We start from the raw sequence: 66,256 nt of genomic DNA, 5'->3' as shown, positions 1-66,256 counted from the left end.
ACCGTTGGACTACTATCGACGAAATCTTAGATTCTCGTTTAGATTGTGTCAGCTAAAAACTGCTAGATCTCAAATCGAGTATTCGGGCTGCATACCGCTAAGTCGAAACTTCGAAAAATCATAATTTCCTCATACGAAGTCAGATTTGGGCGTTCTTTTTATGCACGCTCTCAGTTTAACGTATTCTACGACTTTATTTTAAATTACTAAGGCTAAATATCGCTCTATCGTAAATTCACTATTTACGTCGCGCTGTGTCGTACTGGTTCTGTCGCGAAACTTCAACAGGTCATAACTTCTTCGTTATAACTCGGATTTTAGCATTCTTTATATATTCGGAAAGCTCGTTACGACCACTACGTCTTCATGCAAAGATATCGAGCTTATCTCACACTTTAATTTTGACGCATATTTTATTCTTAATCATTAAATTATAATAATTAAGAAAATAAACACATAAATCACATAATACTCAAATATTTCATCATTAATACTTCAAAAAGAGTTACAAGGGTTAACCTAGACTATTACATCAACACTGATGCCTAGCCTAGAAACGCGGGCGTTACAACGTGAAAGATGCATCTTTTCCCAATAAGAAATATTACACAACATATAACAATGCTTTTACCCAACATGTAATGATGCAAGCATCACTTCACCCTCCCCCTCTTTAACTTCGGCCGGGAGCTCCTCCAACCCCCACCATCTTCAAACTTCTTCACTTTTCTCTCAAGAAACAAGATGTAACATCCCAAAATTCAATGCCAAAAATTCCATTTTTAAATAAGTTATTATAAAGCCATAAGTATAAAAATATCCATCATAACATCTTATGTCAAAACCAAAGTGTTAATAGTCAAACATGTTATCATAAAATAATATCAGAGTGTAATCCCAAAGATTTCCTGTGTGGAAAACATAGTGTGATGTGTTGCAATCGAGCCAACACTTTCCTTTGAAAACAAAGTACCTAAAACCAAAACTGAAAACCGTAAGCACGAAGCTTAGTGAGTTCCCCCATCATACCACATACCATATAACAAACATATTGCCAAGCAATTCTAGGTTGCCCAACCTACCCTTTGGTCCTTATGACCGGATACTATCTAGCATACAAGCACATAACTCGCGTACTATAATACATAACCAAGAGCCATACATATATCATAATCAGTAAAGATGCTATGTGCCAAACATAGTCTTGCCATTATGCCACGGGCCGCCACGTGGTCTTTCTTGCCAAGCCGGGGGCCACCCCCTTGATCTCACAGACAAATGCCAAGAGCCACCTCTTGGTCTTCCATGCAAGCATCACAAAGACAACTAGCATACATACTACTCTACTTAGCTGATCAGCATATAGTGTGCCAGGAGCCACCTCCTGGTCTTTCATATATAATAGCATACAGTGTGTGACAACCCGAAATTTCTATCTTATACAAACCTTACGTTTCAATCTAGTCAAACTTACTTCTACTAACTTTTAGCACTTTTGGTGTCCGTTTGAGCATTCTGAGCTTATGTCTTCAAAAGAATAAGTAAAAGGAAGTGTCCATTGGAGTGGTAACCCATCAAACTAGCCCTATCCATCATCATAAGGAGTTTACGCCAAACCATGTGGGTTTACGCCCGTAAACACATGGTGGCTGTAAACCCCTAGTATATATATGACACTTGGTCATTTTCACCCATTCTTCACTTCTAAGCTAGAGAACTCGAGATTCTCTCCCAAGGATCTTCAAGTTTTCCTTCCAAACTTCACTAATGTAACCAAAATCTTCCATCTTTGTGTTAATTACATCACTTCTACTTGATTTACCTTTGAATCCATCCACAATTCCATCTTTTATGCTTAGATCTTCAAGATCCTCAAGAATACCAAGAACAATTGTGTGTTTTGGGCCGAAAACTCCATTTATTAGCCTTCAAACTGTAAGTCCTTAACCCCTTTACATGTTTATAAGTTAGTATTATGGATTAGGGGCTTGAAAACATCAAAAATCAACCAACCAAGGGAGTATACAGCCAATGCAATCTTCCTTGGCCGTAAACTCTAATAAAGGGTGCATAGTTGCCATACATTCCTTCCTAAGGCTTGGAACTAGGCATATAATACCTTCCCTTTGAGCTAAGGACCTTAAACATCGATTTGGTACAAGACACCATGGGTTTACGGCCGTAAACTCATAAGGGCCGCAAACCTTAGGCCGTAAACTCATTGAGAGTTTACTCCTGTACCGTAAACTCCAATGCACACCCCTACAACCCTTAGATGTAACCCTATGATCTTATAACACTTGAATCAAAGTGTTTTCCATGTTCTAGGGTGTCTTTACTTGCTTAATTAGTGTTATAATCACTAATTAGATACATATATGTGTCTTTATATGTTAAATAGGATCATTGTGTGTATGTGTGTTCAAGTCTTCACTTGACACCTAGCACCTTATCCAACACTTTCATCCAAACCACTCACTACAGGTGATTTCATACCCCTTAATGAACATTTTAAATGCTTTTATGTGGGGGGGGGGAATACAACTTGAATATCATAGTTATTATATCAATCACATGTGATTAATAACTATCAAACATATTGATTTACTATACTTTCAAACTGTTTTACCAAAAAAGTGACTTCAAACTACTTATCAAACTCTTTTACATGTTAAACTCTTTATCAAATTCACTTTTGTATACCAAACCTTTCTTTTACAATTTTTGAAACTTATATATTGTTAAAACCATGTCTAATACATATATAGTTATATAAATAAGGTTTGAAGGACTTAGGACTGATAACTCCCTTTACTTCTTGTTCCTTGTTTGGTTGTGGACTTAGAGTACCCGGTTATTTGTCCGAGTGTCGTTTGATCCTTAGTTATATATTATGTATATATGTGTAGATATAAAGACTTTCATCTTAATTCAATACATTCAGTCATACAAACTAGTCTACTATTAACTATAATAGGTATAGTTAGGGATATACTACTCATTACTTCTAGTTCAATGAAGCATACAAAGAGTCAGTTCATTCATGAGTCAATACTTACTATTATGAGAAACTATACAATTATACTATGATGAGAAACTATACAACTATACTATGATGAGAAACTATACAACTATACTATGATGAGAAACTATATGACGATACTATGATGAGAAAATATACGACGATACTATTATGAGAAACTATACAACGATACTATTATGAGAAACTATACAGCTATACTATGATGAGAAACAATACATTCACTGCACTAGTACATACATTACATATACAAGTATACTATAACATAAATGTGAACCACTGTTTCGGGGCATGTCTTCAATGAGGGAGAGTCTGAGTTTGCGTATAGATCTATACTAGATTGACTATCCTACACCTTGCTGCTAGCTATAGTGGGACCTGCAGGTCTATGGGTGCCAAATGTCATTACTTCCGACGTCTTTCATCGTCGTGTTTATAGTCGATAGTATGGTACAATTAATCACATAATACCTTGATATAAATCTGGTTTAAGGTAGTTAGTACAGCAGTAGTTACTATAATGCAACACTGCAATACTATATTAATTTCCCCTTTACATTCACTTTATGATCATTTCACATAAACAATACTATATAAACTATATTTTGATAATGATAGTTACACTTGGGAAAATTATACACTTTTACAAGAAACAAATATACAAAACAGTCGTGCCTTGGTAGAAGGCTACTTTTAGTAGAACATATAGGATTTTCTAGGAGTTACAAACAGTTACAAACATTTACAAACATTTACAAGCATTCACATACTTTTACTACAAACATTTACAAACTCATACTTCAAATAGTGTCACAAACATTTTGATGAAACACAATGACACTAAAATACTTATGAACTCACCAGCTTTAAAGCTGATAAACTCTTTCAAAATAACTTGTATTATCAGGTAGACAGGTACCGATGCCAGCTTTTGAGAAGATGGGTCGCATTCAAGACTCATCTTATATTTTGATTTACATTTTTGGTGTCATAGAAACTATACAGAACACACTTGTATTAAATTATATTATTAATGCAATGGATGATGTTGTTTGCTTGTTTATTATTATGCTGTGTTGTGATACTGTACATGACGTCCTCCACCCCCGAACGTTTCCGCCGTTTTGGTTTTGGGGTGTGACACAGTGCACCAGGAGCCACCTCCTGGTCTTCCTACCATACATACTAACATACTGTATGTCAAGAGCCGCCTCCTGGTCTTTCATGCATAATGCCTAGGGCTAAGCCCCAGGTCTTCTTATCATACATAAACTAAATAGGAAGGCATTGGTGCCTTAGAACCATACAAACAGTGAGGAGACTCACCTCACACTGTTGAAGTCCTGCGGATAAAGTTGTGGCTGCTGGATAACAGATTTCTGAATCCGTCAACATCAAAATAACACCCAATTAATAATTGGGCCAAATGTCATTACTTCCGACGTCTTTCATCGTCGTGTTTATAGTCGATAGTATGGTACAATTAATCACATAATACCTTGATATAAATCCGGTTTAAGGTAGTTAGTACAACAGTGGTTACTATAATGCAACACTGCAATACTATATTAATTTCCCCTTTGCATTCACTTTATGATCATTTCACATAAACAATAATGTATAAACTATATTTTGATAATGATAGTTACACTTGGGAAAATTATACACTTTTACAAGAAACAAACATACAAAACAATCGTGCCTTGGTAGAAGGCTACTTTTAGTAGAAAATATAGGATTTTATAGGAGTTACAAATAGTTACTAACATTTACAAGCCTTCACATACTTTTACTACAAACGTTTACAAACTCATACTTCAAACAGTGTTACAAACATTTTGATGAAAACAATGACACTAAAATACTTATGAACTCACCAGCTTTAAAGCTGATAAACTCTTTCAAAGTAACTTGTATTCTCAGGTCATCAGTAGACAGGTACCGATGCCAGCTTTTGAGAAGATGGAGTGCATTCAAGACTCGTCTTATATTTTGATTTACATTTTTGGTGTCATAGAAACTATACATAACACACTTGTATTAAATTATATTATTAATGCAATGAATGATGTTGTTTGCTTGTTTACTATTATGTTGTGTTGTGATACTGTACATGATGTCCTCCACCCCCGAACGTTTCCGCCGTTCTGGTTTTGGGGTGTGACACAGTGCGCCAGGAGCCACCTTCTGGTCGTCCTACCATACATACTAACATACTGTATGTCAAGAGCCGCCTCCTGGTCTTTCATGCATAATGCCTAGGGTTAAGCCCCAGGTCTTCCTATCATACATAAACTAAATGGGAAGGCATTTGTGCCTTAGAACCATACAAACAGTGAGGAGACTCACCTCACACTGCTGAAGTCCTGCGGATAAAGTTGTGACTGCTGGCTAACAGATTTCTGAATCTGTCAACATCAAAATAACACCCAATTAATAATTGGGCCCCAACACATATCCATAAGTTCATGCTTGGGGTAAAACACTGCTTTACCCCTATCTTAGCTTGATTCAAGCCTAAGGCCCAATCCAAGGCTCGAAAGTCAACTATGAGTCAAAGCCCAACATTTGGCCCAATTTTCCAAATTAGGCCCAAAAATTTACATGGTCTTATTCTAAGGCCTAACCATTTAGTCCAGTCCAAACATTTGGCATTTTTAATGGCCCAATATCTCATAATCATAAAGACCCAATTATGGCCCATCTATGGCCCAAATTTCCAAATTAGGCCCAAACCCCTTACATGGGCCTTACCCTACAACCCATTAAATTATTCTAGTCCATATGCTTGATTTTGGATGGCCTACTAATAGCCCAATCACCAAAGCCCAATAGAATGACCCAACACAAAGCCCAAGTGAAATTAGGGTTTCACATAAAATGACAATTAAGGTTAAGTGTTTCTCACTTAACCCATTAAGGACTTAATACATAAAGTCCATCACTCTACTAGATAAGTCATGTGGTGTGATTGATGTAATTCACAATTCCATTCCAATGACCCAAATGTGGGTCCCGATAAGTCCAAGGTCCATATATCCAAAATTTGGGTTTCTAACCCAACCATAACCCAATAGGCCCAAAAGTAAAGTCCTTAGATCCATTAGGGTTCATTAGGCCTATTAGGGTTTCACTAGGCCCATTAGGGTTTCGCTAGTCGGGCACCACCCACTACTACCTCGGGTAGTGGTGGTCAACGGTGGTTTATGGCGGCGACCACCACCTCACAGTGGTGGTTAGGGTTTCTAGTCCATTTTTGTCCCAGCATCCAAAAAGTCACTACACACAAACAAAAGCACACCGCCATCCAACACGACGGTTGGTGGTGGTAGCCACCACCCTACGGCGGTGGTTTGAGTTTTCTTATTATTATTCTTTTTTTTTTTCTAATTACAATTTTACAATGAAATAACCTAAAATAAACAGAAACACACACTCGAAATAATCACACACACAACCACCCTTGTGGTGGCCGGTGGTGGTACATGGCGACAACCACCATGGTTGGCTACCAACTGACTACTCAACTTGATCAACAACACAAAAACAAACAACTCTTGAGATGAACACGAAAAAGAAACACACCCATCAGAATTCTTATGGCAGTAGGCGATGGTTGCGCGAGATGGCGGCAGCAGCGGTGACAGTGGCTTCACAGCGGAACAGTCGCTTGGCGGTGATAGCAGCGACGAATCCAACAACAGCAACTCGACCGGTCACGCCGGAGAAAGGATATAGCTACACTCGGTGGCTCGACCGGTCAGAAAAACGCAACTAAATGGCAACTGTGACCGTGATGCTCACACATGGCAACTGAGATGCTTACCGGAGGTGGGTTTGCTTCCTCTACCCACGACGTCGGGAAGTCACGACGGTGTTTCATTGGCACGATAGCAAGTGGCGGTTCACGATTACGATGTCCTGCAGTCACGGTGGTGGTGGTGCTTCGCTGGCGGAGTGGTCGCTTGGCAGCACGTCTGACTGGAAAACAAATGAAGAAGAGTGGTGGCGGCTGACAACTCTCACATGTCGGTTGAGGAACCCTTGCTAGGGTTAGGGTTTGTAGGGGCGACGGGTTTTATACCCGGTCACATGAGGTCTTTTGCAATAATTCCATTTCAGTCCCTCCCATCAAATTCTTTTCAACTTAAGCCCAAAAACTACCCTTTAGCCCCTGATTCCATAATTTCCTTTCATAATAAGTCTCGAAATTACCAATCAGCCCCCCTAAGCCTTCAAATATTTGCAATTTAAGTCCATTAATTACCAAACGCACCCTAACTTCTGAAACCCTTTCAAATTAAATCCAGAACTTACACTTTTAACCCCAAACTTCTAAAATTGTAACAATTAACCCTCGGGACCAATACCTTGCTATATTATTATGGATTTTAAGGCTACTATTAATTTATCAATTTGCTCCTTTATTTTATTTAATAAACGAGGTGTTACAACTCTCCCCCACTTAAATTAGATTTCGTCCTCAAAATCATTCCTTACCATTCCTTACGTGCCAAACCACTCAAGTAACATGATCACCATCTTGGCACACCCTAGCCTTCCCAGAGCAGCCATGACCAATCTTCGTAAAGCCCTAAATCCGCAGGTGAACGAATTCCTCACAACGAGAGCACATATACTTCGTCTGAAATCTGCTGTCTCGAGATGGTCTGAATCCTTGACAGACCACTCATATTGAATCATTATCGTTGAATCCAATCCGTTTATCCCTCAACTGACTACTCAAATTTTAATAGCTCGAGGATCCCACTATAAAACAGGATCACATACCTAATTATCCCTGCAGTTCATTTAGCATAACCCAAGCAATTTGTTATTCCATCCAAACTTGCAACCTAAACACAAATAATAATACTGCCAATCGCTGAAACTGTCCAAACATTAAACTGCCTGAAGTAGTATGCACATGGCTGCTTGCCAAAATCTACCGAGACCTCCTTGGTCTTAATTTGTTCACCAATCATCTGAAATACCGGGTTCCGGCCCGGCTGCGGAGCCAAAGGACTCCCTACTTAGTTGACTCACATGACTTCTGCACGAAATCCTTCTCTGGAACTAGTTTCCACTAGTTATCATGCCACTGTGACTCTAACAACTTTATGATCTAACTGATTGGGTCCTTGCGTCGAATCTTGTCATCATCAAATCCAAGACTAAAAGTGATTTCTACCTGACCAATGGTAGCCTTATATCAGAAACGACCTCATACAGTCCATTGCTTTCCCTGATCTTATATCCGTAGAGGCGTTCCAACGGTCGTATCGTTGGCTCAATCAGATCTAATCCATTTGGGTAAATTTGAATTCTAATCCGTGGATTTCCATATCCTCACTACTACACCCGAACTGGTGGGTACTACTGTTCCTTCCGCATCCTAACAACGTACTCATGCTATCTACCAACCTAGTGAATGCTACGGCTACACCCGCAGACTTACAACACTCTATCACTATCTGCCGACCTCATGAATGCTACGGCTACACCCGTAGACTTACAACATCCTAACACCATCTGGCTGTTAGTGAATGCCACGGCTACCCCCGTAGTCTTACAACACTTTCCATACCATCTGACTGTTAGTGAATGCTACGGCTACCCCCGTAGTCTTACAACACTTTCCATACCATCTGACTGTTAGTGAATGCTATGGCTACCCCCGTAGTCTTACAACACTTTTTATACCATCTGACTGTTAGTGAATGCTACAGCTACCCCCGTAGTCTGGCAACACCTTCCATATTGGGTCGAACACACACTCGACCTAACACACAATCGAACTTGAGTCCTAGCTGGACCTCTAACCTGGTTCCCTAAACCCGTTATCTGGTGCCAAGGAAAACGTGAACCAAATGTTGGAACGTTTTATGAACTCCCAACTCACCCAATCCTCAATCAAGAAGTTTTAGCCTGAGATGTTTACTCTGATAAAAAGAACATGTTTTGAGATGAAACTCTGATTTGATATAACGATTTTGGTTTATGAATGAAATGGTTGATAATTATGGTTTTTATTAATGATTTTAAACGGAATTTTTGGATCGTATTTTTGGGATGTTACATTTTTCCTCTCTCGATAGAGCATTTATGCTAGTAAATATTTGAGCTCAAACTCTATATCATATGAAAGGGAGCTATTGATTAAGCGCCCATAATGTTATGTCTTAGAGCTCGTACTGTAAATAGTCTAGAGTAGGGATGAGCTTTTTAACTGAAAAACCGAAACAGAGTCAGAACCAATTGGACCCAAATAATGGTATTTGGTCCGGTTTTCGGTTTTCAATTTACGGCTTATTTGGTTTTCAGTTCCGGTCCGGTTCCGATTTCGAACACCTTCTTAGATGACACATTTCTTAGTAGAACCAAATCAAAACCGAAACCAAGTATTCAGTTCGGTCTGATTCTAGACCGGTTTACATGCCTAATATAAAATATACATGGTAAAGTGATTATCGTTAACACCGATGATGGAAAAACATCAAGTTGTTCAACTACAAAACTGCAATTAGAGACTTGTGTATAGGCCCAACCTACTCCTCAAATTTTCTTAAATAGTGTTAATTTTTTTTTCATATAAATACAACCATTGAAAAATACTTGGGCTACACTTAAGTTTCTATGTCCAAAGAAACAGTCTAAATTTGAAAGATTGACAACCCAAACAAAAAGAGCTAAATGTAAAAAGATAAAAAAATACAACAAAGGAGTCTAAATTTGAAAGATTTGACAACCCAAACAAAAAGAGTTAAGTGTAAAAAGATAAAAAAAAAAGAACAACAAAAAGCCCAAGAGGTTAAACACCCTCTTAATCAATTTGAGTCTTGGGATGATACAGATAAGCTGATGAGGGAATGAAAAAGAAACAGGCACATGCCACTGTCCAGCGGCACATAGCGCCTCACCCTCACGACCCTGCTCCACCCACTCCCATCGACTTTTCCGGCAGCCTTCACTGCCACGCCGGCAGTTCCACAGCTTCAGCGACTTCCCTCTGAACATGCAAGAATGCAACAAGTAAGCATTAAGCATTTAAGCAAAGTTCTTAGAGTTATTTCAATTATGTGTCATTTTCTTGAAAACTTGAAATTAGCAATTAGGTTTATTTGATTAAGGTTAGCATGTAGTTATTACTTGTTGAAACTTGAAATTAGTTATCTTCATATCTTGATGTTGAATTATTGATGAAATATTGAAATTGGTTGTAGGTTTGAGTTTCCAAAGTTCACCGGTAGGTTTCTGAAATTAGTAATTGAGTTTTGTTGTCTATCTGTTGCCTAAAGTTCCAATCTCATTGACGACAATTTCACTTGTCTAATTGTCTTGCTTACATGTTGAGTTTTGTTGAAATCTTTTTGCTTAAGTTGTTTAAATATTTAAATTTAAGGTCCCATTGGGTCTTTTTTTGGACAAGAAGCTCCAACTCCAACTCCAAGAATGAAACAAGTAAGTTACTAAAAATCTAAAAGTAGTTGTTCTTTTGCTTTGAGAAGTAGAGATTTATAAGTTGTCTTCATGTCTTGATGAAATATTTGAAAGTAGTTGTAGATTTTGGCTTTCCATTGATGAAATATTGAAATTAGTTGTTCTTTTGCTTGTAGTTATAGACAAATTCTTTATTAGATCCGTCATGATAATACCTTGTTCTAGTTAGTTTTATGCATTTAAAAACCAAACTTTTTTAAGCTATGATGCATATTACGTTTAAGATCGACTCACATATTTTCTATGGTTAGTATTAGTTGAGGGATGAACTGTAGAATGAAACCATGCAGCTTTGAGTACATAATTTTGAATTAATAGCATGTAAAGTTAACATGATGCTTATTGAATTAATAGAATGTAAAGTTAACATGTCGGAAGAAATCATTGCTATCTACGATTTCGTCACTGCAAAATGACAAAAAGCCCATCTACAATTTTGATAGCTATATATGTAATTTTTTTTTTGGATATTCTTTTTAAAAAAAATATAAAAATAGGTGAAATTTTGTCGTTTCTATTTTCCTTATTAAAATTCAGAATCTATGCTTGCATTTTAAAATTTTTAATTAATAATTAAATACGTATCTTATACTGTCTCGTTACTTCAGCTGACCATCCAATGAATTGGCTCCGGGATGTTTCTCTCGCCGGAATCTCTACTGCAACTCCTTCAACGTTTCATCAAAAACTCCATCCAAATCAAGCAAATCCATTCCCTCCTCATCATCAGCGGTAATCTCCTCCCTAACCCTAACCCTAACCCCAACTCATCTACCTTCAAATGGATACCCACCTTACTCTACAACACTCTCATCAGAGCTTACCTCAATATCCATCTCCCTCACACTACCTTACTCCTTTTCACCCACATGCTTTCCCATAACATCCCACCAAACCCCCATACTTTCCCTTCACTAACCAAAGCCACCGTTGCTGCTTATACAACCCCTTCCCTCATCGCTAAACCCCTTTACACTCAAGCCCTCAAGCGCGGAGTATTATCAGATCCCTTTGTACAAACATCATTCATTCATTTGTATGCTAAAAGCAACTGTCTTTCCTATGCACAAAAGGTGTTCGATGAAATGCCTGAACCATGCCTTGTTTCCTGTAACGCTATGCTTGATGGGTTTTGCAAGAATGGGGATATGGGTTCTGCTGTTTCCTTCTTCGAATCAATGCCTGTGAGGGATGTTTATTCATGGACTACCATCATCAACGGGTACAGCAAGAGAGGGTGTTACGACACTGCAATTCGGTTTTTTCAAAGGTGTTTAAGAGATTGTTCTGTGAAAGCTAATGAAGCTACATTCGTTAGTGTACTTTCTGCTTGTGCTCATTCTGTTACATTTGGGAAGCAGATACATGGGTATATTATCAAGAACGAGAATCAAATAACTCCCTTTATCGGGACATCACTGATATATTTATATGGGAAAACGGGTCATTTAGATTACGCCACAAAAGTGTTTGAAAGTATGTTGAAAAAGGAAACATGCACATGGAATGCAATGATTTGTGCTCTATCTTCACATGGAAAAGACAAAAAGGTTTTAGAAATGTTTGATAAGATGAAGATTGAAGGGTATCATCCAAATGAAGTTACTTTTGTTGGGATTCTTGCTGCTTCTTCAAATTGCAACCTTATAAATTTAGGTTTAGAATTATTCTACTCAATGTTGCCTCAATTTGGTGTTGTTCCAAAAATGGAACATTATGGATGTGTGGTTGATTTATTGGGTAGATCAGGGTTTTTAGCAGAAGCAAAAGATTTCATAAGTAGGATGCCATTTGAGGCTGATGCCTCTGTTTTAGGTGCTCTTTTGGGAGCTTGTAAACTTCATGGGGATATTGATTTAGGAAATGAGGTGGCTAAAAGGCTTCTTGAGGTAGACCCTCAACAATGTGGTCAATATATAGTTTTATCGAGTCTTTATGCTGATGTTGAGAATTGGGGTCATGCTGCCTTTTTGAGGAATGTTATGGTTGGAGTAGGTGTTCATAAGCCTCCGGGTTATAGTGTGGTTAACTCAATGTAAAGAATTAGTTTGTGCACATTAACGAATGTTAGGGTTGCATGTATTAGATTTTTAGTATTAACAAAATAGTTTCTTTAAAAGAGTTGACTTCGAATATATTATGAGTCATGGGAAAATGTAGTGTAAATTTGAAGCTTGGTACATGGATTTTCATTTACCATAGGCATACGAAAAGTCTACTTGAAGGCATGAAAGAGAAGAGAAATGGGTTCTTTTTCTTTTTATTTTATTCCAAAATAAAATAACAGTAATATTTAGTTGCTACTTGCTACCACTCCTTACAAAATTACAACATAGTATATAGATGCTATCATTATCTTATCCTATATGGCTTTAAAAAAAATCCTATGTACATCCTTAACAAAATGCCATGTCATTTAGTGTAGTTAAATACTACGGAAACTAGAGTGTTTTGTTACATAAATTGAGCAAGAATTTAATATTAGTTTTTGAAATAAATAGTTGATACGCATTGAACAAGGCGACAAGAATTCAAGAAGTAGTAGTTTGTGACCAATGGAAATAGGAATAAAGTCCATCTTAGGGGTGTTTGGGATTATTTTTGATGTTAAAAATTCTTTTTGTAAAATGATTTTTTGGTTAGGGACTTTTTTCAAAATATAGTCATTTTTAAAATGTGTTTGTATTAAAAGTCATCTTTTCATATTAAAAAGCCCTAAAAGTCAGGATTTTATAACTTTTGAAACACTAAGGTTGCGTTTAGTTACGGAAAAACAATTTTCATTTTCCGTTTTTTGTTTTCCCTTTTCGATTTTCATTTTTCGTTTTTATTTTTCATTGAAAAATTTAGAAAACGCGTTTAGTTAAACTTATTCGTTTTTCATTTTCAATTTTAGAAAATTAGAAAACATGTTTAGATGTGTATTTTTCCATCGGTTTTTATTTTTAGAAAACGGTAGCGTTGGTAGGGTGTGGGTGGGGGCGGTGACGGTAGCGGGTCGACGACGGTGGTGGTGATGACAGGCGATGGTGGTGGCGGCGGCAATTGTGTCAGTAGTGGTGGTGATGGTGGCGGCAGCGGTGGTGGTGGTGCTAGTGACGGGTTAGTAGTGGTGGTGGTAGGTCGGTGATTGTGGTGGTGGTGTTGGGTGGTTGGGGGTGCGAGTGTGTGTTTTTATGTGTGTATGTGTGTGTTTGTGGGGGTATGTGTGGGTTTGTGTGTGTATGGGTGTGTGTCTGTGAGGGTGGGGGTGGGGGTGGGGGTAGGTGTGGGTTTGTGTGTGTGTGGGTGTGTGTTTGTGGGGGTGTGTGAATGTGTTTGTGTGTGTGTGTGGCTGCGTTGGTGGGTATGTATGTGTGTGTGTACGGGAGGGTGTGTGTGTGTGTAGGTGGGTTGGTGTGTGTGTGCGGGTGTGTGTGTGTGGGTGGGTATGTATGTGTGTGTGTGCGGGTATGTGTGTAGGTGGGTGGGTATATATATATGTGTGTGTGTTTGTGGGTTGGTGTGTGTGTGTGCGGGTGGGTGTGTGTGTGTGGGTGGGTATGTATGTGTGTGTGCGGGTGTGTGTGTGTGGGTATGTATATGTGTGTGTGTGTGTGTGGATGGGTGGGTATGCATGTGTGTGTGTGTTTGTGGGTTGGTGTGTGTGTGTGTGTGTGCGCGTGGGTGGGTATGTATGTGTGTGTGTGTGTTTGTGGGTTGGTGTGTGCGGGTGGGTGAGTATGTGGGTGGGTATGTACGTGTGTGTGTGTGTTTGTGGGTTGGTGTGTGTGTGTGCGCGGGTGGGTGTGTGGGTGGGTGGGTATGTATGTGTGTGTGTTTGTGGGTTAGTGTGTGTGTGTGTGCGCGCGGGTGGGTGTGTGTGTGTCGGTGGGTATGTATGTGTGTGTGTGTGTTTGTGGGTTGGTGTGTGCGGGTGGGTGAGTGTGTGGGTGGGTATGTATGTGTGTGTTTGTGGGTTGGTGTGTGTGTGCGGGTGGGTGGGTGTGTGTGGGGGTGGGTATGTATGTGTGGGTGGGTGAAGGGTGTTAAGGTGGGGGTAGGTAGAGGTGAATGGGGTGGGAGTGGGTGTGTGTTTATATTTTAGAAAAATTTTTAATTAGAAAAATATAGAAAACAATGATTATCAGTTTTCCAAAAATTTCCAACCTATTTGTAATTTTAGAAAACGGAAAATTTTCATTTTCCATGAAAAATTTAGAAAAATAGACGAACTAAACGTGTTTTCAAAATTCTCATTTTTCTTGGAAAATTTTTCCGGAAAACGGCTCATTTTTCCGCAACTAAACGCACCCTGAAATTCTATCACTCCCAAATTTTCTGAAATCGATTTTCTTAAATTGAGTTTATGAAATCGATTTCTCCAACAACCACCACCGGTCACCGCCTTCCTCCAGTCTTTCTCTGTGGGTGTGTTTTTCATTCTCCAATTTGAAATCGATTTTCTCATAATCGAGTTATTAAAATCGAAATTGAAACCTGAAAATTGTTTGAAATCGAGATTTTTAAGAATCTAGGCAGAAATTTATGTCTAAAAATCGAGTTTTGAAATTCACTCCCAGTTTTATGTTTTTCTACAGTTTTTTTTTTCTTTTCATAGGTATTAATTTTGTTTTTCGTATAGGAAATTAATAAACAGTAGATGTAATTAGGTATAATTATTTTGATTCATACTTGATTGGTTCTTCCTTCGTCATGTTTCCATTGATTTGTGGTGTAGCTCATGGTTAGTAATGAAGAATATACATGAGAGGATTGGTTCTTCATAAAATTTTTATACAAGTTCAACTGATTCTTCAGATAGATTTTTTTTATAGAAAATGTGTTCCTAATTGCTAATATAAGTTGCTGATTTTTTTTCATTTGCTGAAATATGTTGAAATTTATTGTTGACAGTGTTATGTTTGATTTGGATTAATATTAATTTTCAGTTATGTTTAATTTGGATTTTATATAGTGTTTATAAAAAAAGTTGATTTGGTATTTGGTTATTTTATAAAAAAAATTATTAAATTAAGCGAAAAATAAAATAGAAGGGTAAAATAGTCATTTTTATAATTCAGCACTGTAATTCAGAGGTTCCAACCAAACAACATTTGAAAATTCAGATCTTAAAAATTCAGACCCTCTTAGAAATTCAGACTACTTAAAAATTCAGCTCTTAAAAATTCAGATCCTGCCAAACAACCAAAATTCATACATCTGACATAGTCTGAATTTAACTTATATGTACACAAATAAACTCAAATATAAAAATCTTTAACTTAAGGCTGCTGATTTGACTAATCCAAGTTTTGTAAAAACGTAACGATTTCTCAAGAGTTGAAAGTAACAAAAAATTTGGGGAGTTTGAAGTTAGGTTACAATATACCTTTTTCTTGGTTATGTACAAAAAGAGAAATGCAATGGAATGAAAATACTTAACAATTACAAAAATACCCATACAACACAAAATTCATAGAATTCAATATATTCAACATTATCTAGTCAAAACTTATAGTTTTTATCATAATAATGAGATACTAATTGAACTAAAAAACATATCAAAGTCTTTTGACTTTTATTTTGTTATGTGGCAATTACAGGTAGAGAATTTGATTAAAGATTGTAGTTGGGGAAAGTTAATGTGGCTAAACTATATAATTTGATTAAAGATTGAGTTCAATTAGTCACATAACAAAATAAAAGTCAAAAGACTTTGATATGTTTTTTAGTTCAATTAGTATCTCATTATTATGATAAAAACTATAAGTTTTGACTAGATTATGTTGAATATATTGAATTCTATGAATTTTGTGTTGTATGGGTATTTTTGTAATTGTTAAGTATTTTCATTCCATTCATTTCTCTTTTTGTACATAACCAAGAAAAAGGTATATTGTAACCTAACTTCAAACTCCCCAAATTTTTTGTTAATTTCAACTCTTGAGAAATCGTTACGTTTTTACAAAACTTGGATTAGTCAAATCAGCAGCCTTAAGTTAAAGATTTTTATATTTGAGTTTATTTGTGTACATATAAGTTAAATTCAGACTATGTCAGATGTATGAATTTTGCAAATTACAAAAAAAAAAAACACTTGCTAATTAAGTAGTGGGTACCGTTTTCTTTTACGATTCATTAAGGTTAATCTAGCTGCTAATTATTTTTATATGCTAAAAATCAGTATGAATTTGATTTTGGCAAAAGTGCAATATGATTATGTACTATTATTTGATGATATATGTTTATAAGGTGGTGTTGATTTTTAGAAAGTTTAACAATTCATTGCAAAAGCTTCATATTCAGATCCACCAACAGAAGTTTATAGATCAAAGATGTTGAAAGCACAAAGCATGCTGACAACTCAAATGTCATTTCCAATTTCATCAGGTCAAAAGAATGGTCTTTTCTAAGCTTCCTTCTACTTTAAATCTTATATTCATTTTGTATTTGTTTCTTATTCTTGTTGTTAGATAGGTGTGTTTGGAATCCAAGATTCCTCCTTTATTAAAACCCCTTCCATTAGACAAAAGGTAAACATACATTCCTACCATTCAACCCTTTATTTGTTTTCAATTTTCTTGTTTTTTTCTCTTTGATGCCAAACTGAGTCCTTTATAAATACAAATCAATTTTCTTGTTTTTTCAATTGTTTGTTATAACATTCTGCTTGTTTTCTCATTTTAATCACTATTAAAATACATTCGAATGTTAGTTGCCTTTGTTTCCTCTCTTAAATTCATGATTTTGAGACTTTACACAGGAAATTTGGCATGTTGTCAAGTGTTCCAAGAATCAAAGTTCTCGACAGCTCATCAAGTTAAATGATGTGGACAGGTAAGCAAGCTACTTCTTTGTTTTCTTTATTTTGATTTATGATTATTTACTAAACCACCCTTTTCGAAATCTTAATGAACTATTTTCCCCCTTTTAACTATTCACCAAGTTTTTCTGTCATCAAGATCTATACAACAATTTTGAAATTATCTTTTATTCCTGCCATTTGTCATCATGCATTTTTCTTTGTATATTAAATAATCTATTGAGACATGTTGTGACTTAGTTTGTTGTTTTAAGGATTTTGATTGTTGAGGTTAAAGTTTTATTAACAAATATTGCAGAAAAGTTGCCAAAAAGCCAAGTAAGACAGAACACCACTTATGGAATAAGAGAGATTCTGCTGCATCTGGCCAAAAGGCATTGAATCTTGTTCGGATTGTAAGTGCTTATTATTATTATTATTATTATTTTTTTTTTATTGTTATTAAAGTTATTAAATTTGTGAATTTACTTACAGGTTTGTGGTTTGCCAAATGAGAAAGAAGCTGTTTATGGAGAACTTGATAAATGGACAGCTTGGGAGTCAGAATTCCCAGTGATTGCAGTTGCCAAAGCTCTTAATATCCTTAAACAACGCAAACAATGGAAACGAGTCATTCAAGTATGTTCTCAACATATATATATATATATATATATATATATATATATATATATATATATATATATATATATATATATATATATATATATATATATATATATATATATATATATATATATATTTTAAAAAGCTTCCAAACACATGGCATTGTACAGGTGGCGAAATGGATGTTTGGGAAAGGTCAAGGAATGACAATGGGAACATTTGACACCCTCCTACACGCATTTGATATGGAGCAAAGGGTAGATGAAGCAGAGTCATTTTGGAACATGATTTTGCATACACATGAAAGATCAATCTCAAAAAGGTTGTTTTCAAGAATCATATCCATTTATGCTCATCATAACATGCCCCAAAATATTATAGAGGTAAACAATTCCTGTTGCTTTCCAACATACATACAACTTAAATTATTGTGTAAGTTGTAGTAAAGTTTAATCTCTTGTAAATAATGAATCAGGTGTTTGCAGACATGGAGGAACTTGGAGTGAAACCAGATGAGGACACCACAAGGAAAGTTGCGCGTGCTTTTCAAATAGTGGGTGAAAAGGAAAAACAACAATTAGTCCTTAAAAAATACTTAAGTCAATGGAAATACATTCATTTTAAAGGTGAACGAGTTAGGGTTAGAAGATACACATCAGATGAATAGAATCTATAACAACTCATTGTGTAGCACCAATACAGACATAACAGGTTGTACTGTGTTTGTCTGACATGTGACATGGGACTTTGACTAATGTCAGTTGGACAAAAGTTATATTTTTTTGTCCTACTCAGAAAAGGTGGGACATGGTCTTGTTGTTAGATCTTTCATATGTGGAAAAGACAAAAATGTCCTCGTTATAACTCATCCCACTTGTATATAATTGGAAATAACCCTTGGATCCATTGTATTGTATGTTATCCATGTTTACAATAATAGTTTGTACCTTGTAACAAAAATGTCTTCTCTGATTTTTTTTTAAGAAAAAAAATCGTTTTTAAACTTTTACCAAATTAATGTAGTACACAATCAACAAAATACTATTCTCAATTTCTCATACATTAATACATAATATAATGTTTCTTATTTCCCCACACGATCTATAAACCATATAAACAAATTCCAATATTATTGCACTCAAAATAATATGTAAATAGCTCAGTGAATTTTTCATACAAGGAGGTGACTGCTTTCCACATCTTAAAAGCTACACAAAAATTTGCTATCAACAAGTGTAGAAAAAATTGGCAAGCCGACAACTTTCAAAACAAAAATGTGCAATCCACCGACTCAAGGGGCCCCACAGAAGTGCATTTTAGAACATTTTTCTAGCTTTTGAGATTTGTAACATGAGTTACTATTGCAAGAAATACCTTTTATCCATGCTAGCAATGTATTTATCACTGTTAACATTTTGTGTGTGTGTGTGTGTATTCACTATTATTACGACTATAAAACATCTGCCATTTGTTTTAACAGCGAGACAACATCGGCTGATGAACTTAAGAGATACCTAGCACTGGATCGCTTTCTTTTGACTGAACAAGAGAAGTAATTATTACTATTGAGATCAAGAATTGATGGTGTGGCATCTTTTTTGTCCCCATTGCTAATATGTTTGCTGTTGGAAGGTGGAAACGGATGAGATTTTTTATGTCCTGTGGACCCGTTTCGATCCGAAGATGATCCGTTGACCGGGGTCGATAAACTTGACCTCACCGGAGTAGGTGGCTCTGGCTCAAAAAATGTGTAAAGATCTTCATCCTAATACAATAAGGATTTAAATAGATTATAGAGATAGTGAGTTGTATGTATATGATAGTATTTTGGTTAGATGGAAAGGTATATATATATATATATATATATATATATATATATATATATATATATATATATATATATATATATATATATATATACCTTGGGGAGGAAATGTCCCACACATAGAACATAGTCGATTGGTTCCCTTGTGTCTTTATAATGTATCACTTGTCCTAAAATACGTTTAATTCCTGCACCCTAAAAAGGATTGGAGAAAAACGGATCACATGATAAAGTTGCAAATTTTTGTCTCACGCAAAAAAGCAGGAAGGAATCCCTCTTGATCTGTTGTATGTGAAAAAGACGTGTATACCCTTCTCATCCTCACCATCAAACATAGCCCTAAAAAGCTTGTTCAGTCTGTCATTTCCTATCAAGTGTAACAAAATGCATTTTGTTACATGGGACGAGACTAGAAAAGTTTTCTAGGGCTATTTTCAATGATGAGGATGAGGAGAGCATTTATGTCTTTTTGCAGAGTCGAGAGATCCCGAGCAAGTCCTTTTGACATCGGTCCCAGTCCAATGCACATCAAATACAGTATGGCATGTCACATGGGATGGGACATGCCCATGGGATATATATATATATATATATATATATATATATATATATATATATATATATATATATATATATATATATATATATATATATAAAGAAGTAGAAGGGGAAACCTTGGTGACTCCAGTGGTGCGAACCTCAACGGACCTGCCACCCTGAACAACTTCTACGGATGCATTTGATATGGGTCCTGTACAAAGGTGCTGCAACATGTCTTTAGCTTGAAGCCTTCCAAACTCGATATCTGTAGCCCATAATTAAAGTGAAAATCGAATTAATCTAAAAACATATATAATATATATATAAAAGGAAATATAAATTGACGACGATAATAACCTAACCTGCATACTTATAATTCCAAACCAATGATGTCTCACGAAGCTCAAACTGAGATCGAGGAGTTCTCTCGGTGAAATACTCAAACACGTGCTGAAATCAACATATCATAAAGTCTCCCAAGGATATGATTTCAATCGATTATTATTGTAATTGTATAATCATATTCAACACACACTAAATATTTATAAACAGTTTAAATTTTAGACAAAAGTGTTTAGGGTTTGTGGCACATGCTCATGATGATATCGAAAAGGGGAAATGTTGGCTGAATGGACTGACCTTGACACTATCAACCCAATCCATGTGTACTTGAGGCATGTTTCTTGTCCATTTTTTATTGGGTGTTCTTAAAAATACTCCATGTTCAGCAGCTAACCATATGTTTAATTCTCCAAAGTTCTGCATATTCATCAAATAAAACACCAACATTTTATTTGCTAATGATATGAGATGCCTATTTCTTACATTTAATTAGACCTGACAATTCGTGTATTCGTGTCATGAAAACGTGTCAGCCACAAATTTGACACGATATGATTACACAATGAGAAATAAGCTTTATCTCAATTTTTAAGATGTATTCGTGTCGTGTCGTGTCTCTCACAGATTCGTGTCTTCGTGTCTGAAATTGCCAGGTCTACATTTAATACCTTATCAAGGACAGAATGATGGCTTCCACTTAAGATGACTACTGTAGTCTTTGGATCATCACAAAGTCTCTTTAAAGCTTCTTTTGCTTCAGGGTGTAGTCTGGGTTCCATTTCTTTGAATTGATCGAATTGTCTACCCGTATCCATAGGTTCAGTCAGTGTTGAATTAAACCCCTATGAAGTTGAAAGTATACAAACTAATTTTAGAACAACATTTTGTTTTTTTTTTGTATTTAATTTAAAGGGAGAGAATACCAAAATGAGTAAACGGTTGTTCGAATCCAAATATCGGTCAACTGCTTCATTTGTTTCAAGTAGAGGTGGAATTTGTCTAATCCTCAATTGAGCTTCCACAATTGTATCATTCAATTCACTACACATCAAGACAATAAATAAACCACATGCTTACATTTACATTTATTTAATTGATAAAAAAATAAAGTGAATTGATAATATTTGGTAAACAAATAAGATGCATACCTAACAAATGTTTCAGCCCATTCTTGGGATGTATGACTAGTGACATGGACAAAGTTATGGTGGTGTCTTTTTTCCCTTTCCTCAGCAGGCATATTTAGAGCATAACCAATTGAAGAAGCTACTTCTGTAATGTTCCATGGATTTACCAAAATTGCCCCTGCACCTAGAGATTGTGCTGCTCCTGCAAACTATGTGTATGAAACATACAAATTACTACTTCATCCCTTCCATGAAAATTGTAATGTTTAATAACTATGCACTTACTTTTTTTTTTTTTGGAAAAATAGAGAAAAGAAAACTAACAATGTACTTTTACCAATTTTTTTTTTCAATTTACCCACTTGACTATCTTTTTGTAGTGATTGAATAACAATTAGGAATAAATACCTCACTTAAGATTAGAACGCCTTTCTTTGAAGCTTGACAAGCTACAAATTCATAACTCACAAGATTCATTCCATCCCTTAATGATGTAATAAGAGCCACATCTATGTAAAAAAAAATTGTATATCACTTTATCCACCAATTCGAGAAAATATGATTGTGTTAGGTAGCAAAAAAGGACTTGTTAATTGAGACTTTTAAAGGGAGAAAGAAGCATAGTTTAGCATCTATGAGTAAAGTACAAGTGCATAACATAGGGTTAAAATGCAAGAAAGAGCAAACTACTTTCAATTATTTATGTGCTATAGTATCCTACTTCCATTTCAAAAAAATTGAAAGTATAAAGCTATAATTGGGTATCTTTTCAAAGTAGAATATGTTAATAAGAAAAAAAAAAGGAAATACAATGTTGTAATAGAAAGAAATGAAAGTGAGATGTTATAATAGACAAATAAATAAAAGTACGTTATTTCTTGCATTCAAACAGCATAACACATGATTTGGTAGGGGTTAAAGCATACCCGTAATGGCGTATAATGCACATAATCCATGAAAGTCAAGAGAGCGATCCTGTATAAAGAAAAGGAATCACAGATTTCAAGGCTAAAAAATCATGGGATATTATTCTATTGATGCATCTACAAGAAGAGAAGAATCTTTCACACAATCATCATCTTGTATTTTGTAGTTTAATTAACCTTTTTCTCCCATTTGCATGAGTGTACTCTTATTAGTATTGCTCCCAAAGGTATAACAGTATTTGTAGGGGGGAGGGGGGGATCGAATACAAATTATTCAAGTTTTAAGATATTTCTTGATAATATAATAATCAACCATTATACATTGAATCAATATCTTGTGTTTTAACTCAAGATTCAACAAGATGTTTTTCAATTAAAAGAAAAGACAAACCAAATGATGAATAGGGACAGTTGTAAGGCTCCCAAATCTTCCATTAATTCTTCCAACAATTTCATGAACTTGACATGTGAGCTTTTGATCTGTTAATCCACAAAGAACAAAAATAGAAATGACACGAGTTTCATGCTTCGATAATTGATCCATTAATCATAAAGGAAAAAAGAAATAGCAACATACTTTTATTTATTTGTGTATCATAGCATCCTACTTTCATTTCTTTCCAGTAGAATAATATAATTTCAATCTTTTTATTATTAAGGCATTGTACTTTAAAAATCCTACCCAATTTTAGCATTTTAACTGGGTAGCTATTTCAAATTACAATGTTGTAATAGGATAAAATAAAAGTAAGATCTTATAAATAATAAATAAACAAATAAACAAAAGTATGTTGTTATTTCTTGCATTTAACCCTTAAAATGATTGAAAGCATACACTCGGGAACATCTGTTCTTGTTGGCACTGCAATCTGAAGCAACACCACTTTGTCATGCCAATCCGGATTTTCTTCCAAGAATTTTTCAAATGCCAAAATCTTTTGTGGAATTCCCTTAATCATGTCAAGGCGATCGACTCCTAACGTTACCTTCATATAAAAAAAAAACCAATGAGAAATGCCAAGATATGCATGTGCATACCCTGAAAAGAAACTTTTAGTTTTTTTGTAGTGTAACAAATTATTGAAAATTTGAAAATTCCATATTGTATTGCATCCCTTGAAAAAGATTTGTTTTGGTAGTGCATACACAGGTAGATTATGATTTACCTTTCGACCAACAAATCTCTCCTCCAATTCTTTTATATGTTCTTTGATTTGAGGAAGTTGAATTGCTCGTATAAACCTACCAGGATCTATCCCAATAGGAAACTGTGCTTTCAAAACCCAATATATGAATCTGAATCAGTAGCTGCTTCAAGATTCTAAGTTTTGTGCTCATAAAACATAACAAAATATACATAACTGAATATATATATATATATATATATATATATATATATATATATATATATATATATATATATATATATAAACGAAAGATGATCAAGTAATTTACCGCAGCAACACGAGTAAGTTTCCCTTGATCCTCCACTCCATCAGGAGTACCCTCAAGGCCAAGAATTCGAGTACATGCACTCACAAAGTGCCTTGCATAATCATAAGTGTGGAAGCTGACATATATATAGCACATGTTAGCATCAATACTATCTCCGTTAGGCATAGGACTGACAATTTGTCCATACACTGTCTGTCCCGTCCAAAACAAACGTGTGTCCCATCCAAGATAGACTCCAGGACGGGACAGACAGACAGTCTGCCCATCTGTCCAGGACAGGACACGGGACAGGGCAGACTTTTTGCCCAAGCCAGATAGTCTGCCCAAAAGGCAGACTGTCTGTTCTGAGTCGTCTTCCCGCCAGACTGTCTAGGACATAGTGTAACAAACATAGCCTTAGGGATGAAAGTAGTGATTGAGGCTGAAAGGGGCTAATATTTTTACGGAACAAATTTTAGAATGTAAGTCTTTACCCAACAAGATCGGCTACAAGAACGGCTCGTAGCAGCTCAGATCGGGAAGGGAGTGTTCTCTGAATCTCGGAGGAAGGAAACGGTGTGTGTAGAAACCAACCAACTTTCATCTTATTATTACGTTCTTTCAAATATTTAGGTAGAAACATCAAATGGTAATCATGACACCAAATGACACCCCCTTCTATATAATGCTCACTCACCACATCAGCAAACAACTGATTAGCTTTCTTGTAAGCATCAAATTGAGATTGAAAACTACGAGTAGTAGCAAGATGATCCTCTTGTGGGAGACCAAGGTAATGGAAGAGAGGCCATAAGATATTATTACAATATCCGTTGTAATACAGATTAACAAGATCTTCGTCAAGAAAAACCGGGACACACCTCTGCATACCAACAATTGCTAGAGTAACAACCTTGTTTTTTTTTTCTTCAAAATATTAACACATCTTCTTTAAACATGAATAAATGGAAGAATAGCAACGTGCTTTAATTTATTTGCGTGTTATAGCATCATACTTCCATTTCTTTCTATTACAACATTCTAATTTAGTTTTTCTCTTATAAAAACGCATTGTATTTTTTATATCATTGTACTTTTGGTTTTTTTTTCTTCTTATTAAGGCATTGGATTTTTAAAAATCTACTCACAAAAGTAGGATGCTATAAACGTTGCGATTTTCTTCATTTAACCGTTTATATATACACAATCTATAATAGAAAGAAATGAGAGTAGGATGCTATGAAGGTTGTTTTTTTTTAACCCTTTATAAATAAATATACATACAGTCAACCTTGTCAGCTAAAGCTTTGGTGAGTGATTTCTTCCCGATTTCATTAGTTACATTTACTCCAGCCCATCCGATCCATCTTGTTTCAAATTCAGTTATACCTTTATCAAAGTTTTCCCCCTTTAGAATCTTTTCAAATATAAACATAAGGAAAACACTTTATCTAGATAGCACTTAATTTGGTTATTTTAATGGTGTTTAGAAAAGAAATAATAATATGTTACTATTTACTGCAATTTTCCCTGATAATCAACCATTAGTAAAAAAAAAAAAAACCTCACCTAAAAGTGCACTGACTAAACCCCCAACACTCATTTCAAGTTGCCATGATGCATCACCCTTTCTAGTGGCAGAAACAGGTAGACGATTTGCTACTACTAATAAACGTTGACTGTTTGTTGGAGGGTGAATTCGTAATTCTTCATCAGGATGGGTCCCTGTTGAAAATATTTTACGATTCCCAATCGTATTATTATTGTTATTATTATTACTACTATTATCATTTCCATGAAAATCATCAGTTTGAGTACTCCTGGAAGATTTTCTTAACTCTCTTTCCTTCAACAGTCTTTCGAGTCTTGTTCTAAGTATAGCTGATGTGTTTTTGTAATCATCTGCATGCATGTCTGATTTTTGTAACTCATCCTGCAATTCATGTTGAAATTTAGTTACTCATTCTAGTCATTGTAAATCATGGTTTAAGAAAAGCAGTTGTAACATTCTCCATCATAATGGTGAAATAATTCAACTTTAAGAACCAAATTTTCATCAAACAATGCAAGGAATTTAACACTCCAAAAGGAATAGAATGATTTCTAGTTGAAAAATACAAGCCTCAAACCATGCTTCGATTACTTAGTCCCCTTGACATTAAGTTTGAAATTTTGAGTATTGAAAATTTGGCATAATAAATGGAGACAACTGATAATAACTGTTTGCTTTTATAAAATTGGGACACAACTATTTGTTATGTTCTTTTAAGCTAACAAACTTATTAGTGAAAGGAATCTGAATACCCTCCATACACATGCAAGGTTTTACTTTATAATTAAATAAAATAAATTTGAGCTTTGATCAAATGATTATAATGTTGAGGGTTAACTATAAAAAGCTCCTTTATTTTGAATTTCTCTTTGATTTAAGTAAAGAAAGAGAGTCTCCATTAAGTTCATTAAATCGTGTCTCCATTAAGGTTCAATTCATTAAGACCTGTTTGAGAAAGTAAAATTGAGGATAAAAAACAAACACAAGCATGTTTTTGGGGGAAATTAGTAACAAAAGAGAACAAGAGAATAACTAGAGTAAAGAAAATCCTACTCACACTGAATCATTTTGTGAAATGTCGTATAAGATTCATGAAAAGAATGCAGTTTTTTCATTGTTGAAACAATTGATTTCAAATTGAGCTTAAGATTTTATAAAACTCAAATCAACAAAAATCCATCGAAAACTGAAGTAGGTTTACGTAGAAATTGACGAAACACAAGCACGAATTAGAGAAAAACAAGTAAGGGTTCACGTCTTACCAAATCGTGTTGCAGAATGCCGATCTCTTCACACGATCTAATGTTCTTCATCTTTTTATCAAGAAAATCAAAACCTAAAACGTTTCTTGTTATTTATACAGAGAATTTGTATCCATCTAGATAGAGAGTGATGAGGAAACATGAAGATGGCGTTGGGCGAAAGGTGGGTGTTCTGTGGTTGGAAGATTCGATGCTGAAGTGTGTATTGGCGGTGATATGATGTAAATGTTTCGAAGATAATGGGAGAAACAAGAAAAATGAGAGAGGGAAGATTTTCTGGGCTACAGCTATGGTATGGTATCGGTTGGGGATTTTATACTTCTCACGACGCAGCTTTTAAGCCATGCATAAATGCTGACGCACAGGAAAGGGAATTTCCCTTTAATTTGCATAAAATAGTAAAATATAGAGTAGATTACCATTGATTTGAAAAGGTAACAAAGTTTTAAAAATATTATTGTATTTTTTTAGTATAAAAAATACCAATAAACTAATGAATTTATATAAAAATAACATCTAACATCATGTTTTGTTCTTATCTTAACCATGGTAATCCGGTAGTTTAGTTAATGGTTGACTTGGCATTATATTTGACATGTAGATTGCTTAGTTGTCATAACAATAGAATATTTTCAGTTATATAACCCATTTTTAATGAAATGAACTGTGACAAAAATCTCCTCCTCTGTGAACGACTTCTTCCTTCTTTTATGGCTTCTTCTTCTTCCTTTAAATCCATGATCTCCAAGTCAAGCACCAACATTTCCAAATCAAAGAGGACACTTGAAGATGGGAAGCTTTGTGATTGTGGGTACATTGCTCGAACGTGGTCATCAACCACCAAGGCCAATCCTGACAGAAAGTTAGGGTTTGTCCTTACTCTTTGGTAAGTGTGTTTGAAAGCTTTATCTTACCTTTCTCCTAAATAATTTCTTCATTACCTGATTTTTTTTTCTGAATATGAAGGATCCAAATAAGAAAAGTTCTAAGTTTTGGAAATGGGTTGATTAAGAACCAATAAACCGGACCAAGATGAAGCAGAACCAAACACAAGCTCAATGGAAATGAAGATTTTAAGATTGAAAAAAGATTTCAATTTGTACAAGATGAAGACAAAATATGATTTCAGTTTCTACAAGATGAAGACAAAAAACGATTTCAATTTGTACAAGATGAAGACTGTAACATCCCAAAAATGCGAGCCGAAAATTTCGTTTTTAAAACATGTACTTAGCAAAACATTTAGGAATAATTCATTCAACAATCATTTCATTTCACCAAAAGATGTATGTCAGAAAACATTGTCATAATCATAAAAATGTCAGAGTAAAATTTCCCAGGAAGATATCATAATGCGGAATACGAGCAGGTGTGTGTGCGTGATGTACCGCTACCGCGCCAGCTCCTTCCCCTTCGAAGAAGAGGTACCTGAAACCAAAACTAAAAACTGTAAGCATGAAGCTTAGTGTGTTCCCCCATAATACCTCATACCAGGCAAGCATACAATGTACAACTAGGAGATACGGGCCTTGCCCACACTCATGAAGATACGGGCCTTGCCCACACTCCGCTAGCCGGGAGATATGGGCCTCGCCCACACTCCACTATCTGGGAGATACGGGTCTTGCCCACACTCCACTCTCGGAGAGATACGAGCCTAGCCCACACTCAGCCGCAAACCCATAACATACAAGTATCACATAGACAACAAGTATAGACAACTCTATCATATTGGCATATATCATAATCAACTCGACCAAGAGATACGGGCTCGACCCACACTCTAATACTAACATCTCGTCTATACGTGCCGACCTTGGTGCCTTAGACCCGTTACTACTGGAAGGAAACTCACCTCAAAGTAACTACCAATCTGTGTGGGAACTGACTGACTGTTGCTACTGCCGCTCCGGAGATCCTCCGACTATAATTCCCACAAAACCCTTAGTCAAATACTGCTAACCGACTTCAGGGTAAATTGACCATTTACCCTTAACAAATCTAGAGTCCAGTCACAGTCAACTGCCAGTTAACCAGACTCGCCGAGTTGGCTTGCCAACTCGCCGAGTCCCTCTCCCTTAGTCTGACCATAAATCCGTCTCTACTTGTCGAGTTAGACGTTGACTCGACGAGTTTTCCTTCTATACCCAAGGCCAATAGTCCTTCATCCTACTCGCCGAGTTGTATGAACAACTCGCCGAGTTCATGTTCATCCGATGAACACTTTATGCTGTGACTCGCCGAGTTGTATGAACAACTCGTCGAGTCTGTTCTTGATCTAAGAAGGTTGCCTTGAACTCGCCGATTTCCTTCCCGGATGAGTTCAGCTTCCAACTCACCGAGTCCACCCAGGACTCACTACTCTACTCAGCATAAACGAAAAGGGGGAAAACTCGGGGACTCGCGACCCGACTCGCCGTGTTCGATGAGCAACTCGCCGAGTCTGCCACATGCAAATACTATACACTCGATTTTGTTCGAATCCAGTCCATGCCATTTACAGATCTGAGTTCTTAGGGCAGGATTTTCACGTAAAGTTTCCAACTTTACGTGTAGAAATGCATGGAATGGGGATTAAAGGCGAAATAGGGGCTAAGAAGGTAGATCTAGGACATTCAAGCAATTTACTCCCATAAAGGTTATAGATCTGAGCTTCTGGAGCTCAAACATGACTAGATCTAGTGGATAATCAACCTATAACGGATTCTACTTCATGCACAAGCTTGGAAAAAGGTTCAAGAAGAGCTCAAAAGGTGCTCTAATGGGGTTTAAGCATACAAACATAATGGAGCAGAGATATACCTTAGAGAACTCTGAAATAGCACCAAGATATCTGGTCTCCTTCTCCTCTTCTTGATCCAATCTCCTTCTTCTCCCAAAAACTTCAAGGAATCACTCTAAACACTTCAATCTCACAAGAAACGAGTTAGGGTTTGATGTAGGGCGCTCTGAGGGTGAAAGGGGGCGAGCTTGGGCCGCACAAGCTAGCTTAAATAGGGGGCAAACCCTTGGAATTAGGGTTTCATCAGACAGCGGGGACTCGCCGAGTCCGGAATATGGACTCGCCGAGTCGCCAACTTAAACATGCTCCGGGTCCCATCTCTACTCGGCGAGTCGGACCTACAACTCGTCGAGTCCAAGGCTAAAAATGAAAAAAAAACACAAAGATAAATTTTACGTACCAGGAACTTGGTGCTACAAAGACAAAGAGGATAGTGTGAGTTTTAGAAAGCAGTTTGATGAAATGACTAAGAAATTGGTGATTCATAATTTTTTTTTATGGATGCTTTTTGTTATGTCTGTAGTGAAAATCATGACAAGTTAATGGTATTTGTATGCTTTTATAAAAGGCAATGTACTTTGAAAGTAGTTTTAATAAAATCAAATGGGAAATGTACTTAGGTGTTGTTCTTTTAATCACATGGTGGGAGTTAAGGCATTGTAATAATTAGAGTTCATCATAGCAAAGGAAAAATTGTAACGGCCCAAATTTAAAGAAAATTTTAACTTTTATAATCATAAATACCAACCACAATTGTTTCCAGAAAAAAACCCATTACATGACCATAGTGATTTAAAAGATTAGAGTATCAAAACTAATTATGAAAACACTGGAGAATGCACGCCGAGCCGTCAAACCAGACCCTTACCCTTAGAACTAGAAGTACCTGAAACATCCAACAAAACTGTAAGCATAAGCTTAGTGAATTTCCCAAAACACACAAAACATATAATCACATAATGCCATGCACACATACATATAAGTTTGCCATGGACTCCTTCCATGGTCTTCATTTGGAATGTCATGGGCTACCCCCATGGTCTTGTATCCCTGAGCCATGGGCTCCTCCCATGGTCTTGCCAAGTGTCATGGACTCCTCCCATGGTCTTCACATAAGTTCACACATATATCAAATAGCAAACCGTTACATACTCCATTACTAATCATATCATATCAATTAATGGGCCGACCTTGGTGCCTTCGACCCATGAGTGTAGTGAGAAGACTCACCTCAAATACTGAACGACAGATGACTAGGTCTTGGCTCCAAATGTTAGTTCTACTCAACCCCTAAAACAAAAATGATTCCTTAAATACAACTCAACATGCCCCAAAACCCATTATAGGTCAAACTCGGTCAAAGACAAAGTCAAAAGTCCAGGTCAACAGTTCGAGTTGACCAAACACGCCGTGTTTCTTCATCTATTGCAATATTGGGAAAAACCTTATTAACTTGCCCTTGTTCACTAAGTAACACGCCGAGTTAGCCAGAATTTCAACAGCTTAATGTATTAAGATATTTCCATCGAATTTAGGAGCTCCAAATCTCAGGTCTCCTCCAAAATGATGTCTAGAAGGGTAAAGTTTCCAACTTTACCCTTAGGAACCACCAAAATGAGTCAAACCCGAACCCCAGACTCATTAGAGTGAAGCTTGACCCGCTAAGCCCTTAATCTCCAAAGACATAGTCCCAAAAAGCAGATCTGAGATCCAAAGGCTAGAAAATCACGTAAAGTTTCCAACTTTACGTCCCTGCACACTAAAAAGAAGCTCTATGGCTCAAGAAGGGCCTAATAAAGGACTTCATGCATGAATGGGACCTAGAACCTAGTAAAGCTTGCAAATTTAAGCCAAATGACGCCACAAAATGGCCAGATCTAACATGACAACCCCTAGAACACACAACTTCTTGGACACCCAACCATGAGTCTGAAATCAAGATAAAACCCAAAACAAAGAGATCTAAACAATAACAAAGCAAGGTATAAACTTGATACCTCCAAGAGACTGCAACAAGTAGGGAGATTCTAGATCTAAGTCTTCCCTCCAAGCTATACGCCTTCAACTTCAAAGCTTCTTCAAAAGAGTACAAAAAGATCAACACTCAAGGCCCTCCATAAGCTCACACACTTACAAAGGACGATGATACACACTATTAGGGTTTCTGGACAGAGGAGGTAGGTAAGGAGGCCAACCAAGGGACTTAAGGCCTTTAAATAGGGTGGAACACCCTGGAAATTAGGGTTTCCTTCCTAACCACCAACACGCCGAGTTGAGACACCTCGACTCGTCGTGTTGGTTCATTAATTTCCGAGGCCAAAGTCATCTTTGTTGGAATAGTGTCCAAGGTCATTAACTATTAGTAATATTTCTAATAATAGCAGGGTCCTTTTGGGTTTCCCCCAAGACCCAAATTGAGTAGAATAAATAAATGAGAAATTGGTTTATTAATTATTATGGTTAATAATGAATTAGAAACTAATTGGAAATATATTATGGGAATTAATTAACAATTTAATTAATTAAAGGGTTGAATGTTCATTAATTGATAGTTGGTTAATCAGGAATGTTCCAGAACCTTTTATGGGATTAGGGTTGGATGAAAATCACTCCATCCCACATGGGAAAGGAGTGAAATTTCATGGTTAAGCCTCCATCCCACATGTGAAGGAGTATCAAACCCTAGGAGGCATCCAAGGCTATAAATAGGGCCTTAGGGATTTCATTCCTCCTTGCACCTTGGCTTGAAGTTTTCGCCAACCCTTCTTCCTCCCCTCTTAAGGGACGATTTCTAACCCCTTTGGGTTTGTGAAATTGACCCTTCTCCTAGTTATTTTCATTCCACTCTTTGGTGTCATTGGGTGTGATACCATTAAAGGGATTTTGGTTTGGGTCCTTTCATCCAAGCAACTTCATGGAGGTTCAAGATCTCAAGCATGGAGATCAAGGGCTACATAAAAGGTATGTTTTCTTACTTATGTTTTAGTTTTCTAGGGTTAATATAATTAGCATGAAGCCATAGATCCATAGGATGCATGTACACTTAGGTATATCGTTGTTTCGATTTTTCCGCTGCCTAGTTTTAGAGTGTATTTGATGCATAGAAAACCCAACAGTGGTATCAAAGCCATTGGTTCATGGTTAATTTCACCCTAGATCCATGTTTTCTGTAAAAACTTGTTTGGAATTGAATGATGAAAGAATAATTGAAAATTTCATAATGTGTTGAAACCCTAGTCGTAGCTCACGACGTGAACTTAGCAGATTCGGGATTTTCGAATTTTCCTTTAATTTTCAAATATGAAGCTTTGATAAACATGGATAAATACCTAATTTAAATTGTTTTTGAATCAGAAAAATTAATAAATATTATTTAAATGTGTTTATTTAAATTTGAATATTTATTTGGTAATTGATAAATATTATTTAAATATGTTTATTTGAATTTGAATATTTATCTATTATTTAAATAGTGAATTTCATATTTAAGATTATTTGTAATAGAGAATTATAAATTTGAATATTAACCCCTCATGATTTATTAATTGTTACATTGCGTCCTCGCAATTAATTAGAATTAATAATAGACAACTAAATTTAAAGAGTTTTAAATTTACCCCTTGTATTTATATATATTAGAATTGTGTTTATTATATGTATAAGAAAGTTACAACATGCGCCCTCGCGTGTTTAAATGTTGACATTGTCAGTCTTACCTCGACTGTAACACTCGTTTATTTATTAGTTAATAAATAAATTAATGAACGAATGGTAGCCTAAAATAAATAATTATATATGCAGGGTGTTGGGTTCGAGGAGTTAATTGCCACATTTTTAGAAGTCGGGGGTTAAAAACATGAGTTTGAGACTCATTTTATAAATATTTATGAAGACAGGGGCTCTGTGGTAATTACCGAGAATTATTTTTTTAAAAGAAATGAGGCGGAGGGGCTGAATATGTTATAATTAAGACCATGGTTGCAGAAATCGGGATTAATCGTTTGGCGTTCTCCAACCGTCGAGGATTAGGGCATTAATTGGGTTTGGCGGGATTAATCGGTCAACAAAAATCAAAAAAGTCGAAAAAAGTCAAAAGATTTTTTAAAAATTCAAAAAACCAACTTTGTTTTTTTACTCCAAAATTTTCAAATTTTCAAAATTTCAAATATTATACAAAAATGTTCATATTTTCGTATTTCCAAATTACAATTTATCTTATTTTCTAATTTTGAAGTACTTGTTTTTCTTAAGATATATTAATATTTAATTAATTTTAATATTTTATTAATAATCTATGGTCCTCGATTAATCCTCGATTAATCCCCGCCAAGACCGATTAATCCCTTAACACCAGTCGACCGTCGAGCTACTGTCAAACGATTTTTACAACCTTGATTAAGACATTGGGGAACTGTTTGGTAAATTGTGTACCTAATTTGTAAAGGGTTTTAGATGGTGGGGTTCAGATGGTAACTTATGGACTGATTGTGAAAGGATTTTAGATGTTGGGGGCTGCTTTGTAAAATACGACCTTATTTTGAAAGAAAATGTCATGGGGAGGGATCAGTCTTACCATTATGGTAACAAGTTTGGTGTGGAGGCGGGTATATAAGTCACAGCAAACCCTAAACCTAGCTAAGAGGGTGCAACCGCTATCATCGGAGATCTCCAGCCGCCACCTCCACTCTCACGATCTCCGACGCTGCTCCACCACCTCCGTTGAGGTCGCCACCGCCGCAGTCAAAGTTGAAGACCACCAGGAGCACCATCGTCGTCTCACCGCTGACGAAGAAGGGGGTGTCGGCTTCCAGTTGTGATGCTCGGAGGTTGCGTTTGTTGTGGTTGATGTTATCGTTTCCTCCGTGTTCTCCCGCAGCTACACAGCGGTTTACGACCGTCGGCGCCGTCACCAAGGGCTCGTCACGATTGGGATGCATCCGACTAGCTCTTGCCATCAGGAGGAAAAGGTCGTCACCGGTGAAGACCGTGAAGCGACGAAAGGAACGATGAGGACATCGGGAGAAGCCGGAAAGAGCTGGAATGTGGCTGTGACATCACGAAAACTTCCTCTTCTCCGGTTCGTTGCTGCAATGCCGCCTTAAACCATCGTTGTGGCTGTTGCCACCACTCGTGAGTACTCTACCACTGTCGTACGCCGCTAGATCGATGGTTGGAGTGCACCTCATGAATCAGAAGCATGTATGTGTGTGTAACTTGGCCAGAAAAATGAAGGAAAGGCCCCCACCACCACCGTGAGGTGGTGGCTGCCGCCATGCACCACCGTCGGCCACCTCAAGGTGGTTTGTGTGTGTATGTTTAGCTTAGTTAGTGTATGTGTGTTGGTTTGGTATTTTCGTTGTAATTGTAACTCAAAAGCGAAATAATGGAAAGAAATTGGAAACCACCACCCTAGGGTGGTGGCTGCCGCCACCGGCCGCCGTGTCAGGTGGCGGTGTGCTTTGCCTCGTGGTGTTGATTCGTTTGGGGTGCTTGAAACCCTAATGGGCCCACTGAAGCTTAATGGACTCTAATGGACCCAATAAAACCCTAATGGGCTTAATAATATTTTAGTGGGCTTAATAGGCCCAATAAAGCCCTAATTGATCTAAAAGCCCAACAAATTAATAAATGGGCTAGTATTTAGGTTGGAAACCCTAATTAGGGTTTGGAAAACCCTAATGCCATCAAAACCCTAATTTTGGGGGAATTAATCAAGACACACGAGACTTATTAATAACTTGGAATATTAAATAATAATCATTGGTGAAAATTAATCTAAGCAATATTGGACTTAATGGATTAAGTCCTTAATGGGTTAAGTAGGATACTTAACCCTAATCATTATTTTATGAGAAACCCTAATTCCACTTGGGTTCATTGTTGGGCCTTCTATTGGGCCTTGATGATTGGGTAATTAATGGGCTTTGAGGTAAGGCTTATATGAGGAGTTGGGCCCAATTTGGAAAATTGGGCCATAAATGGGCCATGGTTTGGCCCTTAATGATTATATGACATTGGGCCATTAGAAGGTCAAATGTTGGACTAGACTTTTGGTTGGGCCTTATGGTAAGACCTTATAAAGGTTTGGGCCCAATTTGGAAAATTGGGCCATGTGTTGGGCTTTGATTCTTAGTTGACTTTGGGCCTATAGATTGGGCCTTGGGCTTGAATAAGCCAAGCTTAGGGTAATGTAGTAATTATCCAAGATTGTATTATGGTTATGTGTTGGGACCCAATTATTAATTGGGTGTTATTTTGGTATTGACAGTTCGGGAACCTGTTATCCAGCAGCTGGGGTTGAGTCTGCGGGACTACAGCAGTGTGGGATTGTGTCTACGGAACTTCAGCAGTGTGGGATTATGTTAGTAGCAGGGAATAGTTTTTCCCTGACTCGGTTGTTAGGACCGAAGGGTAGGTCAGTACCCCAGATATGGCTAAGTATGATTATATCCTGTCATTGTATGATAGTGGTAGGGTGTGAAATAGTCCCCAGTTACCGGTTGAAAGATACCGATGGCAGATACCAGTTGAAAGATACCGATGACAGTTACCGGTTGAAAGATACCGATGGCAGTTACCGGTTGAAAGATACCGAAGGGGTATACGGAACCCATGCAACGCTTATCTGTCTGTTTATGACATGTTAGTATGTAATCAGCATGTTTATGATGTTAGTAGGTGATCAGTATGTTTATGATATATTATTATGTGATAGTGGTAGGGGTGAAATAGTCCCCGGATACTGGTTGAAAGATACCGATGGTATTATGTGGTATGTGGTATGATGGGGGAACTCACTAAACTTCGTGCTTACGGTTTACAGTTTTGGTTTCAGGTGCTTTGTTTTCAAAGGAAAGGAGTCGGCTTGATCGCGGCGCATCACACTATGATTTCCGCACATAAGATCCTTGGGGTTACATTCTGATATGGTTTTATGTTATTATGTTTTATTATTGACACTCTGGTTTTGACATGAGACATTATTATTGACGGTTTTATTACATATGGTTTTATATTAACTTATTTAAAAACGAAATTTTTGGTCTTGAATTTTGGGATATTACAAGTTGGTATCAGAGTCTTGGTTTGAGGGATTCAGGCATAGTACTCTCGGGTGTGTCTGAACTCAAACTGAGGGTTTGGCATGAAAATTTTCAAAAGAAAATCATTTTTATAAAAAGAATTTGAAAAGAATTTGGAAGGAGAAAAGAACTTTGAAGAGAACAAGGTGTGTGATGCGTGCAATCAGCCGAGCTCAAGTAAGTTTTCCCCAAGATACTCATACATGTTATGTTATGATATGATATGATGATGAGAACTGCATGCTAGATTAGGGCTAAGGATCTAGGAAGATGCCTTATATGCCTACTGTATGTGCTTGTTAAGCTACATGATAGTAATGATTAGTTAGTGATAAGATAGCCTGTTTAGGTTATGCCTGACTGTGTGAGCCTTAGAATCGCATGCTAGTATAGATCCCTGGCAAGAGGATAGACTGATCTGACTGGAACATGTTGGTTAGATTTTCCATTGTCTGAATGCTACTTTCTTTGTGCTTTGAGGGACTCTTAGTAATGTGAACTATCTACTAAGTGAATATGCTAAGTCGCGAGTGGCTATATTCATGAGGTAGCAAGTTGACATTAGTGGGAAGTCCTTTAGCAGCTAAGGACTAGGTGAGTACGGGAACCTAGGAAAGCCTAGGAAGTGCTTTAGTGGGTTTGGTTGTGTTGTTAGCAAGCATTCAGGGTACCAGTTTGAGGAAGTGACTTGGAGGATTCAGGAGGATTACTGAGGAAAGTATGGATAGGTGTGGAAGGTAGTATTGGTCCCGTACTACTGAAAGCACATGATCCATACTCGAATCGGCGATAGTCTTGGAGAATCTAAGAAGCTTCGGGGAGAAGTTTGTGACCCGGTTTGGGGACAGAGGATGTTCCAGTTGTTACAGCTTAGCCATTGGCAAGCGAGCTAGTAAGCGTGACAGGGTGTCAGGCCCTGAAGGATATGATTTCCAAGAGGGTGCAAATGCGAGATCGATTTGGAGCACTTTGAGAAGAGAGGTTCGTGCCAGGTGTGTATGGTAGAAGGTCCCGAGGAGAGATCCATGACCTCCGATCATCGGGTGAAAGGCTAGCAGGTTCGGGGTCAGTGCAACACGTACGAGAAAGTACACAAGGGAGTTTGTCACTCTAGGGGTTTAGGCTGCTACAGGTGTGGCCGGGTTGATCATGTCAGCTGGAGATGATCGGTATTCCTCCAGATGTTGTGGGTATGTCATCTTCTACTGCTAATAAATGGATGATGGGAATACGTATCGCTTTGGGATTGTGAGCGAGTTTGGGTAAGTCAGATCTCGGGTCGGTTTTCTGCTAGTGTTTGGGTTATCAAGGATCATATATGCCATCCAGCATGCCAAAAGGTTCTTGATGAACCCACATAGGGACGTACCTTGCAGAGTGGGTTCCACGTGTACCGTTATCATTCCGGATCTTTGTCGAGATCTGTGCAGGAGTATTGTTTGGAAGATCCTCGGCCAAGATTAGAGCGATAATTCTCCAGTGAAGTTAGTGTTCAGTGGTACTGTGAGATTGGAAGTGGGAATGAGGACTCGTCAGCCAGAGTGAAGATTAAGGCCTCTAGTGTCAGCACGGGAGATGGATTGAAGTGTTAGATTGGACTAGATTCCAAGAGTACTCTTCAAGATTTCAGAGGATGGGCGATCTTAAGGTTTAATCGGTGATTAAACATTAGCAGTGGTAGGCACAGGTTGTCATCTGTGGGATACTATAAAGCGAGAAGGATTGAGAATCCTTCAATTATCGCGTGCTATGGAGGCTTAGTGGAATCTAAGTGGGGGACAGACTTTTTATAAAGTCCTCCAAATGCGAGTTCTGGTTGCACGGGGTACAATTGATGGGTTATGAGCAAAACATCATTCCTATGGTTTACATGCAAACCATAATAGCTTTTGTATCTAGTTTGTCTAATGAACATGCAATTGAATATCCAAAGCTATAAACCCTAGATCTAGTATACAATTAATCATATTAACATAAGATTGGGGTTTAGATCTTACCTTGATTGTTATGTAGCAATAACAATCTCAAATCCTCCTTTGTAATGGCTTTAGAAAGCTTAGAGTCACAAGTGTCATTCCTCTAATGGCTCACAAACACCAAGAGCAAGAGGATGAAGAATGATAAGAGAGGAGGCACCCAAAAACGTATGGAAACCCTAAGGAAACTCTTCACCACGTTTTTGGTGCTCTAGGGATCCTTAAATAGTGAGGCTATCAGGGTTATCTAACAAGGATACCCTAATTTGACTGCTTAGGCCCTAAGCAACCCATGGACTCCCTCCTTAGAGGCCTTGGACGATTTCTAATGGGTTTCCCCATAGAATTCGTCCACTCCATCCTCTATGGAGTCCATTAGCCTAATATTTATCTATCACACAATTGACAGTTCTAGTCCCCTTTATTTAATTAATGTCTTTTAGCCACAAAATCAATTCTTATTAATTATTGACTAATATTAATTAAATAATATGATTTCTCCTTTAATTATATTATTCTCATAATATATTAATAAATCATAATTAATCATCTCTCTCCATAATTCATCTTATCAAGTTGCTTTGGTGAAAGCAACCCAAAAGGACCATGCACCATCGGGTCAAGTACATGCCAAAAATAGTTATGAACTTAGACACTAATCCAACAATCTTCCACTTGGATAAGTCTAATAACTATTCTGCGTATGACTTCAGATCCTAATCCGCAATCGTAGCTTTCAAAAGCCGCTGTCAAATCTGATCTTATCAGATACACGTCCTTTAAATAAGGGATCATATATTCCTCCATTCTAGATATCGTATAGATTGAGACATGGATTTAAATCATTCTCTTTGTCTATGTATTTGTTACACCCTCGTCCGCCGGCGGAAGTGCCAATGTGCGCGACGTAAATCAGTAATCACAGTTATTAAACATACATTAAACAGTACAAATATAATCTTCTATTATTACCGAAATATAAATTACATTGACAATGACTATTGCTAAATCGTGACACATGCCTGACAATCCGGCGTTTACAAAGATATAATATAACTAACGGAGAGTCTTCTGAGTGAACATTTCCGACCTGCTAAATAACCTGAGAATACATGCATTAAAATACGTCAACAAAATTGTTTGTGAGTTCTACAGGTTTTGACACAGAGTATTTTTATACCCAACATTGTTTGATAAAATTTAGCTGGTTGACCAGCTTTTATAAATGTTTACTTTTCTATTAAAAGTATAAAATAATTGAGTTATAACAATGTGTTATGACTCATTCATAAATACCATTTGTTCAAATTCAAATGTACAAAAGTTGGAAAATACATATATGTAATTCTGACTTATATTAAAATGCATTTTTATATAAAGATTTTGAATATCATATTATATAAAAATAGGAAATGTTACCCTTTGAGAGAACATAAAATAACCAACTTTACTCTTGAAACCTTATACAAGAATTTGTATCATTTATATGAAAAATTCATAAGTATTGAATTTATGAACTTTGTAAAATCGTATCATGACAATAATTAAGTATTATCTGACTTAATTTGAAAACCGACACTTAGCCGGTGGGGCAAACTCCTCCCACATAAATATTGTGTTTTCTTATAAAAACAAATGGTTTATATAAATAACTTATTTTATGTAAGTTAATAAATCTTGTCGTGCCGTGTCATGATATTAATTAAGTGTTATCTGACTTAATTTTTGGTACTGACACTTATCGCTCTGAGTCACAAGCTATCCCACTAAATATAGTTTCTTTCAACTGGAATGAGTGAACATAAACCTCGTATAAATCCAATATCGATTCTATACGGTAACGAAAGAAAACTGGGATTTTATAATAAAATCATAACCGAACTCGTGACACTGTACTTTATTAATGCACCGAAACCATAATAAGGCGCGCGTGCTAAAGTCATTCACCCCGTTGTAACACGTGGTAATCTTTCGATAATGCTAACGTCGACGCCAAAATTCATCTCGTCAGATGTAGTTGTAGCTAGCAACTCCAGGCGGGCGGTCGTACCGTATAAGATCAATAATATGACACTTACACCCGACGTTAGTCGTATTGGATTAGTGTCTAAGTCCATAACTATTTTGGTATGTACTTGACCTGATTATGAGCATGGTCCTTTTGGGTTGCCTTCACCATAGCAATATGTAGGATGATTTAAGGAAAGAAAGGTTTAAATATGATTTATTAATATATTATGAGAATAATATATTAAAGGAGAAATCATATTGTTTAATTAATATTAGTCAAGAATTAATTGTTAATTAATTTTGTGGCTAAAAGAGATTAATTAAACTTAGGGGACTGAAGTTGTAATTATAAGATAATTATAATTGGGCTATGGATCACCTAATAATATATAGGTTGGACGAATTCTATGGGAAGCCCATTAGAAATCGTCCAAGGGATATGTATAAGGAGTCCATGGGCTGCTTAGGGCCTAAGCAGTCAAATTAGGGTTTCCTAGTTGTAAACCCTAATAGCCTACATGTATATAAAGGGCCCCTATGCCCCAAAAACGTGGACAAGTCTTCCATTAGGGTTTCCAGCCGTTTTGTGCAGCCTCTCTTCTTCTCCTCTTCATCCAAGTTGTATATGGTGTTTGTGACTCCATTAGAGGTGCAGCACTTGAGGCACTAAGCTTTCTAAGTCCAATTCAAGCAAGGAATTGATTGTTATTGCTATATAACAATCAAAGGTAATTCTCTAAACCCTAATTCAGTTTATAATATGTTAGATCTAAGTTTGTTAGTCTTGGATCCAAAGCATGTACAATAGAGAAACCTAGATCCAAGCATTAGGGTTTGTATGAGCACATAGGACTGTTCTTATGCCTAAAACCCATCAGTGGTATCAGAGCCTTGATTGGTTTCTGTTGTATGTGATGCTATGTTGAATTATTTACTGAAAAACGAGTTTTTTTCGCCTCTGCCCGACTCAACTCGGCGAGTCAGTATCTGGACTCGGCGAGTTGGCCCTACTCGGCGAGTCCAGGTCTGACTCGGCGAGTCAGTGCGTCAGGCAGAGGGTATTTCAGGATTTAGCTGCTGTTTTGACTTGGATTTAATGCTTAAATTGTTTTATGAAGTTAAAATCCGAATTTTATCTTAATTATATGTTTATCCTTGCCAAAACAATAGATAATTTCAAATCTTTTAAATATTGGTTGTTTATATGATAAATATGGATTATTTCAAATTATTTGGTAATTATCTAATGACTAAAATAAGATTAGGTCAAATATAGATAATGAATAAATTAATTGTTTAACTTATATTATTTGTTATTTGATCCTTATGATGTGAAAAAGTTTCAATTGCACCCTTTAGGTTTTATAGTTTAAATTTGAACTTAAAAGTTTCGTTTATGAAATTTAAATAAGTTAAACCCTAATGTTTTGAAATGTTTCAAAACTTGCCCTCAAGTTTTGGAATTTTAAATTTGATTAAAGGTTTAATTTTGAAATGCTAAATTCTAAAACCCTAGTAATTTGAAAAGTTCAAATCACTCCCTTATGGTTTTTATTAATTAATTAAAGTGTATAGTTAAAAGTGATTTAATAAACCCATAAAGTTTTTTGGTTTACATTTAATTAAACTAAAAGTATAATTTACTAAATTAAACCACCTAGTATTTTAAAAGTGTAAAATACACCCTATACTATATATAACATTAAAAGTCTAATATTATATATATGTATGAGTAAACAGTCAGTCTTACCGTTAGTAGGCCTCATTCACGAAGCTGGTCTATAAGGGGTGTTTAAGGAAATTGCCTATAAAATGGCGATTGAATGGGTATCCACTCTTACCCACCGCACTCTTGACTAGTGGAGGGTCGTTAGCCGAACGGGTAGGATAGGACAGAAACCTTCCATTATAAGTATAATGAAGTACAAAGTAACTAAATGCTTTTTCAAATTCCCAAATCATAGTTACTTTAGGCAAAATGTGAAATTGCATGCTAACCCATGGAATTACACTTCGTACCCTTGTCAAACGTTAGTGGAGCGTGTGTGGTTAACCGACACACTAATTTGGGGATGAAATTGGTGGCGGAGGGTGGCTCGATGCTTATCATAGATCAATAGAGCGTGTGTGGCTAACCGGCACATTGATTAGGTGATTGTAGCATTGGGTGCACCACGTGATTCGTATGGTTATTCACACCTTATTTGTGATCCTCGGCATCCCAGTCACAAATAGTAGGGCATAATCGAGATTAAACATGCCATTGAAAAGTTCAATGAATCTCAAAAGATCTAGGAGTTTCAATTCATTTAAAACTTAATCTTCCTTTTCGTTTTTCATGGTGGAAATTGGTAAATCGTCATTTACCTACCTTCAAATATTTTACAACTAGATTACGGCATCCCTTTTCTAGGTTGTAGAATATTGTGTTGGATCCTAGCTTGATGTTTCATTTGGGTGTTGCATCAAGAATTATAATCAACTTAACTTGAATTTTCTCCCGTTTTGTAGATGTCTGAATCTTACAATGGTCTTCCCAAACCCTTTGGAACAAGCCTTCCAAATGAAGATGACATTCCGAGATACGATCGAGGAAATGAGAGTCATGCTTCACTTCCTCCACCTCCTCCAATTATTCTCCCTGACCCACAAGTTCAAAGGCTTGAAAAGTTTAAACTCACTCAAGCCCTTTTGGCAAGTAAACACGAAGATGGGAAACCTGTGTGTGCACACGTCTTAGAGATGAAGTCACACATTGATAGGTTAAGCATGTTGGGTGTCGAGATTTCAAGCGAGTTGGCTGTTGACTGGGTTCTTCAGTCACTTCCTGAATCATATAGTGAGTTCGTTAGAGAATACTATATGATGGACCACGATGTGACCCTAATTGATCTCACCTATTTGCTTATAGCTGCTGAATCAGCAATGATTTGGCGTGCTGGTCAAGCAAATTTGTCTAGTGAATCAAACTCCCAAACTTCAATGGACACTGGCAACATTGGAAGTCCAGAAAGAACTAAGCCTGTGATTGTCCGATGTGCTGTGCCAAAGGAGTCCATTTGCTTTTATTGCCAAGAGAAGGGGCATTGGAGACGAAGCTGCCCTAACTACCTGAAAGATCTAAGAGATGGGAGAGTCAAGATGTATGGCTCTACTCTAGGTAAAATCCATTATCTAACTCTTTTGAGTTCCTATTCTAGATTCTTAATACATGATGTGATAAGATTACATTTTGATGTTTTATAGGATCGAAGAAAAGAGAGGAAGCTTGAGGGAAGAAGTGAGCTGAATCTAATCATGAAGAAATGGATTTTGATTGCATTACTTGATGAATGGATTCTTGAGCTACTACTTGGAGTTAGAATAGATTGTTAAGAAATATGTAATAACATAGTTTTTCAATTGAATTGCATTGTAAGGACAAATTTTTTCCGCAATAAAATGAATTTTGACTTTATTTATCCTTGCAATGGCATGTATGAAAGAATTAATGTTTGAATGTTTCTATTATTAGCAATAATGGATTTGATTCCTAATTGTGTTATTTGTGGAAATGTCAAAAGTTTACCAAATAGGGAGAGTTTCTCATCGCCCAAGTTTCAATTGGACAGAAGCTTGGAATCATGCAATGTGCATTGTATGATGAATGAAAAACTTTCACATTTGGGAAACTTAGACTAATTCTTTGGCAAAGTGTCAATTGAAGGACTAGGAGATCGAGTACACTAGGTCGTACGTTGATCAAGTCTACCACAAGAGTGACAAAGATATTTGTCATGATTTACTAAAGTTTAGTAAATATGGTTATACTTATAAGATTGAGTATAATTCTGAGTTAACTGAAATAGTTTCAATCAATAGCAGAACAATAAGAAGAATCAAGAAGGCAGAAAGATAAAAGTTTCTCCATTCTAAGAAGAAGGGAGAGTACCTTTTATTGTGTTTTATGATAAGTCTTAATGGTTAAGAACCATGTCTCAATTGATCCTCTAAGTGAGTCTTAGTGCAATTGCATGTCTAAGAAGAGGAATCAAGAATTGTAGAAATGGTTAAATCAATAAGTCAATCATACTTCGTTCCAATATCAAGTCTTAAAGTCAAGATTGTGACTTTGAGTGAAAAGTATTAAGTAGGTTTATAACACTCATCAAATGTGGAATTTGGAAAAAGTTTTCTTATTCTTGCACATTTGAAATTGGTAAGTTGTGCTGTCTTGGATAAGACAAAGACCAACTAGGACCAATTATGTGAAGTATTTTGTCTTGATAAGAACTACACTAACTCTTGAATATTTGCTTTGTCAAGAAATGTTTCTTGACAAGAGAATCTTATATGTCAAAGAGCCAGTGGGAGTCTTAATGGTCTTGAAAGGTTTCAAGAACAAATCAAGAATAAACCTTATCGATCATCACTAGCACACGACTTGAGGTTTACAACCTATCGTGCTGACATTATTTTGTTTTTGTGCCATTCCAATTGAGTTAATTGCGTATGTGAGTTCTATGAGTTCTCATTTGAATGCATACTAGATCCTTAGTCGATGGAAAGTACATTGATATGTAAGGACAAGTTACTAAACTACTTGGAAGACATGGTGGGCACTCGTGTTACCATAGGGCAAGAAATCAAGATTAACAAAGTTCACTCCATATGAGTTTGGATTTGTCGCAAACCTTGGTTTTGGCAAATTCACATGGATAGGAACTCATACACCATAAAATCTAAGTGTCATAAGATTCCCTCCTTCATGAAAATGACTGTGAGGAAATACTTTCACTAAGAAAGGTTTTAAGAAGATAGCAATTGTGAAAATTGTATTCTCACATTCGATTATGGTTACGGCATCCCTTTCCATAGTTCGAATTGTGAGATTTGGCAATTAGTTTGAACATTTGGAACTTAGTAACATAAATTCTAAATTGCTTAAACACACATATGAGCTATCTAAGGTGAAGGTGTATAAGTTTAAGAAGCTTAGATAAAGGCTTATTGAAGCATCTGGTATTAGAAATATGAATTTCAGAAATTCAATAGGCTTTGTTTTCTGGAAGTTCATTTGTTTTCTAAATACATGTCAAAGCTAGTGGGAGCATAAGTGTTATGATTGTATGATTATTATGGCGAGTATTGCAAATCAGCAATATTAATTATAGAAAAACAAAGATTCAAATTTGCAAAGTTGCATGGGTTGAAAAGTTGTTTTGCTATAATTAAGGGAGAGAATATTATACTTCGTTTCAATATCTAAAGCTTAGATTAAGAAATTTTAATATTTTCAGTCAAAGGGTACATTGTGTGTTCTTAAAATTCGATTATGATTACGGCATCCCTCTTCATAGTTCGAATTATGAGAACATGACACATAAAATATTATGGCAAAAGATTGGTAAAGTATCATATCTTTATGTAAGACATTATGCATCGTGTCCCATACGCTTCGGGTATAGGATCGATTGCAAAAGCTATAATATTTACCATTCTAAAATTTTTCAAATGTCTAGCGCATTAAGAGGAAAAAAAGGACTAGAATGGATTTTGACTAAAATTATTAAACAACTATCAAAGGACGATCCAAAGTTCGCTGAGGATTGGTTGCTTATGAGTAGTTGGAAGTATGGTATTGGATGGACCATATCGACATTATTTTGAATAGATAAGATTCTATTAAGAATGAGTTGTCATATGGAAAATATGGAAATGTTTCCATATTGGGAGTTGGATATTGAGAATCTATGTCTAGATTAGAAACTTTTATGCAAGAAGGATGTTCAAAGGAATGTACTTTGAATGTGAGACTTCACGTCTATGGAATTGTCTTGTAACAATTTCTAAGAAAGTACTTTGTAATTTCATTAGCCAAGTCTTTGTGACTTTTGTGCTATGACTTTACGAAAGGATCGTTGCGAAAAATGTTATAATCTAGCATATTCTAGTAGTGGCAAGAACCTTGTGTTCTTACACTAACAATGGGGATTAAGGAATTGTGAAATGAGCATCATTGAAAAGGTTTTTCAATTGATCTATTTCACAAAGCATGGACCATAGGAAACAAAGTGTGCATGCTTAGAGCATGGGACAATTGTTGTTGTAATTCAAGTAACAAGTTGATTTTCTGAAACAGTAAACGATAAAAATAAGTAATCAATATGGTGGTTAAATAGAAGTGTTTTATTTACTCTCACAAGTTTGAGGCCATATAGGATTAAGTATTATTGTTATGTTTCAATTTGCATGTTTTGACTTCTAGAATAACTAGGTTATTCAAACATCCACAGTCGGTCATACGTTGGAAGTAAGTATGAAGGAAGACTGTCATGAATCGGTCTGTAGATTGTCTGAAGTGTTTAGACATAGCACAAGTTTGCTGCAGAGTTCATGAGTGCTTTGATAAGATTAGAGTATTGGATTAAACCCACGCTCACTTGGATCACTTCATGGATTTATCACGAGTGATTAGTAAGACGATAATATTGTATATTCTTGAAACCGAGACATGTGAGTTGTTATTTGTTGGTCGGTTGCACATTGATAATAAGTAAACGCACCAGTAACTTGGTGTTATAAAACTTATTGTTGTGTGTGATTCGATCAGTAAATGCAAGCGAGCATATGAGTCGAAGTTTATCCATTCCTTTTACCCAAAGTAGGATAAAAGCGATATCATTGGGCCTCTCGATGATTTAGTGATGACACCTAAGCGCTTGGCCAAGCCGGGACTAAGTTGATGTGTTCAATTGTAGTCTGTTATCAGTCGTCATAAATCGGAAGTCGGGAAACAGTATAGAGAGAATGATTGAAATTCATGTCTTTTGTCTATACGATATCTTGAGAATGGAGGAATATATAATCCCTTATCTAGAGGACACGCTATCTGATAAGATCAGAGTTGACAGCGGCTTTTGAAAGCTACGATTGCTGATCAGGTTCTGAAGTCATACGGAAAATAGTTATTAGACTTATCCAAGTGGGAGACTGTTGGATTAGTGTCTAAGTCCATAACTATTTTGGTATGTACTTGACCCGATTATGAGCATGGTCCTTTTGGGTTGCCTTCACCATAGCAATATGTAGGATGATTTAAGGAAAGAAAGGTTTAAATATGATTTATTAATATATTATGAGAATAATATATTAAAGGAGAAATCATATTGTTTAATTAATATTAGTCAAGAATTAATTGTTAATTAATTTTGTGGCTAAAAGAGATTAATTAAACTTAGGGGACTGAAGTTGTAATTATAAGATAATTATAATTGGGCTATGGATCACCTAATAATATATAGGTTGGACGAATTCTATGGGAAGCCCATTAGAAATCGTCCAAGGGATATGTATAAGGAGTCCATGGGCTGCTTAGGGCCTAAGCAGTCAAATTAGGGTTTCCTAGTTGTAAACCCTAATAGCCTACATGTATATAAAGGGCCCCTATGCCCCAAAAACGTGGACAAGTCTTCCATTAGGGTTTCCAGCCGTTTTGTGCAGCCTCTCTTCTTCTCCTCTTCATCCAAGTTGTATATGGTGTTTGTGACTCCATTAGAGGTGCAGCACTTGAGGCACTAAGCTTTCTAAGTCCAATTCAAGCAAGGAATTGATTGTTATTGCTATATAACAATCAAAGGTAATTCTCTAAACCCTAATTCAGTTTATAATATGTTAGATCTAAGTTTGTTAGTCTTGGATCCAAAGCATGTACAATAGAGAAACCTAGATCCAAGCATTAGGGTTTGTATGAGCACATAGGACTGTTCTTATGCCTAAAACCCATCAAGTCGTTCCCTTGAGGATTAACGGTTATATATTGGATAGTTTCTACTAAGTATTGAGATCTTAGCTATCGCGAAACCCGGAACAGTTTATAATGGAAACTCAAACGTATTGGATATGGTATTCAGAATAGGTATGATGAACCTATATGGAATATATGAAGTAGGTATGATGAACCTACATGGAATAGGTATGATGAACCTATACGGAGTACATGGAGTAGGTATGATGAACCTACACATAATAGGTATGATGAACCTATACGGAATACATGGGATAGGTATGATGAACCTACATAGAATAGGTATGATGAACATATACAGAATACATGGGGTAGGTATGATGAACCTACATGGAATAGGTATGATGAACTTATACAGAATACATGGGGTAGGTATGATGAACCTACATGGAATAAGTATGATGAACTTATACAGAATACATGGGGTAGGTATGATGAACCTACATGGAATAGGTATGATAACCTATATCATCCATTCTAAATTCACTGGATATGTAACATTATTCACCGTTTAGGAAAACAATAACTGAAATTCTTAGAACTTCAAGAATTTATCATACTAGATACGGTTTCGATGTCGTGTTAGCATAATAGCTAATTTTAGAATTTATCGAAGTTTGGATCGACCGTAGATCTATATTCCCTATATTTTATATAAATCATGCGAGAATATTTTTAATACATTTAATTTGGGATGAAGGTAAAGTCTTTAAATACAATACTCGACAAGCATTTATTTCGTAAATAACGACTCTTACGCCCTGAAGTCGACCATGTTATTATTGGATTAATGTCTAAGTCCATAACTATATTTGGTATGTACTTGACCCGACCCGACATGGTCCATTTGGGTTGCACTTCACCAACACAATTTATATGGATAATCTTTTGAGAATAGTATATTTATGATTAATATTAATATATTATAAGTTCTAATATATTAATATGGAATCATATTATTTAATTAGTATTGATCAAGACTTAGTTTAGAATTAATTAAGTGATCAAAATGAACTAATTAAATATGGACTTTTATATATATGGAATGGGCCAAGTTCATTTAGGTTAGGCTAAGCTTTCATGGATAGTCCATGGAGTGTTTAACCCATGGATCATATGAAATGAAAGGTCATGGGTTTAACCCTAGTTTCCATACTATATAAAGATGTCCTTGGTTGGTGAAATTGCACTAGTGTGGTACACTATGAAGGGCTAGCCGATTTCACTAGATAGAACCAAGTATTCATATTCTCTAAAGTCTTCCAAGGTGTCTTGGTAATTTGTGATTCCACTTGAGGCTTCCACACTATTGGGGATAAGCTCTTAAAGCTTGAAGACATCAAGCTACATCAAAAGGTATGTTATCTAACTAGAACTTTGTAGTATAAGAACTTCATAATATGCTAGTTAGGATTAAAGTCTTGGAAAGTTCTTATTTGCATGTATAATAGAGAAAACATAGATCCAAGGTTTATAGGGTTGCATGTACACCATATGAGTGTTAGAATGCTTAAAACCCATCAGTGGTATCAGAGCCTAGGCTTGTGTTCAATTATACTTGATGCAAATTGCTGAAAAATGCTGAAAAACTCGATTTTCTGGCTTTCTGGGCACTGGACTCGCCGAGTCCACTGATGAACTCGCCGAGTCCATGAGTAAAATCATCGTACTCGCCGAGTAGGTTCATGCACTCGACGAGTAGGAGCCCCAGACAGCATATTTTCGAGGTTTTTGGCTAGAAATAGACTAGGAACATTACCCTAAGTTGTTTTTGAACTTATAAACGTGTTTTTGATGTGGTAATGTTCATACTAATCCAATTTCAAAGATAATTGTCAATAGATTCATGTTTTGAATTAGTTTAGTGATTAGGCTAATTACATGAAAAGGTTTGATTTGAATTATCTTGTTCTTATGAGTTGCTTAGATTAATAGAAAGTTTTGTGAAATTATTGTTTTCAATCCAAATTAATCTAAGAGTTGATTCTAAAATGTGTTTTTGTAACTTGTCATCAAGTTATATTAAAAGTCACATTTAAGTTTCATAAAACTCATAAAAGTTGGCAATGGTTACAAAAGATGAAGAGTCTTGTCCTTAAGTTATGGAGGTTCAAGAGTCACTTCATTAAGTAATAAAATATGTAACCTTAATTAATTCCATAAGTTATAAAATAAAGAAAAGTTATTTCTTTTATTAGTTTAAAGTCTTCCATAACTTGTCCTCAAGTTATGGAACTTGAAGAGTTTTTGGATTAAAACTACTTTAAACACATAAGTTATGGAATAGGAAAAGTTTTGAAAGTTACAAAACTTGCCCTCAAGTTTTGGAATTTGAAAAGTTTTCTCTTATGAATACTTTAATTCCAAGTTAGCCCTTAGAATTTTAAAAGTTAAAATTCAACCCTTATACTTTATAATATTATAAGTTAATAATATTTATATATATGTATAAGAGTAAAGTCAGTCTTACCGTTAGTAGGCCTCATTCACGAAGTCGGTCTATAAGGGGGGTATAAGGTTACTGCCTATAAAATGGCAGTTTAATGGGTGTCTACTCTCACCCACCGCTTCCTTGACCGGTGGAGGGTCGTTAGCCGAACGGGTTTGACAGGACTATAATTCTCCCTTCATTAAAAGTATTAATGATAAATACTAAGTAACTAAACTCTTAATAATACCCAATCTTAGTTACTTAGGAAAATGTGAATAAGGTGCTAATCCATGAAATTACACTTTGCACTTTGTTTAAGTCGGTTAGTGGAGCGTGTGTGGTTAACCGACACACTAACTCGTATTTAACAAGGTAGGCAAAGGGTAACTTAATGTTTATCATAGTATCGATGGAGCGTGTGTGGTTAACCGGCACATCGATTGAGGGGTAAACACTTAAGGGTACCAAGTAATTTGCATGGTTACTTCACACCTTTTTTGTGATCCTCAGCATCCCAGTCACAAAACCTGAAGGGCACACTCGAGATTGAAACATGTCATTGAACAGTTCAATGAATCTCAAAAGATCTAGGAGTTTCAAATCCAATTAAAACCTAATAATACATTTCGTTTATCTTGGTGGAAATTGGTGAATCGTCATTCACCTACCTTCAAATATTTTATAGCTTGGATTACGGCATCCCTCTTCTAAGTTATAAAATAGTTTGTTGGGTCCTAGCCTTAATATTTCATATTGGGTGTCATATTAAGGACTTTAGATCAACTATCTTGAATATCTCCCAAAAGATGTTTGGTTTAGACATTTATGATCTTCCTAAATCTCCTGAAACAACCTTTCCTAAATGAATATGATGTTCCATGGAACTCATACTTCTTTCACCTCCTCTAATTATTCTCCTTAACCCACAAGTTCTTGAAAAGTTTAAGGTCACTCAAGCCCTATTGGCAAGGCAAGGTCTAGGTGTGATCACATCTTGGAGATGAAGTCACATGCTGACAAGCCGGGAGAGTTGGGTGTCAAAGTCTTGAGAAAGTTAGTGATTCAATCACTTTCTAAGTCACATAGTGAGTTCCTTTGGGACTCCTATGAAATAGACTATGACAAGACCCTTAATGATCTTATCTATTTGCTTGGTGCTGCTAAATCAGAAGTGATTTAGTGTACTAGTAAAGCAAATTTGATTAGGAGATCAACTTCCCAAAACTTTATGGACAAGGACAATAGTGACACAGGAAATCCAGAAATGCATTCTCTTCCCAATGGAAATGGTTTGTCCATAGTCAACTTGGTTGACCAAATGGTAAAGAGAAAGGCTAAGTCTGAGATAGTCCCATGTACTATTACCTAAGGGTCCATATGTTTCTATTGCCAAAGGAAGGGGCTTTGGTTATGAAGCTGCCAAATTTACCTACGGATGATAAAGTCAATAAATTTGACTATATTTCAGGTAAAGTCCATTGTCTAACTCTATTAAGTTCCTACTTGGAGATTCTTATTACATGATGTGGCTGGGTCACATGTTGATGTTTTAAGAATCAAAGAAAAGTAAAGAAACTTAAAGGAAGTATATGTTGATTCTGATCGCGAAGATGGATTTCAATCGCATGGTACGGTGATCAGAATTTTGAGCACGTGCTTAAGAGTTATGATAGATTGCTTAGGAATAGATGACAACAAGTTTTCATATGCATCTGCATTGTAAGGATTAGTTTTTCTGCAAAGTTTTAAAATAAAAGAAAAAATTTTAATTTTATTTATTTTAAAGTATCCTTACAATGGCATTTGGGAAAAAAGATGTTGTTTATATGATTCCATTGATAGCAATATTGGAAATATGAATTTTATTCTCTCATTTGTGGTAGTGTCTAAATTTACCAAATAAGGAAAGATTCTCATCACCCAAGTTTTCAGTTGGATAGAAACTTGGAATCATGCAAGTTGTATAGTATGATGAATGAGAACTTTCGAGCATTGGAAAATTAAGACTAACTGCTTGTTCACATGGATGTGTGAGTCAAGAGAAGGACTAAGGGATCAAGTACACATTCTTGTGCACTGGTCAAGTCCACCATAAAAGATCGATAAGACTATTCGTCATAATTTACTAAAGCTTAGTAAATATGGTTATACTTACAGGCTAAAGTATAATTCTGAAACATTGGAAAATTTTCAATGTAAGGTAGAGCGAATAAGAAGAATCAAATTAGGCAGAAGGATAAAAGTTTCTCAAATCTGAAAAGATGGGAGAGTATTTTAGTATCAGTTTTTGTGATCATCTTAATGATTAAGAAACCATAGCACAATTAGCTCTCTAAGGAAATCTTAGTGCATTCTTATGACTAAGAAGAGGGATCTTGAACTGTTGAAATGGTTAAATAAAGAAGATGAGTCATACTTCGTTCCAATACAAGTCTTAGAGTCATACTCCAAGATTGTAACTTGAGTGACATGTCTTAAAGAAGGTTTAAAACACTTGTCAAATGTAAGAGTAAAAGTTTTCTACTCTTGTACATTTGAAATTGGTAAGTTGTGATGTTTTGGATAAAACAAAGACCATCTTAGGCCAATTTTGTGAAGTGTTTGTCTTGATTAGAATCCACACTATCTCTTGAATAACTGACAAGAAAGTCTAATATGTCAAGAGGACAGTGGGAGTCTTAAAAGTCTTGAAAGTCTCAAGAACTAATCAAGAATAAAACCTGAAGTTTTTTACTAGCACACGACTCGAGGTTCATAACCTATCGTGTTGACATATTCTATGCCCATTCCAATTAAAGTTGGCTTTGCATATGAGTTCTTAGAGTTCTCAATTGGTTGCACAACAACTTGGAAGCAATGGCAGGCCCTTGAGCTGCCAGGTGGCAAGAAATTAGATTGAGTTCAGTCCATATGAGTTTGGATTTGTCACTATCCTTGTCCTATGACTATGGTTTTGACAATTCACATGGATAAGAACACATACACCATTAAATCTAAGTGTCATAAGGTTTCTCCCCAATTCATGAAAATGATGGTGAGGAAACACTTTCACTAAGTAGATTTTAGCTAGATAGCAATTGTGATATTTGCATTCTCAAAGTCATTAGTGGAGCGTGTGTGGTTTACCGGCACACTAACATGGACTTGTGAGAAGTGGCAAAGGTCTAAACAATCAAGACTATGATTACGGCATCCCTTTTCATAGTTCTAAAATTGTTTAGACACTCCTATGAGCTATCTAGAAGAGGTGTATGATTTTGATAAAGTTTTATCAAAGCAATCTAGTATCAGAAATCTGAACTTTGGTAAGAAAGTCAGCTGATTTCTGAGTACATGTCAAAGCTAGTGGGAGCATAAGTGTTATGCTAATAATCATCATGTTAATGGGAGCATGATAATTATGATAAGTATTGCAAGTTAGCAATGTTAATTATAGAAAACAAAAGGTTTCAATTGGGAAAAGGTTGTTTTGCTATAATTAAGGGAGAGGAAATTATACTTCATCTCAAATCTATAAGCTTAGATCGTGAGGTTTTAATCATTTAGTCAAGGGTATATATGAATTTCATGTTGGAATGGCTCAACATAAGGAAATTCTGTATATGAGTCCATTATTTGCGTTCTAAAATTCGATTATGATTATGGCATCCCTTTTTCATAATCTGAATTATGAGAATTTGGCAAATAGAAATGGAAATGTTATAGCAAAAGACTGGTTTAGTCTTTATGTGAGACATCATGAGTCGTGTCCCATATGCTTCGGATATAGGATCGATTATTTGTAATATCCTCCTCTGGCACGTATCACAATATTGTCCGCTTTGGGCCACTCGGCACGAGAACTTCCCAGGGGGTCACCCATCCTGGTACTACTCCCGCCCGAGCACGCTTAACTGCAGAGTTCTTATGGGATCTGCTGCCCTCACGGCTTTAAAACGCGTTGTGATAGGGAAGGTATCCACACCCCTTATAAGGAATGCTTAGTTCTCCTTCCCAGCTGATGTGGGATCAGATCTAACCCACTTTCACCCCCCATTATAGGGTTCGACGTCCCCGTCGAACACATCGACCCGTGCCCTAGCTCTGATACCATTCGTAACATCCTCCTCTGGCACGTATCACAATATTGTCCGCTTTGGGCCACTCGGCACGAGAACTTCCCAGGGGGTCACCCATCCTGGTACTACTCCCGCCCGAGCACGCTTAACTGCAGAGTTCTTATGGGATCTGTTGCCCTCACGGCTTTAAAACGCGTTGTGATAGGAAAGGTATCCACACCCCTTATAAGGAATGCTTAGTTCTCCTTCCCAGCCGATGTGGGATCAGATCTAACCCACAACAGCCCGAAATTCCAAATATTGATATAATTATGTTTTTGGGGTGATTTAAGAGGGGACTCGGCGAGTTGGAGCCTAGACTCGTCGAGTAGGATCGCAGACCGGGTCGCGGGTTCGCGACTGGACTCGACGAGTCCGATATGGACTCGGCGAGTCGACGCTGTTCAGCGGAAACCCTAGCCGTTTGGTTTTGGAACGTATAAGAGGCACTTATAGGCCGTCATTGTCCGTCTTTAGTCGACTGAGAAGAACCCTAAACGGCTGTGGGCATCTGGAGCAAGATTGAAGGATATTAGGGCCTTGAAGGAATTGTTGTGCAAGGAGGAGAAGAGTTTTGACTAAAGGAACAGCAAGGGATTCGAGTTCTGCGGGTTGGGGACACAGAGAGTGCGTTATTCAGGTAATATTTCGGATCTTCTTCTGTTATGTTGATGTGTGCATGGATTTAGGGTTTATGGAACCCATTTGGTGATTAGATGGATTAGTACCTTGTTACCCAAACGACTATAACCCTGTATTAGGACCTTAGAGGTCCAGAAGGTCCCATGCTTGTGTATTTCGGGACAATACTTATCTCAGGAAGCAGTTTGATCGACTGCATGGCATGGACTCGACGAGTCCGATGAACAGACTCGGCGAGTAGCTTGAAGAATAACTGGGACTCGTCGAATTGTTCTTCAGACTCGGTGAGTTGAGTCGGGGTGGCCCCGCGATTCTTCCAGGAGTAACTCGTCGAGTAAAAAGGGGATACTCGACGTGTAGAAAGGGTGTCTTAAGGAATCGGTGAGTTAAGGGCGAGTGGACTCAGAGTCGTTGAACTCGGCGAGTCTTGGGGTGACTCGGCGAGTTAGGTCGCGGGTTGAGTGAAGTTCTGAGCCTGGAGACTCGGCGAGTCTTAGGGTTGACTCGGCGAGTAGGGTCAGTCAGGGGTTGACTTTGACCTTGTCTTTGACCAAGGATTTACCAGTGGTTCCGGGGGTATTTTGGTAATTGTGGTTTATCGTTTGAGTTCAGTGCATTGGTGGCTATCCAGAGGTGGAGATCGTATCAGTGATCGGAGCAGCTTGAGCTATCTGTTCAGTCGGCAGTTTCGAGGTGAGTTATCCTCACTATATCGCTAGGGTTTATGGCACCAATGCCAACCCTTTTATCGGATGGGAATCCGGGTAGTTGTCGGTTATTATATGTTATGGGCCGGAAGGCATTACTATGTGGACCGGAAGGTCATGGCCTGGAGAGGCGTATGTATGCATTTAGTATGTTGACTGATTCATAGGGTAATGTTATGATAGTGACCGGCTAGACCGGTATCTTGTTAGAGTAATGCTATGATATGTGATCTGTTGATCGATTGTTGTCTATGAACTGCTATATGATTATTTGTTATGTTATATATGCATTTTATGCTTATGGGCCGGAAGGCGATTATGTTGTGTGATGGACCGGAAGGTCAGGGCCTGGAAAGGAGTATAGGGGTTGGTATTCTGGGGTATCTCACTAAGCTTTCGGGCTTACAGTTGTGGTTTTATGTTTCAGGTTCTCAAGAGTCTGTGGAAAGGCAAAGGCGTGATCGTACCGTTCCTCGCGTTGGTGTTTTATGATATGAACCTGGGAAATTACTCTGTTTAATAATGTATTGAAAACCTTTTTGCAACAATGTTAATGAAATGGATGATTTTGAAAAGTTTTAATTGTTTTGAAATTTTGGATGTTACAAGTTGGTATCAGAGCCTTGGTTTGAGTGAATTGGGGAAACATTCGTGTGACTCCAGTCTCAAATCGAGGAGGATTTTAAAATGAGAAATTAAAATGGTTTTCAAATTTGGTAAAAGGAGGACGCGGAGGTACGATCAACCGGAGCCAGTAAGTAACCCCAAGATACCATACATGATATTTGTTTATTTTAGCTTGATAGAACAGCATGCTAGAGTTAGGCTAGGGATCTTCAGGAATTCATGATAATGTTGCTTGATATGTGATGCCTGTAGCCTAGGGTCCCTTAGGGGATGTTCTCAGTGTTCCTCTAGTGGTGAGGGTTGATAATTGTTATGCATGTTCCCTAGGGTATTGTGGTAGTACTTCATACAAATATGGGTAGGTGTGGAAGGTAGTATGGGCCCGTACTACTGAAAGCACAGGACCCGTACGCGTATCAGGGAAACCATGGTCTCTAGGGTAGGGTTGCGAGAGTTAGATCCCAGGATTTTGGGAAGTGTCTGAGATTGGTAGGGTGCCTTCATTAGGGAGATCTCGAGGCATGATGATAGTGGATCCGGATCAGGATCGGGAGCTGGAGGACGAGTTCCGGGTGGATCAGTGCCGTCGAAGGTTATCGATCGGACGAGCACGAGCGAGCGGGATGCGAGGATTCGTGAGATCCTACGTGATGGGGTTGCTGCATTATTCCGGGCTGAGTTGCCGGAGTCGTTTGGGTCGATCAAGACCGCCATGATTGAGTATTTCGACGAGCGATATGCGGCTCTCGCAGAGACGGTTGCCGCGGCGGCTACAACGGCTGTAGCAGCGACGAGGGGAGGAGCTAGTCGGGGTTTTCAGTATCGGGACTTCTATTATACGAAGCCCCCCACATTCGATAGGGTTCAGGACCCGATTGTTGCTATGAGATGGTTATCAGACGTGGAGGGGTATTTCTCCACGAGTTTATGCCCTGCTGATCAGAGGGTGAGGTGTGCTCTGAACCTGTTAAGGCTAGGAGCGAAGGATTGATGGAGATTGACTACGAGGTCATTTTCCGACGCGCAGAGGGCTGCGGTTTTAGGGGATCAGTTAGAGAGATGTTCAGTACTCGCTATGTTCCGCGGGATGAAAAGGAGAGATTGGCTCGGAAGTTCCTTGAGCTAAAGCAGGATTTGGAGTCGGTGACTGAGATCACCAGGATGTTTATTGAGAGGGCGATGTTTTGCCCTGAGTTCGCTTAGGAGCAGGCTCAGATGTCCCAATACCTGAGTATGCTCAAGGGGGATATCAGACAGTTCGTGTCTGCGCAGAGGTGTGAGACCTTGTTGGAGTGCAGGAGGCCGCCATGTGGCGTGAGTTAGAGGTTGAGTTGCAGTTGCGTGAGTTGAGGCAGGCCCCGATGTAGTCGCAGTCGGCGCCGAAACGGTCCAGGACCGTAGATGTTAGAATGGGGGATCGGAGCGACCACACTTATGAGAAGTGTGGGAGGGGTTACACCGGAGCTTGCTGGTCTGGTGGTGCATGCCGCAAGTGCGGAAAGGAGGGGCACGGTGCACGGGATTGTCGGCAGTCAGTGCTAATTTGGGATTTGAGGATTTGTTATCAGTGTCGGCAGGTTGGACATTTGAGGGTCAACTGTCCACAGCTTTCTGCAGGACCGGTGCAGGCTCTAGCACCGGCCACCTTGAGGAGTTCAGGAGGAGGACAGGATGGAGCGGAGCCCCAAGGGCTCAGGGTCGTGCTTATTAGCTTGCGGCAGAGGGAGACGGAGCAGTGCCGGAGGCAGCTGCGGGTATAATGCTTTCTTGATGTCTTGATTAGCTTGCGTTGATTGTGGCGTATTGTTTGTGCTGGTAGTGTGGATTTCGATGCGGTATTCGTTGTTTCGCGGGATTGGCATGGTTATGGATTGGTGTTTCAGGTTTTCGCTTTGGCATTCGTTGTTCCCTGATGGTTTGATATGGTTATAGCTTGGTGTTTTGGTGCCGGTAGCCTTGTGCGGTTTTCGATGTGGTATTCATCCTTTGGCAGGTTGTGGGTTTGGTTACGGGTTATTGTTGGGAATTCCGTTGGTTATCGTTCGTGAGAGTTGATAGTGGTAATGCGGCACTGGGTTGAATGTCGGGTAGCATCTGCAGTCGTGGAGTGGATAATTGAAAGACCAGATTCTTTTGAGCGGATTGATCAGGGAGGAGAGGTGTTTTGCTGAGGGTTGCTTATGCTTGTGGGAAGCAGGCAGTGGGTAAATGTTCTCTTGTGCAGGATTGTTCTGAAAGGTCGTTAATGACGATCGGTGGCAGTTAGTCAGTGCTTTAGTGGGGGAGAATTGGAGAATTCTCCGGGAGATCGATGAGTATGTGAGGGTGCTTAGCTGTTGGGATTCAGCAGTGTTTGTCAGCTCAGAGTATAGGCCGACGAGAGCGAGTGTCGGGTATGCGGGGCGGGATACAGACCTAGGGCATTTGATTGTGGAGGCCTGAGAGAAGGCCGGGATCAAGCTTGAGTAAGTAACCGGGGTTATGCGATCAGAGTATTGGTATGTTTGAGGTACGTGATGGGTTGTACTGCATTAATCCCACGGGATTATGTTGTGCATGTTCTAGAGCTGGAACCGGAAGGTTCCCAGAGTTAGAACCTGAGGGTTCGCAGAGTTTGGGTGTACGGACCCACAGAGATATAGCCTCGAGTGGCTAGAATGTGTTATGAGAGTCGGTCCAGCCATGCTGGAGACTCTGTTGGTATTGCTGGATCAGTTTGAGATTGCGGATCGTGTATGTTGCAGTATGATTGCATTGGAAGGTCTGGCCCTGGGTTAGTGATCTTGTTTAGCTGAGGCAGTGATTTTGATGAATGGAGAGAGTGCATGGGATTGAGAGCCCCTGCAATGAGAACCAGAGTATGTGAATAGCGGTTACGCAAAAAGGGTGGTGTCGCTTGGGGCAAGCACCGTGGCACCAGTTGGAGTGACATTATGGCCAAGAGGGTCCCTTGGAAGGAAAAGAGAAAGGTGTGTAACTCCGAAGGGGAGTGCAAGTTCACGAGAATGAAAGCTGCAGAGCAGAGTTATGATTAGAGTATTTCAAGTATGGCTTCGAGCATCGTGTTCGCGGCAGCGAAGTAGGAACCCATCCGGTTTGGAGATGTCTGTTGAGGCTCAGAAGGGATGCAGGGGGAGAGAGAATCTTAAATTCTCAGTGTGATTCTGATCAGAGTGTAGGATGGATGTAGTGGTTCATCTTGGGAGATGTTCGAGGATATCATCAGTGTATCGGGTCTTCCAACCTGCGGGCGTTGGGGCTCGATCAGCAGGTGTATGTGATTGCAAGAGGGGAACTTGTGAGAGTTGCTCTGAGAGTGAGAATGGATCGCTCAGTCGGCCCGGAATGGACAAAGTGGGCTTTGGATCGGGGATTCGGTGGTTCATGGTTTCCTAACCCATATGGGTCGAGTGATCGTTGAGATTTAGAGCAGAGATGCATCTTGGGTAATTTTCGGTTACAGAGAGTGATGTGCAGTACAGAGATCGGGCTTCAGTCGACAGAGCAGATTCAGCAGATGAGACAGAGGTTGTTGACCGCCCAGAGCCGACAGGAAAGTTATGCAGACAGACGCGGGTCTGAGCTTGAGTTTCAGGTCGGTGACTTCGTATTCCTGAAGGCCTCTCCTTGGAGAGGAGTGATTCGATTCAAGAAGAGGGGCAAGTTGGGGCCCCGGTATATTGGGCCTTTTCATGTGATTGCGGGGGTAGGCCTGAGGGTCTACCGGTTGGAGTTGCCCACGGATTTGAGACAAATCCACGATATTTTCCATGTGTCGCAATTGAGGAAGTATATAGCCGATGAGTCGGTAGTGGTTCCATTAGAAGACATTCAGGTGGATGCAAGCCTAAATTATGCCGAGAAGCCAGTGGTCGTCAGAGAACGGAAGATCGAGGTTCTGAGGAACAAGGAGATACCTCTGGTGTTAGTTCAGTGGCAGCACCGGAGGGGATCGGAAATGAACTGTGATCTAGAACGTGATATGTGGGAGCAGCATCCGGGGCTATTTTCAGAGTGAAACTTCGAGGGCGAAGTCTAGTTCTAGCGGGGGAGAGTTGTAACAGCCCGGAATTCCAAATATTGATATAATTATGTTTTTGGGGTGATTTAAGAGGGGACTCGGCGAGTTGGAGCCTAGACTCGTCGAGTAGGATCGCAGACCGGGTCGCGGGTTCGCGACTGGACTCGACGAGTCCGATATGGACTCGGCGAGTCGACGATGTTCAGCGGAAACCCTAGCCGTTTGGTTTTGGAACGTATAAGAGGCACTTATAGGCCGTCATTGTCCATCTTTAGTCGACTGAGAAGAACCCTAAACGGCTGTGGGCATCTGGAGCAAGATTGAAGGATATTAGGGCCTTGAAGGAATTGTTGTGCAAGGAGGAGAAGAGTTTTGACTAAAGGAACAGCAAGGGATTCAAGTTCTGCGGGTTGGGGACACAGAGAGTGCGTTATTCAGGTAATATTTCGGATCTTCTTCTGTTATGTTGATGTGTGCATGGATTTAGGGTTTATGGAACCCATTTGGTGATTAGATGGATTAGTACCTTGTTACCCAAACGACTATAACCCTGTATTAGGACCTTAGAGGTCCAGAAGGTCCCATGCTTGTGTATTTCGGGACAATACTTATCTCAGGAAGCAGTTTGATCGACTGCATGGCATGGACTCGACGAGTCCGATGAACAGACTCGGCGAGTAGCTTGAAGAATAACTGGGACTCGTCGAGTTGTTCTTCAGACTCGGTGAGTTGAGTCGGGGTGGCCCCGCGATTCTTCCAGGAGTAACTCGTCGAGTAAAAAGGGGATACTCGACGTGTAGAAAGGGTGTCTTAAGGAATCGGTGAGTTAAGGGCGAGTGGACTCAGAGTCGTTGAACTCGGCGAGTCTTGGGGTGACTCGGCGAGTTAGGTCGCGGGTTGAGTGAAGTTCTGAGCCTGGAGACTCGGCGAGTCTTAGGGTTGACTCGGCGAGTAGGGTCAGTCAGGGGTTGACTTTGACCTTGTCTTTGACCAAGGATTTACCAGTGGTTCCGGGGGTATTTTGGTAATTGTGGTTTATCGTTTGAGTTCAGTGCATTGGTGGCTATCCAGAGGTGGAGATCGTATCAGTGATCGGAGCAGCTTGAGCTATCTGTTCAGTCGGCAGTTTCGAGGTGAGTTATCCTCACTATATCGCTAGGGTTTATGGCACCAATGCCAACCCTTTTATCGGATGGGAATCCGGGTAGTTGTCGGTTATTATATGTTATGGGCCGGAAGGCATTACTATGTGGACCGGAAGGTCATGGCCTGGAGAGGCGTATGTATGCATTTAGTATGTTGACTGATTCATAGGGTAATGTTATGATAGTGACCGGCTAGACCGGTATCTTGTTAGAGTAATGCTATGATATGTGATCTGTTGATCGATTGTTGTCTATGAACTGCTATATGATTATTTGTTATGTTATATATGCATTTTATGCTTATGGGCCGGAAGGCGATATGTTATGGGCCGGAAGGCGATTATGTTGTGTGATGGACCGGAAAGTCAGGGCCTGGAAAGGCGTATAGGGGTTGGTATTATGGGGTATCTCACTAAGCTTTCGGGCTTACAGTTGTGGTTTTATGTTTCAGGTTCTCAAGAGTCTGTGGCAAGGCAAAGGCGTGATCGTACCGTTCCTCGCGTTGGTGTTTTATGATATGAACCTGGGAAATTACTCTGTTTAATAATGTATTGAAAACCTTTTTGCAACAATGTTAATGAAATGGGTGATTTTGAAAAGTTTTAATTGTTTTGAAATTTTGGATGTTACAGCTATATTCATCCTTTCTAAAATTTTCCAAATGCCTGGGGCATTAAGAAGGGAAAAAGTTTAGAACTAGATATTACTAAAAGGATTAAACAGTTGTCGAGGACAATCTAAGGTTTACCCAAGATTGGTTGCTCAAGGACAGCTGGAAGTATAGTGATAATTCTGGAAGGACCATATTGACATAATTTGTAAGGAGGCAACTCTTGTTCAGAAGTGATAGTCAAAATGGAGTCTGGAAATGTTTCAAAGTTAGAAATTATTTAATCTGTGTAAGATTAGGAAACTTAATGCAAGAAGGATGTTTCCAAGGAGCTGATCTCCTTTGGAATGCTCTATTAGGTTGTTGTTAAGTCTTTCTGACTTTGTGCATAATCATTACAAGAGGATCAATGCATATAAGTTTAGAATGTAACAGATTTCAGTAAATGACATGAATTTGGAATTCTTGCATTTGCAATAAGGAATTGGGACTGTGAAAAGAGAATCATTGAAGTTATGTTCAATTGATCTAGTTCACAAAGTAAAGATCATAGACAAACATAGTATGCATACTTGGTGTATGGCATGACTAGTGTTTAGAAAAACATAGTGTATATGCTTGGAGCATGGGACAACTATTGTTTTAAATTCAAGAATAAAGTTGATAGCTGAAACAGTATACAATGAATAATGTGTAATCATATGGTGATAAATAAAAGGTGTTTTATTTATGTTCATAAGTTCTGAGACCATATTAGATTCAATTATTCTTGTGTTTCATTTTGCATGTTTTGACTTCCCGAATAAACTAGGTTATTCTTCCGGAATGATTAAGTTATTCAAACCATCCACAGTCGGTCATATGTTGGAAGTAGATATGAATTAAGACTGTCATGGGTTGGCTTGTAGAGGTCTAAGGTGTTGGACAAAGGGCTACAACGCTCATGAGTGCTCATAAGTTCTGAGTATTGGATTCAACCCGCGCTCATTGGAATCACTTCATGGATTTTAATCACGAGTGATCATGAGACGATAATATCTTATATTCTTCAAACCTAGAGATATGAGTTGATACTATGAGTTGATTGTACATTGATTGCACGAAAACGCATTCGGTAACTCGGTGTTATAAAACGTGCCTTTGTGTATGATTCAACAAGTAGTAGAACAAGCCATATGAGTCGAAGTTTATCCATTCCTTTTACCTTCGGGATAAAAGCGATATCTGTGGGCCCCTCGATGATTTGATGATGACAAATGGAAGTGCTCGGCCGGGCCAGGACTGATTTGATTTGTTCAATTAGTCAGTCGTCATAAATCGGAAATCGGGAAACAACAAATGGACAGAGAGAATGATTATAATCCATGTCTCAGTCCATATGATATCTAGAATGGAGGAATATATGATCCCTTATCTAATAGGACAAGTTCGTTGACAAGATCAGAGTTCGACAGCGGCTTAAATAGCTACGATTGCCAGTTAGGTTTTGAAGTCATACTCAATAATAGTTTTAGACTTATCCAAGTGGGAGACTGTTGGATTAATGCCTAAGTCCATAACTATATTTGGTATGTACTTGACCCGACCCGGCATGGTCCATTTGGGTTGCACTTCACCGACACAATTTATATGGATAATCTTTTGAGAATAGTATATTTATGATTAATATTAATATATTATAAGTTCTAATATATTAATATGGAATCATATTACTTAATTAGTATTGATCAAGACTTAATTTAGAATTAATTAAGTGATCAAAATGAACTAATTAAATATGGACTTTTATATATATGGAATGGGCCAAGTTCATTTAGGTTGGGCTAAGCTTTCATGGATAGTCCATGGAGTGTTTAACCCATGGATCATATGAAATGAAAGGTCATGGGTTTAACCCTAGTTTCCATACTATATAAAGATGTCCTTGGTTGGTGAAATTGCACTAGTGTGGTACACTATGAAGGGCTAGCCGATTTCACTAGATAGAACCAAGTATTCATATTCTCTAAAGTCTTCCAAGGTGTCTTGGTGATTTGTGATTCCACTTGAGGCTTCCACACTATTGGGGCTAATCTCTTAAAGCTTGAAGACATCAAGCTACATCAAAAGGTATGTCATCTAACTAGAACTTTGTAGTATAAGAACTTCATAATATGCTAGTTAGGATTAAAGCCTTGGAAAGTTCTTATTTGCATGTATAATAGAGAAAACATAGATCCAAGGCTTATAGGGTTGCATGTACACCATAGGAGTGTTAGAATGCTCAAAATCCATCAGTTATTTATTGTAATAAAAATAAATAACTTAGTATAATGAAGTTATGTTGTTATAATTAATATAAAAATATATTAATAACTTCTCAATTCATTTTTACATAACCTTATATATATTAAAAGTTAAATCTTATAATTTTAACTAATAATTATATAATTTCATGAATTTAATCTTCCATCAAATTATGGAAATATACTTTCACTTTATACACGGATAATAGTTTTGGTCATTATTATATCGTTACATACTTCCATGAGATACTTTATCTTATACATGTAAAGTCATCATTTTTGTGACTCATAATATCCACTTGTGTAATTATAGCAATCTACTTATAATCTTGTGCTTTTTTCTTAATAATTATATTTATATTTCACATAACGTATAACTATATCAACTTATAACAATCTACTTTAACTTAATAGATTTGCTAGTGATTTATCACATCTTTAGATTGCTATTTCATAAACGTTTGACCAATAACAAAGTAAGATGTTATTTTGTATATAAAACTTGAAAATCATCAAACTTTAATAGACACACATATATTCTCCCCCAAATATTAAAACCGTAAAGGAAGGGCCGTAGAAACTCACTTTCGTAGCGTGAACAAGGCTCAATGTGTGATTCTTGTCGTGAAATTTGTTACGCGACGTTCCTCGTTCTTAAGACGAACCACCGAGTATATTTAAATTACCTAATATAACAAAAATGGTAGTTTTGGTATTAATTATTAAGTATAGGGTGGTATTTGTCAACACAAATAATTTATAAGGATTGATTTTGCTAAAATCATTCAACTAGGGACTGATCTCTAAATTTATTTCCAAGGCAGGGGCTAATAGTGCACATTTTAAACCCAATTTGGAGGTTTAGGACTAGATTTGTAACCCATTCTCATATGGGGGTTAAAATAATTAATTCAAATCAAGGGAAGGGCCAAAGTCGTATAAGTCTGAAAGTTAAGGGTTTAATTTAATTATTTTGAATAAACGTTTGAATAAGTTTGACCTCTTCCTCTACAAACACGATTTGCAGATCGGGAAACAGAAGGAAATACGAACGAAAGCAGGTAAAGAGATGAAGTTGGTCCGGTGATTGGCAAATCTG

General features: G+C 37.5%; 3 protein-coding genes and 1 pseudogene across 5 annotated transcripts; 2 read left to right on the top strand and 2 right to left on the bottom strand.

The window, feature by feature from the left end:
- Nucleotides 1–8,632: 8,632 nt before the first annotated feature.
- On the top strand, nt 8,633–12,843 carry LOC111885336 (putative pentatricopeptide repeat-containing protein At1g10330). 2 transcript variants are annotated; one of them, XM_023881587.3, is made up of 3 exons: nt 8,633–10,072; nt 10,443–10,501; nt 11,149–12,843. In XM_023881587.3, the coding sequence occupies exon 3, from the start codon at nt 11,176–11,178 to the stop codon at nt 12,577–12,579; it is 1,404 nt and encodes a 467-aa protein (XP_023737355.1). In that variant the 5' UTR covers nt 8,633–10,072; nt 10,443–10,501; nt 11,149–11,175; the 3' UTR covers nt 12,580–12,843. The 2 variants fall into 2 exon arrangements, with proteins under 2 accessions (XP_023737355.1, XP_023737356.1); XM_023881588.3 differs by lacking the exon at nt 10,443–10,501.
- A 713-nt stretch (nt 12,844–13,556) lies between these two features.
- LOC111885331 (pentatricopeptide repeat-containing protein At4g18975, chloroplastic) lies at nt 13,557–18,854 on the top strand. Its single transcript, XM_023881582.3, has 7 exons — nt 13,557–13,658; nt 16,996–17,055; nt 17,286–17,359; nt 17,644–17,740; nt 17,820–17,963; nt 18,119–18,331; nt 18,424–18,854. Exons 1-7 carry the CDS (start codon nt 13,557–13,559, stop codon nt 18,613–18,615), a joined length of 882 nt encoding a protein of 293 aa, XP_023737350.1. The 3' UTR covers nt 18,616–18,854.
- Nucleotides 18,855–19,256: 402 nt separating this feature from the next.
- LOC111885335 (alpha,alpha-trehalose-phosphate synthase [UDP-forming] 1) lies at nt 19,257–26,075 on the bottom strand. Of its 2 annotated transcripts, XM_023881584.3 has the most exons (18): nt 25,712–26,054; nt 25,434–25,531; nt 24,637–25,025; nt 24,164–24,278; nt 23,875–23,976; nt 23,544–23,694; nt 23,100–23,188; nt 22,709–22,757; nt 22,191–22,291; nt 21,804–21,991; nt 21,579–21,696; nt 21,324–21,497; nt 20,953–21,072; nt 20,676–20,763; nt 20,448–20,578; nt 19,870–19,968; nt 19,659–19,713; nt 19,257–19,541 (listed from the first exon to the last, which is right to left on the bottom strand). In XM_023881584.3, the coding sequence occupies exons 1-18, from the start codon at nt 26,052–26,054 to the stop codon at nt 19,399–19,401; spliced, it is 2,553 nt and encodes an 850-aa protein (XP_023737352.2). In that variant the 3' UTR covers nt 19,257–19,398. The 2 variants fall into 2 exon arrangements, with proteins under 2 accessions (XP_023737352.2, XP_023737353.2); XM_023881585.3 differs by having other exon boundaries at nt 19,257–19,713; nt 25,712–26,075.
- Nucleotides 26,076–55,162: 29,087 nt separating this feature from the next.
- On the bottom strand, nt 55,163–55,280 carry LOC128126520 (5S ribosomal RNA; annotated as a pseudogene).
- Nucleotides 55,281–66,256: the final 10,976 nt, after the last annotated feature.

The sequence above is a fragment of the Lactuca sativa genome, chromosome 5 (genome assembly GCF_002870075.4).
Source record: "Lactuca sativa cultivar Salinas chromosome 5, Lsat_Salinas_v11, whole genome shotgun sequence".
Lineage (NCBI taxonomy): Eukaryota > Viridiplantae > Streptophyta > Magnoliopsida > Asterales > Asteraceae > Lactuca > Lactuca sativa.
The sequence above is the reverse complement of the archived record's forward strand: the minus strand, read 5'-3'. Positions and strand labels throughout refer to the sequence as shown.

Coding starts and splice junctions, on each gene's coding strand:
- LOC111885336 (XM_023881588.3), top strand. CDS start 11,176: ATGTTTCTCTCGCCGGAATCTCTACTGCAACTCCTTCAACGTTTCATC.
- LOC111885331 (XM_023881582.3), top strand. CDS start 13,557: ATGACAGGCGATGGTGGTGGCGGCGGCAATTGTGTCAGTAGTGGTGGT. Junction 13,659..16,995: donor ACGGGTTAGTAGTGGTGGTG/GTAGGTCGGTGA, acceptor TCTTGTTGTTAG/ATAGGTGTGTTTGGAATCCA. Junction 17,360..17,643: donor AAGTTAAATGATGTGGACAG/GTAAGCAAGCTA, acceptor CAAATATTGCAG/AAAAGTTGCCAAAAAGCCAA.
- LOC111885335 (XM_023881585.3), bottom strand. CDS start 26,054: ATGCATGCAGATGATTACAAAAACACATCAGCTATACTTAGAACAAGA. Junction 20,579..20,675: donor TTGGAATTATAAGTATGCAG/GTTAGGTTATTA, acceptor TATGGGCTACAG/ATATCGAGTTTGGAAGGCTT. Junction 19,969..20,447: donor GCACCACTGGAGTCACCAAG/GTTTCCCCTTCT, acceptor AATCCTTTTTAG/GGTGCAGGAATTAAACGTAT.